This window comes from Amblyraja radiata, chromosome 10, assembly GCF_010909765.2.
Source record: "Amblyraja radiata isolate CabotCenter1 chromosome 10, sAmbRad1.1.pri, whole genome shotgun sequence".
Lineage (NCBI taxonomy): Eukaryota > Metazoa > Chordata > Chondrichthyes > Rajiformes > Rajidae > Amblyraja > Amblyraja radiata.
The window spans coordinates 59,488,904-59,560,829 of record NC_045965.1 but is presented as its reverse complement, the minus strand read 5'-3'; the positions used below and the strand labels follow the sequence as shown (position 1 = coordinate 59,560,829).

At 47.7% G+C, this 71,926-nt stretch overlaps 2 protein-coding genes across 3 annotated transcripts in view; both read left to right on the top strand.

Moving 5' to 3' along the window:
* Positions 1 to 10,954, top strand: part of LOC116978015 (volume-regulated anion channel subunit LRRC8B-like) — a 13,417-nt gene extending 2,463 nt beyond the window's left edge. Inside the window, exon 2 of the mRNA XM_033028998.1 lies at positions 10,682 to 10,954. Coding sequence (XP_032884889.1) covers positions 10,682 to 10,954 — 273 coding nt within the window. The remainder of the gene's footprint in view (positions 1 to 10,681) is intronic.
* A 10,808-nt stretch (positions 10,955 to 21,762) lies between these two features.
* LOC116978014 (volume-regulated anion channel subunit LRRC8C-like) lies at positions 21,763 to 50,089 on the top strand. Of its 2 annotated transcripts, XM_033028996.1 has the most exons (5): positions 21,763 to 22,274; positions 28,683 to 28,789; positions 32,926 to 32,966; positions 35,910 to 36,052; positions 47,723 to 50,089. In XM_033028996.1, exons 3-5 carry the CDS (start codon positions 32,954 to 32,956, stop codon positions 50,060 to 50,062), a joined length of 2,496 nt encoding a protein of 831 aa, XP_032884887.1. In that variant the 5' UTR covers positions 21,763 to 22,274; positions 28,683 to 28,789; positions 32,926 to 32,953; the 3' UTR covers positions 50,063 to 50,089. The 2 variants fall into 2 exon arrangements, with proteins under 2 accessions (XP_032884887.1, XP_032884888.1); XM_033028997.1 differs by lacking the exon at positions 32,926 to 32,966.
* The last annotated feature ends 21,837 nt before the right edge of the window (positions 50,090 to 71,926 follow it).

Below are 71,926 nucleotides of genomic sequence, written 5' to 3'. Positions count from 1 at the left end.
GGTATCCCGTCAGTCCAGACAGGGCTGTTGATTAACCCGATGAGACAGGCAGAGTTGAGCTGCATTTAGCGCTGGGTTGAGCCTCCGAAGCCTCGCGCTCCTCTAGTATCTTTGCTCGCCCGCGTGTGTGAGTGTGCGCATGCGCGCGGCCGCCAAAAAATTGTGTCCCCCGTCCCCTCCATGTTTTGATAGTGAGTTCAGCTCTTGTCTGAACCCTTTCAAGCTTGACAATATATTTCCTATAACATGGTACCCAGAACTGAACACAATATTCTAAATACTGTCTCACCAACGTCTTACACAACTGCAAATTGACCTTCCAACATCCATACTCAATACTCTGACTGATGAAGGCCAAAGTGCCAAAAGCCTTTTTGAACATCTTATCTACCTGCGACTCGACCTTCAAGGAACCATGCACCTGTACTCCTAGATCCCTCTGCTCTACAACACTACCCAGAGGCCTACCATTTAGCCCTTGTTCGACGTCCCAAAATGCAACACCTCACACTTCTCTGTATTAAATTCCATCAACCATTCCTCCGCCCACCTGGCCAATCAATCCAGATCCTGCTGCAATCGTTCACAACCATTTTCACTATCTGCGAAACCGCTAACTTTTGTATCATCAGCAAACTTGCTAATCTTGTCCTGTATGTTCTCAACCAAATCATTGATGTAGATGACAAACAGTAACGAGCCCAGCACGGAACCCTGAGGCACACCACTAGTCACAGGCATCCAGTCTGAGAAGCAACCTTCCACCATTAACCTGTGCTTCCTTCCATGGAGCCAATTTGCTATCCATTCAGCTATCTCTCCTTGGATCCCATGCGATCTCACCTTCCAGACAGCCTACCATGCAGAACCTTGTTGAATGCCTTACTGAAGTCCATGTACACAACATCGACAGCTCTGACCTCATCAACCTTTTTGGTCACGTCTTCAAAAAAATCAATCAGATTTGTGAGACACGACCTCCCACATTCAAAACCATGCTGACTATCTCTAATCAGCCCTTGCCCATCCAAATGCCTGTGTATCCTATCCCTCAGAATACTCTCCTGTAACTTACCAACTACAGATGTTAAGCTCACCGGCATACAATTCCCAGCAGGTTCCCTGCAGCCCTTATTGAAAAGAGGTACAACATTTGCCACCCTCCAGTCTTCCGGCTTCTCTCCTGTATTTAAGGTCGACTCATAAATTTAAACCAGGGCCCCCGCAATTTCATCTCTAGTTTCCCACAATGTCCTCGGATATATCTGATCAGGCCCTGGAGATTTGTCTACCTTCAAACACGACAATACCTTCAGTACTTCTTCGACGGTAACCCTGACTGCACTCAAGACACTTCCAGTAACTGCTCCAATTTCCCCCATCCTGCTATCTTTCTCCTCGGTAAATACAGAGGAGAAATAGTAAGATTAAATGAGAACTTACCAGTTTGAAGTTTGATCGTTATTTTATGAGGAGTAACGTTGAGGGATTACGTGAAGAAGCCCGCCAGGACGCATGCGTGTCATTCTTCAAAGCAGCGGTGTGAAATCACAGATGACTGTAATGACTAAACATAGTAAGATTAGAGAAGAGATACCAGTTGAGTATATGATCAAGGGTGGGAGCGGAGGGCACGTAATCCCTCAACGTTACTCCTCATAAAATAACGATCAAACTTCAAACTGGTAAATTCTCGTTTAATCTTACTATTTTACTTCGGAGTCACGTGAGTGACTACGTGAAGATTTTAAAGCTCTGTGATTTCATGCCGTGGAAACGAGTCCATGCATCACATCTGCCTTGATTATGGGGAGAATAGTGTTAACATCATTAGACATCAATACGATATTGAAAACCCAACGATAAATATATTAACACCAAATTATAGCCCCTATTTATGGGGTAAATGATATTACAGAACTTAAAATTGTTTCTGCAAATGTTCCAGGTTCAATGACTGGTTTGTTATAAAATCGTTGGAAAGTTTTCTCCGTTGACCATCCTGCTGTCTTGAGGATTTGGTCCATAGGAACATCCAACTTCATAGCTGCCGATGTAGCTGCAGCCCTGGTGGAGTGAGATTTAAAATACTAGTGTCTACTCCAGCCTTATTAGGACCTGTTTGAGCCATCTAGAGATGGTCTGGACTGTCACTGTTTTGAGTGGCTGTTTGTAGCTGATTAAAAGTGACATTTCTTTCCCTCTGATGATCTTAGTATACTCCATATATAATAGTAAGTGTGTTACGAAACAGAGACGATCATCTGTCGGGTATGCCCTGAATTCTGTTTTTAGGCCTGCTGACCCCTGTCTGTTCTGTTTGACTAATTCATTGATGTGAAAAGTTAAATTTCCAGATGAAATAGTCATGTTGTCCAGCCTTAGTTTCTGTAGTGACTGGACCCTTTGTGCCGTGACCAAGGCCATCAGCATGACTGTTTTCATAGTCAGTTTCTGTAGGGACAGAGCTGTAGCTGGAGACCAGTTTCTTAACATGATCAGTACAATGCTCACATCCCATATTTGGGAGTACCAGGTTCTTGGGGGATTAACATTAAAATGCCCCTCATGAGTTTGGTTACCAGGGTGTGTCCCAACAGAATGCCGCTCTGTTCCTTGCCACAGGTATGTTGACAGAGCACTTCTGGCGCAGTTGATGGCACTATGACTGAGCCTCTCATCGTAATGGAGGCTTGCCTGGAATTCCAGAACAGATGGGATGTTCACAGATCTGTGGGTGATGTTTATTGTTGTGACAGTACTTCCCATTTCTTGATGACACCAAGTACTGTTTTTTGGTGGACTGTCTGTGGGCCGCTGAAATAATATCCACTGTTCGGTCCGTCAGTCCCAGGTGTAGTAGAGGTGCTTTCAAACTCTACAAATTAATAGGTTTATATAATTATGACATGGGTAACTTCCCCTTGTTGCGGGATGAACCAGTAAATTAGGTCTATGATGGATGGTGATGCATGGTTCTAATACCATGTCGAGTATCACCGGGACCCATGGTTGAGTAGGCCAATCGGGTACTATCAAAATACCAGACGCGGAGTCTTGCTGTATATTCCTAAATACCCGATTGATGAGGCAGAAAGGAGGGAATGCATAAATAAACAATCCCCCAATGCAGCGAAAATGCATCTGTTCCCACTGCCCCAGGTTCTGGTTCCCATGAACATAATTCGATAGCTGGTGTGAGCCTGGATGCGAATAGGTCGATATCTGGTGTTCCATACCATGCTGTAATTTCAGCAAATACATTTTTATCCAACATCCATTCAGTGTTTTCATTGAATTTGCGTGACCTGTTGTCTGCCACTAAATTTAGTTTACCTGGTAAGTAGGTAGCTATATCCAAATATCTCTCTCTGGATACACTATTGCCAAATTGTGTCGGCCAGATTGTCACATAATGTCGATTTGTTTCCACCCATATGGTTGATATATGCTACCACGGTGGTGTTGTCAATTTGTAGTCTAACAAGCTGGTGATATAACCCAGAACAATATGACTTAAGGCCATGGAATGCACTTAACATTCCCAGGTAGTTTATGCCCAGTGTTTGTAATAATGATGCCTCCTGTGCATTCCATCTCCCCCACAGCTGGAGATGGAATTGGTAACACCCCATCCAAGTGCACCGGCATCAGTTTGTAGTTCCATAGACGGGTAGCTGATAATGTTTGGATAGGAACAATGCGTAATGTTATCTTTCCACCATAATTTTTGAGTGCTCGTATTTTAGCCCTCTGTAATTTTTGATAATGTAAAGGTCCGATTTGTGTGGCTGGAAATGCAGCCACTATTATGCCAATTATTCTTGCTACCAGTTTGATGGATGGTTTTGTGATGTCAATGATTTTGCTGCAAGCCTCCATTAAGGCTGTAACCTTTTCTTTCGGCAAAGTCACTGACATGTGAACTGAGTTAAGGGTGAACCCCAGATGATCCATTGTGTTAAATAACATCTGTGGTCACCTCTAATGGGTACTGTATAGTAAGCATCTTTTAAAACGATGCTTGCCATGTAGTAACCTAGGAAATCAATTGCTTAGCAGTAACAAAGGTTTCCATCTAGTAATGAATCTTCTCATCTCATATATAGTACGAAAGTATTCAAAGTAGTCAAATCTATGATGATGCGGTAACCACCATCTTGTTTACGATAAAGATTTTGGACACGGATTCCTGTGATTCGTGTTGGGTTTCCTCCATTAGTCCTTTTTTATATGGCCACTGTAGTTCAGCATGCGCTTTTGATTTTCCTTTGCCTGTAAGCACGAACATTCGGTTCGGTACATGCTGATCTGGAGGATTATGTTTTTGTATAAATTCTATGGTATAACCCTATACTTCTGAAAATATAAATGTCGGTAGTTAATTTATTCCATGCATCCAGATAGAATTGTAATCTCCCACCAACCTCGTAAGGAACCAGACCCACCTACCTCCATGGTTACTATTGGTAGGTTTGTTACTTTTTCGGCACCCTCCGTGGACGTTGAGGCGCTGGTGTCTGGATCTGTAGTTGGGTCGGTGTTGAGGGTTAGCGCATTCCCCAGGAAGGCCGGTCTGGGCCATGGCCTAAAAAGACCGATGGTGAGTGTTCCTGACCTTTGAGCTTTCACCAGTTTGTCTTGGCCGACTGGTGGTGCATAGGGGTGCTTTTTCTGGCCGAAGTAATTTTTAGATGTTGCTTTAATGAGCCCCAGGGTTTTACCCTCTTCGTTAAGTTCTTTTATCTGTTTTGATAAGTTGCCTCCAAATAGTAATATTGGTGGTTTGGAGGTTCCAGGTTTGCATAGGCCTGCAAATTAGGGTCTAAAGCCGGTTAGATGGCACTTCTTCCTAATGCTGTTTACTCGTATTGGTAGTTGCAAAATAAAGCCAGTGCATCCTGGTGATCTTGTGTCATGTCTTTTTTGTTTATTGTGCGGGCGAAAACCGTAATTCCCGCGTTAGGACTTTCAGAACTTTCTGTAGTTTCAAGTCCCTGGCTCTGATTGAGGCTCCGACATGTTTTCAAATACACTGGTTGACACTGGGAACATTCAGTGTTTTGCAGTTCCCTGGTGGTAAGTGTCTTGCTGTGGTGTCCAATAATGCCTGTCCTTATAGCTGGTTGAATGACAAATGGTTGATACTTGCAGCTATTTTAGGTTCCAGGTTTTGGCCAGTTTGGTTGGGTTGAATAAACTGGGACACCATATCCAATAGGTTTTCTTGCACCCCATGTGCACTAGGGGTATGTTCTGCACCCCTCTTCAGGGCCCAGAATTGACCCCCTGTACTCCCCTCTGATGAGGGAGAAACACTGTGCAGCCCTACAAGAGGTACTGCTGTAGGACTTACTAGCTGCCCACTGTGACTAGTCTCCATCTCCCGGAGCCTGTCACTTTGGAGTACACCAACAGCCTCTCGGGCACTGGCCACTCACGGCTGCTCCAGTTCCTGCAGCCGCTCCAACCGGCTCCAATGCTCACGGGCACTGGCCGTCGCGGCTGCTCTTGTTCCCCGCTCCCAGCCGCTCCAACCGGCTCCAATGCTCTCGGGCACTGGCCGCTCGCGGCTGCTCCTGAAGCCGCTCCAACCGGCCCCAATGCTCACGGGCACTGGCTGCTCGCGGCTATTCAGAGTCGGACTCATCGGAGTCAACGACTCCGTTAGTTTTTTGCTTCGCTCTACCGCCCATGGCCGGTGCGGGACCGAAGTCAGGCACAGCTGTTCCCATTACGGGAGATTGGCGTGCCGTTGGCTGCTGCTGCTGGCTGCCCGCAACTCCGCGGTTCTCCCCCGCAAGCTTTTTCGCAGCCTTCGTGGATCTGGTCCATGTCTCCACCTGTAAGGTAAGTGGAAGGAACGCAGAGTCTCCTTACCTGCTGTTCCCAGCTTTCAAGTTCTGCCGCTAAGGGGAACGTTGTTCCCCCTGCTGTGACTCGTTGCAATGCGCGTAGCGATATGACACGCATGCGTCCTGGCGGGGTTCTTCACGTAGTCACTCACGTGACTCCGAAGTAAAATACTCATTTAGGACCATGCCCATCTCCTGTGGCTCCACACAGAGGTGACCGCTTTGATTCCTGAGAGGTCCCACTATCTCTCTAGTTACCTTCCCCCCCCCCCCCCCCCCCCCCCTTATGTATTTATAAAATATTTTGGGATTGTCCTTAATACTACCCACCAGAGCTATCTCCTGGACCCTTTTTACCCTTCTGATTTTCGTTTCTAGTTTACTCCTTAGTTCCCGAAACTCCTCCAGAGATACACTTGATCCCAGCTGCCTATACCTGTCCCATGCATCCTTCTTGTTTTTGCTTAACGTCTCAATTTCCCTCGTCAGCCAAGCTTCCTTATGTTTGCCTGCTTTGCCCTTCTCTCTAAGGTGGAGGTACATATCCTGAGCTTTCTTCAGTACACTTTTAAAAACATCCCACTGGCCAATATTCCTTTCCCCTCTAATAACCTGCTGCAGTCAACTTGAGCGAGACCTTCCCTCATACCCTCAAGGTTGGCCTTACCCCGGTTGAGCATTTTACATGAATACAATCGAGCCATTTACAGTGTATAGATACACGATAAGGGAATTAACGTTTAGTGCAAGATGTTTAGTTTAGTTTAGAGATGCAACATGGAATCAGGCCCTTGGGCACACCGAGTCCGCACCGACCAACAATCACCCGTACATTAGTTCTATGTTATCCTTATTTCACATCCCACACACTAGAGGCAATTTACAGAAGCCAAGTAACCCACAAACCCGCACGTCTTTGGAATGTGGGAGGAAACCGGAGCACCCGGAGTAAATATCTGATCCACTGCCTCAAATTCCTTCTCTGGCAGCTCTTTCCATTTACCCACCACCCTCTGAGTGAAAAAGGTTCTGATTAAATCTTCCTCCTCTTACCTTAAACCTATGTCCTCAGGTTCTTGATTCCCATACTCTGGGTAAAAGACTCTGTGCATTCACCCCATCAATTCCTCTCACGATTCAGGGCAATTTAAATGTTTCACATAAGTAGCCTCTGCCTCTTTGAAGAAACTTCACAGTGACGAAGAAGTGTATTAGTTGGAAAAGGTTTATTAAGCCCCTGTCTCACAATGCAGGTTCACCCAAGAGTTCTCCCGAGTTTAAAAAAAAAATCAAACTCGTGGTACTTCTTCACGGGTATTTCTTTACACTGTTGAAAAAACTTCACGAGTTTCCGCATTTCCCGAGTACCTGCCGTTAGCGTTACGAGCCGCTAAGAGACGTCCCGAGCTCCGACGTACCCACTACGTACATTCTACGTACTTACCACGAGTTTGATTTTTTTTTTTTAACTTGGGAGAGCTCTTGGGTAAACTCGCATCATGAGACAGGCCCTTTAGAGTCAGATCGCTATTCACATGAAGAACCAGGTAATAGTCCAGAAGGAGTCTCGCAGGGGTCAGTGTTGGGGCCACTATTCTTCACGTTGTATATCAATGATATGGATGGGGGAATTGAAGGCTTTGTGGCCATGTTTGCAGCTGATACGAAGAAAAGCGGAGGATCAGGTAGTGTAGAGAAAGCAGCAACTCTGCAGAAGGACTTGGACAGGTAGGGAGAGTGGGCAAAGAAGTGGCAGATAGCTACAGCATAGCAAAGTGTGGAGTCGTGCATTTTGATAGTATTCTTTTTCAGAGATACAGCCATTTTTCTCTGAGAAAAAGGCCCTTCAGCCCACCGAGTCCATGCCGACCAGCGATCCCCGCACACTAACACCATCCTACACACACCAGGGACAATTTACAATTTTTTCTAAACCAATTAGCCTACAAACCTGAACGTTTTTGTGGTAGGAAACCGGAGAAAACCCACGGGGTGGTCATGGGGAAGAAAGTACAAACTCTGTACAGACAGCACCTGTAGTCAGGATCGAACCTGGGTCGCTGCCACTTTAAGGCAGCAGCTCTACCACCATGCCACTGTGCTGCCCTAGTAGCAATAAAGGCCTAGACCATTTTCTAAATGGGGTGAGAATTCACTAATCGGAGATACAATGGGACTTGGGAGTGTTGGTGCAGGATACCCAAAAAGTGAATTTGCAAGTCGAATGGGTAGCAAGGAAGACAAATGCAATGTTAGCATTTCGAGAGGACTAGAATTTAAAACCTGAGAATTAAAAAATTGAGGCTGTATAAATTCAGATTCAGATTCAGATTCAGATTCAAACTTTATTGGTATTGTGCAGTGTACAGTACAGAGACAACAAAATGCAGTTAGCATCTCCCTAGAAGAGCGACATAGAATATGAGCAATAAATAAATATATTTACGTGCATACAGTCATAGTAGTGCAATTATTTTCTTCCTGGTGGAAGGAGTGTCCGGGGGGAGGGGGGGGGGGGGGGGGGGTTGATTGGCAATCACCGAGGTACCAATCACCGAGTGTTGAGTCGTGTAACAGCCGCAGGGAAGAAGCTGTTCCTGGACCTGCTGGTCCGGCAACGGAGAGATCTGTAGCGCCTCCCGGATGGTAGGAGGGTAAACAGTCTGTGGTTGGGGTGAGAGCAGTCCTTGACTTAAAGCACTGGTGTGGCCGCATTTGGAGTATTGTGAGCAGTTTTTGGCCCCGTATCTGTAGAAGGATATGTTGGCATTGTAGAGGGTCCAGAGGAGGTTTACGAGAACGATCCCAGGAATGATCAGGTTAACATATGATGAGCGTTTGATGGCACTCGGCCTATACTCGATGGAGTTTAGAAGGATGAGGGGACACCTTATTGAAACTTACCGAATAGTGAAAGGCCTGGATAGAGAGAATGTAGAGAGGATGTTTCCACTAGTGGGAGAGTCTAGCACCAGAGGCCACAGCCTCAGAATAAAAGGACCTACCTTTAGAAAGGAGATGAGCTGGAATTTCTTTAGTCTTTAGGGTGGTGAATCTGTGAAATTCATTTCCACAGATAGCTGTGGAGGCCAAGTCGATGGATATTTTTAATGCAGAGAGCGAGCGGGCAAAAGGCTCTGCGCATTTACCCAATCTATTCCTCTCATGAACATACGCTTTATAAGATCACCCCTCATCCTCGTGCGCTCCAAGGAATAAAGTCCTAGCCTGCTCAACCTCTCCCGATATATCATCATATTGCATGCAACTCCAAAAAATTCCCCATATCTCTTGATTCCTTTAGCCCTAAGAGCTAAATCTAGCTCTCTCTTGTAAACATCCAGTGAATTGGCCTCCACTGCCTTCTGTGGCAGAGAATTCCACATTCCCCATGAACCATCAACTGACCAGAGCAACATGACATAAGACACTGATTTTGCTAAAACGCCAACTTTTATCACAATTTCCTGGTATTCTTCTCAGCCAGTGTGTTTCTCTTTTCTAACGCTTATACTTTTTGTTTTCTGGAACTCCTCTGTCCTATTTTTTAACAATTATAGATTGCTCGCTTCCAAATTACTCCTGCTTTTTTTTTCCATTTTTGTCAATGCTTGGACTCCAGTTTCCTGAGCTGCACTTGAGTGTTCCCGGGCACCCTTTCTCCCAGTTTGTGCGGAGATGGGAACAGTTACCTCCTGGGGCCCTGGGAAGCGTAAACACTCCGAACCCAGGGGGGGGGAGTTCCTCGAAATTGGAGAAATCAGCGTTCATAGGTCCAGCGTCACTTGGGTAGAGGTGAATTGAACAACATAGAAACATAGAAACAAGGTGCAGGAGTAGGCCATTCAGCCCTTCGAGCCTGCACCGCCATTCAATATGATCATGGCTGATCATCCAACTCAGTATCCTGTACCTGCCTTCTCTCCATACCCCTTGAACCCTTTAGCAACAAGGGCCACATCTAAATCCCTCTTAAATATAGCCAATGAACTGGCCTCAACTACCTTCTGTGGCAGAGAATTCCAGAGATTCACCACTCTCTGTGTGAAAAATGTTTTGCTCATCTCGGTCCTAAAAGATTTCCCCCTTATCCTTAAACTGTGATCCCTTGTTCTGGACTTCCCCAACATCGGGAACAATCTTCCTGCATCTAGCCTGTCCAACCCCTGAAGAATTTTGTAAGTTTCTATAAGATCCCCCCTCAATCTTCTAAATTCTAGCGAGTACAAGCCGAGTCTATCCAGTCTTTCTTCATATGAAAGTCCTGACATCCCAGGAATCAGTCTGGTGAACCTTCTCTGTACTCCCTCTATGGCAAGAATGTCTTTCCTCAGATTAGGAGACCAAAACTGTACCCAATACTCCAGGTGTGGTCTCTCCAAGACCCTGTACAACTGCAGTAGAACCTCCCTGCTCCTATACTTAAATCCTTTTGCTATGACATAACACTAGCTTATGGAAGGATAATTCAGAAGGCTGATAACAGAAGGGAACAAGCTGTTCCTGAGCAGCTACGTCCCAATAACTCTCAGGATTTTCAACTGACCCTAATCCTGCCTCGCCAGTGGAACGCCATGGACCACTTCTGTGATTGCGTGGGTTTTCTCCAGGTGGCCCGGTTTCCTCCCACATCCCCAAAGATGTGCGGGTTTGTAGCTTAATTGGCTTCTGTAAATTGTCCCTGGTGTGTGTGGAGGAGGACAGTGTTTGCGTGTGGGGATCACTGGTCGGCACGGGCTCGGTGGGCCGAAGGGCCCGTATCTTCAAAACTAAAACTAAAAAACTGAAAACCAAAACGAAAGCTCATCTTGATGTTCTTTTTGCAGCTGGAAGCGTTACCAGATGGACTGTTTTCGTGCAAGAGCCTGCGGACGCTACTTGTGAGCAGTAACGGCCTGACGGTGCTCTCTCCACTGGTGGGCGAGCTGCTGAACCTTGTGTACCTTGAACTCCTGAGCAACCAGTTGGAACTGCTGCCCATGGAACTCAGCAACTGCAACCTGAAGCAAGGGGGCCTGGTGGTGGAAGAGGTCCTCTTCAACACCTTACCCGCTGCTTACAGGGAACATTTGGGAAAGAGCGAGAAAGATCAAGTATAATCCGAGCTTGTGGCCCAAATCCGCGGCCAACAGTGTCCACAGCATGCAGAGACCATGGGAAGAGACCTCCATCTTCTATCCTCGATGAGGATCTCGGATCTCACACTTGTCTTCAACATTTTTTTTTTTAAACAATGGATGTCAGATATCCAGGTGACCATATTAATCCCACCCCCCCTCCCCCCCAAAAAAACCCCCCAACATATTAGACGTGCTTGGGAATAATGTCAATCCTTAGCAAGTGGATTTTCAAAGGGAGTAGGGAAAAGCAATGAACGTTGATCAGGAATCTGAAAGCGACAATGCAACGAAGACTCAGCCATCCTCGATTTATAAGGGAGATGAGTTTGCTGGTTCATGTTATTTCAGTAATGTTTACAGGGTATTTAAATTTGCACATTGTACAGTCTGGGTATCTGTAGATGGGGGGTGGAGGGAGAAACATTGCAGATTCCCTAAATATATAAAGTGTTAAATAAAAGGAAAAATTGCACTAAAAGACTTTAAGGGGTGGTTTGACACCCCAAAGTTTGTTTCCTTTCCAATGTACACTCACAAGGTCATAAGGTTATGTGATAGGAGCCGAATTTGGTCATTTGGCCCATCATGTCTACTCCGCCATTCAATCATGGCTGATCTATCTTTCCCCCCTAACCCCATTCTCCTGCCTTCTCCCCATAACCCCTGACACCCTATCTATCTATCTCTGCCTTAAAAATATTCATTGACTTGGCATCCACAGCCTTCTGTGGCAATGAATTCCGCAGATTCACCGCCCTCCAACTAAAGAAACTCATCATCTCCTTCCTGGTGGCCGATTAGGAAAGGGGGAGATGCAACGAGACCTGGGTGTCATGGTACACCAGTCATTAAAAGTAGGCATGCAGGTGCAGCAGGCAGTGAAGAAGGCGAATGGTATGTTAGCATTCATAGCAAAAGGATTTGAGTATAGGAGCAGGGAGGTTCTACTGCAGTTGTACAGGGTCTTGGTGAGACCGCACCTGGAGTATTGCGTACAGTTTTGGTCTCCTAATCTGAGGAAAGACATTCTTGCCATAGAGGGAGTACAGAGAAGGTTCACCAGACTGATTCCTGGGATGTCAGGACTTTCATATGAAGAAAGACTGGATAGACTCGGTTTGTACTCGCTAGAATTTAGAAGATTGAGGGGGGATCTTATAGAAACTTACAAAATTCTTAAGGGGTTGGACAGGCTAGATGCAGGAAGATTGTTCCCGATGTTGGGGAAGTCCAGAACAAGGGGTCACAATTTAAGGATAAGGGGGAAATCTTTTAGGACCGAGATGAGGAAAACTTTTTTCACACAGAGAGTGGTGAATCTGTGGAATTCTCTGCCGCAGAAGGTAGTTGAAGCCAGTTCATTGGCTATATTTAAGAGGGAGTTAGATGTGGCCCTTGTGGCTAAAGGGATCAGGGGGTATGGAGAGAAGGCAGGTACAGGATACTGAGTTGGATGATCAGCCATGATCATATTGAATGGCGGTGCAGGCTCGAAGGGCCGAATGGCCTACTCCTGCACCTATTTTCTATGTTTCTATGTTTCTAAAAGAAAGTCCTTTAATTCTGAGGCTATGACTTCTAGTCCTAGACACTGCCACCCCTGGAAACATCCTCACCGGATTCCATTCTATCCAAGCCTTTCACTATTCGGTAAGTTTCAATGAGGTGTCCCCTCATCCTTCCAAACTCCAGCGAGCACAGGCCCAGTGCCGTCAAACGCCCATCAGATGTTAACCCACTCGCGTGGAAGCACTATCTGCAGGCGCTCAGCAATATTTACCCTGGTCTCGATGCCTGTAGAAATTTTATGTACTAAAATAGCTCAAAGATTTATTTGTGTCTCCTTGCTCGGCACTTTAGACATTTTAAGTTGGAATCAGTCCAGAGAGTGAAATGAATTGCGTTGCATACTTCAAAAAATATATTTTGGTAAGATATAATGGCGTGGAGATTTGCTTGATGTTTCTGAGTGTGCGTTCATTCAGTAGGTGGCAATGATTGTAATTGACCATCAACCCCTTAGAGTTTGTCTCCTGTAGGAGATTGATCGAATGGTACTTTATTGCCACATGTACTTGGTGCAGTGAAGTTTGTTGTTTTGCATAGTATGCCAAGGGTGCTGACGTATTTACAAAAGTATTCAATATAGTCCCAATGGTCCCTCTTCGTTCTTGCCTCCCCTCCTCCTCCCCCCTCCCCCCACCCTCTGCTCTGCAAGTAAATACAAATAAGGGCAAACAGATTTATCTGGGATCAGAACAAACCACATGGTCACGTCGGAACCACAAGCTGGAAGTACCTTCCTGTCTTCTCCCTCCAACTGCAATCAGTCTGAAGAAGGGTCCCGAGCCGAAACATCGTCTGCCCGTTCCCTCCCCCGATGCTGCCTGACCGGCCAAGTCTGGTTACTCCAGCACTTTGTGGGGGTTTTTTTTTTGTAAACCAACCTCTGCAGTTAGACACAAAAAGCTGGAGGAACACAGCTGGTCGGGAGGGGGAAAAGGAATAAGTGACGTTTCGGGTCGAGACCCTTGTTCAGTCTGTGGGTGAGGGGCAAGGGATACGAGCGATATAGACAGTGAGGTAGAGAGATAAAGAACAATGAATGAAAGATATGCAAAAAAGTAACGATGACCAAGGAAACAGGCCATTGTTAGCTTTTGCCTACATTTTATCCCTCCTTAGCAGCTGACTGACCTGCTGAGTTCCTCCAGCACTTTGTGTTTTGCTCAAGATTCCAGTACCTGCAGTTCCTTGTACCTCCTTCAGATTCTAGCCTGTGAACTATTCTTTCAATCTATACCGAGCTGCTGGATGTTACCACACAAGATTATTTCAGATGGAGACATGAGGAACTGCAGATGTTGATTTACAAAAGACAAAGTGCTGGAGTAACTCGTGGAGATAAGGAACTGCAGATGCTGGTTTGCCAAGGAAAGGCACAAGTTGGTGGAGTAGCTCAGCGCGTCAGGCAGCGTCTCTGGGCTTTATCAATAGACAGTAGGTGCAGGAGTAGGCCATTCGGCCCTTCGAGCCAGCACCGCCATTCAATGCGATCATGGCTGATCGTCCCCAATCAGTACCTCGTTCCTGCCTTCTCCCCATATCCCCTGATCTTTAAGAGCCCTATCTAGCTCCCTCTTGAAAGTATCCAGAGAACCGGCCTCCACCGCCCTCTGCGGCAGAGAATTCCACAGACTCACAACTCTCTGTGTGATAACATGGATAGGTGGTGTTTGTTCAACCATCTCCCTATCAGAACAACCCCTCGCCTGCGTTTCCTATGACCCGCCATACTTTGTCTTGCCGCTCCACTCTTCTAGCTTTCTACCCCCACCCCTGCAATCAATCTGAAGAAGGCTCCCAACCCGAAATATCACCTATCCACGTTCTCCAGGGATGCTGCCTGATCCGCTGAGCCACTCCAGCACTCTGTGTCTTCTTTTGCAAACCACCATCTACAGTTCGGTGTTTCTGCTCTAACGTCGCTTTGCTCTTCCATGCCATTGCATACCCTTCTGTTTACTGTGTACTCCCTGGACAAGTGGCATCTCCCCAAAAACATTACTTCCCCATGCTCTGTGCTAAATGAAGCTACCAATTTTCTGCCCAACTAACTAGACGGTCTACAGAAGGGTCTTGACCCGAAATGTCATCCATTCCTTCTGCAGGAGTAACTCAGTGGATCAGGCGGCATCACTGGATAATATGGATAGGTGATGTTTTGGATCGGGTCCCCTCTTCAGACAGTATTCAGGTATTTCAGGTACCTGCCTTATGTCCTGAAACAATTAATGCATGAAAGTACCTCCTGATTAATCCCTGGAGAAACTCAGCAGGTGAGGCAGCATATATTTCCTTCGCTCCATAGATGCTGCCTCACCCACTGAGTTTCTCCTGCATTTTTGTCTACCTTCGATTTTCCAGCATCTGCAGTTCCTTCTTAAACATCCTGATTAATCCCTGGCTGGCACTAGACTGCATGTGGCAAGAGATGATTTTTGCGAAATCTTTTAGGACCGAGATGAGAAAAACATTTTTCACACAGAGAGTGGTGAATCTCTGGAATTCTCTGCCACAGAAGGTAGTTGAGGCCAGTTCATTGGCTATATTTAAGAGGGAGTTAGATGTGGCCCTTGTGGCTAAAGGGATCAGGGGGTATGGAGAGAAGGCAGGTACAGGATACTGAGTTGGATGATCAGCCATGATCATATTGAATGGCGGTGCAGGCTCGAAGGGCCGAATGGCCTACTCCTGCACCTATTTTCTATGTTTCTATGTTTACCATAGTTTAGTTTAGTTTAGTTTAGAGATACAGCATGGAAACAGGCCCATCGACCCACCAAGCCCGTGGCGACCAGCGACCCCCGTACACTAGCACTACCCTGCACACATTCGGGACAATTTACAATTTTTACCAAAGCCAATTAATCTACAAACCAGTACGTCTTTTGAGTGTGGGAGGAAACCGGAGCATCCGGTGAAAATCCACTCAGTCACAGGGAGAACGAATAAACTACAAAAAGACAGCACCCGTAGTCAGGATCGGCCCTGGGTCTATGCCGCTGTAAGGCAACAACACTACCGCTGCAGTACTGCGCCACCCAGATGGTTCCAGATTTGAAAGCATGCCTTTAATTGTTCTTATTTATTATTCTGGCTATAATTCAATAGATTGCTGATAACACTTATAACTGTGTGATATAATCTCCATTTTTTTCCCTATATTTGGTTATGATCATCTCTATATTGGTCAGTTTCATAAATCCTGCCGTGCAGCCATCTTTTCAAAGAAAACCGATTTAAGCAACTGCAATTCTCCAGATTTCCTTTGACAGATTCTTCCTAGTACTAAGTGTCTTCGTTTTCTCTCCTGTCTGGTTGATAAGGTTCTTGGCTGCCACCATCGGTGGAATGTCAAGATGTGGTTATGCCTGCTTTGTGTTACCTTCAAGAAAGAAGCTATCAGTCAAATTCCATTCTAAGCCAGTTTCAAGTCAAGTCAAGTTTATTCATCACATACACATACGAGATGTGGAGTGAAATGGAAAGTGGCAATGCTCGCGGACTTTGTGCAAAAAGACAAACAAACAAACAACCAAACAAACTACAAACAGAATGTAACTTAATATGTGTTCATAAATTGGTTCATAAATTCGTAAGTTCATACATCATAGGAGCAGAGTTAGGCCATTCAGTCCATCGAGTCCCCTTCCACATTCACTCATGGCTGATCTATCTTTCCCTCCCAGCCCCATCCTCTTGCCTTCTCCCCATAACCTTTGACACAGTTAAAGGCTCCTTATAGAAACAGTTCCTGGTTTACGTAGTTCCTTGTTTATATAATTCCTGTTATGAACAGTTCCTTGTTCATATTAACCGTGATTCAACACACTGGGGACAATTTGTGGGAGGAAACCGAAGATCTCGGAGAAAACCCACGCGGCCACGGAGAGAACATACAAACAGCCCCCTCAGTCGGGATTGAACCTGGGTCTCCGGCGCTGCAAGCACGCTATAAGGACGCAACTCTGCGCTACCCTGTTAAACAGTTTATTATTGTCCCAATGTGCCTTGTACTAAGCTCTTTGCATTTGTTCGCACGTTTTCAGTTATATAGACCATTGAAGAGTACAACACAGGAACAGCTCTTTGGCCCACCATGTCTGCGCTGACCAATTGAACCATTCCCAACAGCCTACACATCGTTCCTTAATCCCCTGCAGGTTCATATGTCTTTCTGAGTACCTCTTAAGCATTGTCAGTTTGCCTGTTGTGGTGAGGAGGTGTTTGGAGATTCACTGTGATGGATGTTTATGTAAATGTGTTAATTGTGTGTCTTGGTTTGTTTTTTTTGATGTTATGACTGCAGGAACGAAATTTCGTCCGAACCGTGTCTGTTTGAATGACAATAAATGGCATGCTATTCTATTCTATTCTATTTTTCTATTTCTTCTGGCTACGCATCCAGGCACCTACCATTCTCTGTATACAGAGAAATTAGAATGCCATTATTCAAGTGTCAGGAGCAAAGAAAGTTTTATTGTTATGTGTCTCAGATAGGACAATGAAATTCTTGCTTGCTGCAGCACAACAGAATATGTAAACATAATACAGAACAGGAGATAAAAGTTCAGTGTGTCTATAGACCATAGATCATATAAATGCGCAATAGATAAACAGATAAAGTGCAATAGTAATAATAATACTGTTATTGTTCAGAGCTTGTTTGATGTTGTGTTTAGTAGCCTGATGGCCGTGGGGAAGAAGCTGTTCCTGAACCTGGATGTTCCAGATTTCATGCTCCTCTACCTTCTTCCCGATGGCAACGGAGAGATGAGTGTGTGACCAGGATTGTGTGGGTCTTTGATGGTGTTGGCAGCCTCTTTGAGGCAGTGACTGCGATAGATCCCTTCGATGGTGGAGAGGTCAGAACAGATGATGGACTGGGCAGTGGTCACAACATTCTGCATTTTTTTCTGCTCCTGGACGTTCGAGTTGCCGAACCAAGCCACGATGCAACCGGTCAGCATGCTCTCTACTGTGCACCTGTAGAAGTTCGAGGTAGTCCTCCTTGACATACCGACTCTCCGTAGTCTGGGATATAGGACCACAAAACACACTTGACTCTTTAAACGTACCGCATCTCACCTCAAACCTTCACCCTCTGTGTTTTGACATTTCCACCCTGGGGGGAAAAGAATCTATCTTCCCTATCAAAGGTACACAAAAATGCTGGAGAAACTCATTGGGTGCAGCAGCATCTATGGAGCGAAGGAAATAGGCAACGTTTCGGGCCGAAACCCTTCTTCAGACTGATAGGGGGTGGCGGGGGGAAGGAAGGAAAAAGGAGGAGGAGGAGCCCGAGGGCTGAGGGATGGGAGGAGACACCCCCTTCCTTCTCCCCGCAACCCCCTATCAGTCTGAAGAAGGGTTTCGGCCCGAAACGTTGCCTATTTCCTTCGCTCCATAGATGCTGCTGCACCCGCTGATTTTCTCCAGCATTTTTGTGTACCTTCGATCTTCCAGCATCTGCAGTTCCTTCTTGAACACTATCTCTTCGATCAATGCTTGTCTTCATTTTATAAAATTCTATTGGATTGCCTCTCAGTCTTCGACACTCCAGCGAAACCATTCCATGTTTGTCCAACCTCTCCTTGCAGCTAATGCTTTTCATTTCCGGCAATATCCTGGTAAGGAAAAGATACAAAATGGTCGAGTAACTCAGCAGGTCAGGCACACATTAATTCTCCTTCTCCATTCCCACACTGACCTTTCTGTCCTCGGTCTCCTCCATTGTCAGAGTGAGGCTAAACGCAAATTGGAGGAGCAGCACCTCATATTTCGCTTGGGCAGCTTACAGCCCAGTGGTATGAATATTGATTTCTCTCACTTCAGGTAGGCCCGGCATTCCCTCTCTCTCTATCCCTCCCCCACCCAAGTCCCACCAGCATCTCGTTTTCACCCAACAAACGGCTAACAATGGCCTGTTTCTTTTATCGTCGCTACTTTTTTGCATATCTTTCATTCATAGTTCTTTATTTCTCCACATCATCGTCTATATCTCTCGTTACCCCTGTCCCTAACCAATCTGAAGAAGGGTCTTGACCCGAAACATCACCCATTCCATCTCTCCAGAGATGCTGCCTGTCCCGCTGAGTTACTCCAGTTATTTGTGTTAAGGTTGGGTCGGGCAACCTCCATGGAGAACATGGAAAGTTGATGTTTTGGGTTAGGACCATTCTTCAGATTGATTGCTAGGGTGAGGGTGGTGGGTGGGATGAGAGGGGGGGGGTGAGGGGGGGTGAGGGGGGGGAGACGAAAACACGGTGAGGAGATGGGCAGGACAAAGCACGGCGCAACACAGGAGAGGGACCACATTGAAACTTACTGAACAGCGAAAGGCTTGGATATAGTGAATGTGGAGAGGATGCTTCTACTAGAGGGAGAGTCTAGGACCAGAGGGCACAGTCTCAGAATAAAAGGACGTACCTTTAGAACAGAGATGAGGAGGATTTTATTTGGTCAGTGGGTGGTGAATCTGTGAGATTCATTGCCACAGGCGGCTGTAGAGGCCAAGTCAATGGATATTTTTAAAGTGGAGATTGACAGATTCTTGATTAGTGCGGGTGTCAGGGGTTATGGGGAGAAGGCAGGAGAATTGGGTTGAAAGGGAAAAATAGATCAGCCATGATTGAATTGCAAAGTCAACTTGATGGGCCGAATGGCCTAATTCTGCTCTTATCACTTATGAATTTATGAGAGGGGGAGGTTTTGATAGGCCTCTGCCAAAAACCCTGGTAAACCTCTTCCGCATCCTCCCCAAAGCCTCCACATCCTTCCTGCAGTTGAACTAAATATTTTAAATTTAGTTCAATCGCACAAAATGTCCCACCTTCAGATTATTGCTTTCAGAGACCGATGAAGGCACAGGGCAGATGCGGCCAAATGGTCTATTTCTGACATATGATGAAAGAATGGGTCGACTGGGCGTGTATTCACTGGAATTTAGAAGGATGAGAGGGTATCTTATAGAAATATATTAAAATCTTAGCAGGCTAGATGCAGGAAAAATGGTCCCGATGTTGGGGGAGTCCAGAACCAAGGGGCCACAGTTTAAGAATAAGGGGTAGGCCATTTAGGACTGAGATGAGGAAAAACGTTTTCACCCAGAGAGTTGTGAATCTGTGGAATTCTTCATCACAGAAGGCATTGAAGGCCAAGATTTAGATTTAGCTCTTAGGGCGAACAGAATCACGAGATATGGGGAAAAAGCAGGAACGAGGTACTAATTTTGGATGATCAGCCATGATCATATTGAATGGCGGTGCTGGCTCGAAGGGCCGAATGGCCTACTCCTGCATCTATTTTCTATGTTTCTATTTGACTATAATCAGAAGAAAACTTCAACTGGCCTTTGTTCCCACCAGACAGTAATCTTTCCAACACAGAATACATTACTTTTGCAAACGGATACAGTGTTGACCTTATCAGTTAGAATTAACGGCAATGTAGCTGCAAATCTTAAAATGTTACAATGGTTAGCACATGAAGCAGAAGAGGGGGTGATCCGTAGATTCAATGTAATTTGGCTGCGTTTTGCTAATACTCCAGTCTGTTTCCCGTCCTTTTAAAAGCAGAAGGTTCAATTATAAAGTTTGTCCCACGAGAAAGCCTGGAGGGAAATAGCAAATCCAGTTCGCTGGTGATTTTTCCCCCCAGCGTGTATCTATCTTCTAAATAGGTTAGCAGCTTGTTCTCGGATTCCTACACGTTGTGTCATTCCGTGGGAATATTTATTCCGGCCGCTTTATATTCTGTAACATGGCACTTCTAACCTAAAAGTCTGCCTGCTTTTAGCATGTGACTCAGCAGAGGCGCCCACGGTTGTCGGGTTTGACATTGGAAAGCGTGCACAACGAAGCTGCTCCTTGTACCTGGGTGGGTGTCACAATGACAAACCCAGACCCGCAGCTAAACCCACCTTTGCACAGGGTCGTGGTCAAAGATCGTAGGTCTGTGGTCGTTGGTGGTCGTGTAGCAGTTTATAGCCACGCCCCCTCCCCTCAGCCGTCTCCGCCCAGGTCCGCGTGTCAGGGGGCGGGGCCAGAGTCGGGGGTCAAGGAGGGGTCACAGCATGTCCACCCTCAGGCGCTGCCCATTGAGTGAGGGAGGGAAAGGGGTCTTCCATCCTCTTCCCCCCCCACTCTCCTCTCTCCATCCTCTTTCCCCTCCACTCTCCTCTCTCCCTCCTCTTCCCCCCCCACTCTCCTCTCTCCATCCTCTTTCCCCCCCACCCTCCTCTCTCCATCCTCTTTCCCCTCCACTCTCCTCTCTCCCTCCTCTTCCCCCCCCACTCTCCTCTCTCCATCCTCTTTCCCCTCCACTCTCCTCTCTCCCTCCTCTTTCCCCCCCACCCTCCTCTCTCCATCCTCTTTCATCCTCTTCCACCTCACGTCTCGTCTCTCCCTCTCTGGGGGGGGGGGGGGGGTTTCCCCACCACCCTCCTCTCTCCTCTCCTCCTCTTCCCCATCCACTCTCCTCTGCTCCTCCTCTTCCCCCCCGCACCCTCCTCTCTCCATCCTCTTTCCCCTCCACTCTCCACTCTCTCTCCCCTTTCCCCTCCACTCTCCTCTCCCCCTCCCCTTTCCCCTCTCTCCTCACCCTCCTCTTTCCCCTCCACTCTCCTCTCCCCCTCTACCCCACTCTCACACTCTTTCCCCCTCCCCCTCTGTCTCCCCCTTCTTCCTCCCACTGTCTCCCCCTCCCTCCCCCCACTCTCTCCCCCCCTGTCTCCTCTCCCCTCCTCCCCCTCTATCTCCACTCCCTCTTCCCTCCCTCCTCCCCCACCCTCTGTCTCCCCCTCCCTCCCCCCACCCTCTCCCCCCTCTGTCTCCCCCTCCCTCCCCCCACTCTCTCCCCCCTGTCTCCTCTCCCCTCCTCCCCCTCTATCTCCACTCCCTCTTCCCTCCCTCCTCCCCCACCCTCTCCCCTCTGTTCTCCCCCTCCCTCCCCACACTCTCCCCCCCCTCTGTTCTCCCCCTCCTCCCCCACCCTCTCCCCACCTCTTCTCCCCCTCCCTCCTCCCACTCCCCCCCCCACCCCCCCCCCCCCCCACCCCTCCTCTCCCTCCTCCCTCTCCCCCACGTCTCCTTCCTCCGTCCCTGATCAGCGCTGAGGGGCGGAGACACTGAGATCTGGCAGGGCGTTCCGTGCACCCGGGAGGAGGATGGAGGAGGAGGTTGAAGGGGGAGGATGGAGGGGGAGGGTGGGGGAGGATGGAGGGGGAGGGGATGGCGAGCCGTGCTCTTCCTGAAGAATAGACTGTAGCACCGTGGCCGTTGTGCAAAGGCAGTCAGATGTGTCATCCAGCCAGGGGGAGTGGTGTTTCACATCGCAGCAGGCGCTTGGATGCTTGGAGCTCGCTTGAAGGATGCTGGTGATTGATGCGAGCCGACCAAAACACTGGCCGATTGAGAAATAAGCCGGCGCCCAGCAGCACTTCCAGCCCCGCTGGTACTAGACGGCGATCTCTCTCTCTCTCTCTCTCAATCTACAGAAAACGTGGAAAAAATGTAAAAATATGCAACTTGACCTGCGCGACCAAGTGGAATACAGTGTCTCTATTTTAGAATTAATGCCAGCAAGGACCCGCATTGCTGCTGCTTTGGGATTCATTAAAAGTACTGGAAATATCTACATATATATGTCTCCCTTCGGCGTCTGCTTCACGTAATCCGGTACACATGGCGTGGATTCTCAAACGTGCTCGTTGTCTTGTAGACTGGTATCTCCTCATGTAAGTAATGAATATTAACCGTGTTCCGACATCTCTCGTGAAGGAGCGGAGGGTGTGGGGAGGGAGAGACAGAGAGAGAGGGAGGGGGAGAGGTGGGAGAGGGAGGGGGGGGGGGGGGGGGGAGAGGGAGGGGGGGGGGGGAGCAGGGAGGGGGAGAGAGAGAGAGGACCGGGGGAAGAGAGAGGGGGAGAGAGGGGAGGAGGAGTAGAGGGGGAAGAGAGGGAGGGGGAGAGGGAGGAGAAAGGGAAGGGGGAAGAAAGATAGAGGAGGGGAAGAGAGAGAGGAAGAAGGGAGAGAGAGGGAGAAGGGGGAGAGAGAGAGGAGGGAGAGGAGGGGGAGAGGGAGTTGGAGAGGGAGAGATTGGGGGGAGAGAGGAGGGGAGAGAGAGTGAGGGGGAGGAGAGAGGAGGGAAGAGAGAGGAGAGGGGAGAGAGGAGTGGGTGGGGGAGAGAGAGAGAGAGAGAGAGAGAGAGAGAATTACGGCAAGTATGTGTAGGAGGTAACTCAGCGGGACAGGCAGCGTCTCTGGAGAGAAGGAATGGGTGACGTTTCGGGTCGAGACCCTTCATCAGAGCTTTAGCACTGAGCTGATGTATCAAACCGATGTATTTCTGGAGATATTTCGACATTTCACAGTCGACATTTCAGCCTCTACAGCAAAAAGAATCGTTTTGTTTTGAGGGATGGGGATATTTGAGGCGACAAGGTGACCGGCGTCTTAATAGATATTAACGCAAAGTTGAAAATTAATTTCTGACATCCACACTCGTGTAGATTCTCGTTTGTCAATCGAAGTCAGTCAGCCTATTGACTTAATCTCACTGGCTTCCCTGCAGCGGGCAGTTTCTGGGTGTGGTTAGACTCAAAATGCTGGAGTAACTCGGGCAGCATCTCTGGAGAGAAGGAATGGCCACCGTTTCGGGTCGAGACCCTTCCTCAGACCGAAAGTCGGGGGAGTGGGAGTCTGGAGATATGAAAGGGTGAGGTGCGAAAACGATAGATCAAAGCAGACGGCGATAAGGAAACGTAGGGTGGGGTTATTGAGTCTGTATATATGCCTAGTCAGATTTGGTTCTTTGGGCTAACGGATTCAAGGGATATGGGGGAGAAAGCAGGAACGATGGTACTGATTTTAGATAATCAGCCGTGATCATATTGAATGGCGGTGCCGGCTCGAAGGGCCGAATGGCCAACTCCTGCACCTATCTTCTATGTTTCAATAGACAATAGACAATAGGTGCTAGGAGTAGGCCATCGGCCCTTCGAGCCAGCATCGCCATTCAATGTGATCATGGCTGATCATCCCCAATCCAGTACCCCGTTCCTGCCTTCTCCCCATATCCCCTGACTCCACTATCTTTAAGAGCCCTATCTCGCTCTCTCTTGAAAGCATCCAGAGAACCGGCCTCCACCGCCCTCTGAGGCAGAGATTCCACAGACTTTTTTTTCTGCAGAGAGGGTGTGGGGGCGGGGGGGAGAGAGAGGGTGGCGGGAGAGAGATGGGGGGGGGGGGGGGGGTAGAGGCGGGAGAGAGATGGGGGGGGGGTGGGGTGGGGGAGAGATGGGGGAGAGCGTGGGGGGCGAGAGATGGAGGAGAGGGAGATTCGGTGTGTGTGTGTGTGCATGTGGCTGCATACGGAGTATTCGCGTGTACCGTGAGATTGATACCGGCGGAGTTGTTAGGACTCTGAGCTGCACAAACACCGGGGAAGGTTGTGGGAGGCGGTGCAATGCAATGAGACGAATCATTGTTGCAAATTACACACAATAGAAATTGCAGCGAGGAGCAGCCAGGCTTCAAGCGTCATTGTCAGCCAGGCGGCAGATTTCGCTTGTGGCTTTGGGAAGGTGCTATTATTTTCGTGAAAGGTTCAGTGAGCGAGATTAAAGGGCGAACACTTCCAGTGAAAATATTACCGTTCGGCTACCGGTATTATAACATTTTGAGCTAAAACTCCCCGGTGTGCGGGTCGGAAGGAACTGCAGGTGCCGGTTTTTCACTGAAGATAAGACGAAAAAAGTGCTGGAGTAACTCCGCGGGACAGGCAGAGTCATCGTCTCTGGAGAGAAGGAATAGAAGGTCTGAAGAAGGGTCTCGACCCGAAACTTCGCGCCCGTTCCTTCTCTCCAGAGACGAGGACTCTGCCTGCCCCGCTGAGTTACTCCAGCATTTGTGTCTATTCCCGGCCGGTGGCAAACGGCTCAAACTCGGTTGGTCTCAGTCAGATTCTCAGCGGGATAGCAGACTGGGTGGACAAACGCAGGAAACACCTGCCCCAAGACTTCAGAAACTATTCGCTTACAGTTGGTGGGGCAGAAAAGGTTTGACTGTGGATTCATGAGGTTGCAATGTGCGTGCGTTAACTTCGATGGGGATTTCCAAATTTCTTCCTGTGTTTATGTTACATGGAATTCGAGAGTCAGTGGATAGCGATTTGCAGCTTTTCCCCTCTGCCGTCAAATGGGCAACATTCCCTGCAGTTAGTGAAAAACAGGCCCTTCGGCCCAACTTGCCCGCACTGGCCAACATGTCCCAGCTACACTAGTCCCTGCGTCTGGTCCATATCCCTCCAAACCTGTCCTATCCATGTACCTGTCTAACTGTTTCTTAAATGTTGCGATAGTCCCAGCCTCAACTACCTCCTCTGGCAGCTTGTTCATCAACGCAGGTACAAGAAGGGTCTCGACCCGAAACCTCGCCACCCATCTGCGTTCTCCAGAGATGCTGCCTGACATAGAAACATAGAAAATAGGTGCAGGAGTAGGCCATTCGGCCCTTCGAGCCTGCACCGCCATTCAATATGATCATGGCTGATCATCCAACTCAGTATCCTGTACCTGCCTTCTTTCCATACCCCCTGATCCCTTTAGCCACAGGGGGCATATCTAACTCCCTCTTAAATATAGCCAATGAACTGGCCTCAACTACATTCTGTGGCAGAGAATTCCACAGATTCACCACTCTCTGTGTGAAAAATGTTTTTCTCATCTCGGTCCTAAAAGATTTCCCCCTTATCCTTAAACTGTGACTACTTGTTCTGGACTTCCCCAACATCGGGAACAATCTTCCTGCATCTAGCCTGTCCAACCCCTTAAGAAATTTGTAAGTTTCTATAAGATCCCCCCTCAATCTTCTAAATTCTAGCGAGTACAAGCCGAGTCTATCCAGTCTTTCTTCATATGAAAGTCCTGACATCCCAGGAATCAGTCTGGTGAACTCTCTCTGTACTCCCTCTATGGCAAGAATGTCTTTCCTCAGATTAGGAGACCAAAACTGTACGCAATACTCCAGGTGACTCTAGCACTTTGTGTCTTCTTTTGGCTGGAAATAAGCAGCAGGTCAGGCAGCGTCCGTGGAGAAACTGAGCCAAGATTTTGTGTCGTAACCTGCTGAATTCTTCCAGTATATCCTGGGTTATTTAGGATTTGAAGATGCCTGTCTGGATTTATTATGTACGTCAGGATCCTAACCAACTAGGCTGAGAAATTGTAAAGTTTGGACCAAGGTTTATAATTCAGCGGCGGCACGGTGGCGCAGCGGTAGAGTTACTGCCTTATAGAGTCAGGGACCCGGGTTCGATCCTGACTACGGGTGCTGTCTTCACAGGAGTTGGTACATTCTCCTCCTGGCCGCGTGTGTTTTCTCCAGGTGCTTCGGTTTCCTTACACAAACACAAACATAAAACAACAACAAACAAACAATAATAGTGCAAAAAGATAAAAGCAATGCCTCTAGTTCAGAGCTTATTTGGAGGTTGTAGTAGAAACATAGAAAATAGGTGCAGGAATAGGCCATTCGGCCCTTCGAGTCATGGCCGATCATCCAGTATCAGTACCCCGTTCCCTTGGTTCCGTTAGCCCTAACAGCTTATCTAACTCTCTCTTGAACATTTTTCCTGCATCTAGCCTTAAGAATGTTTAGGAAAGAACTGCAGATGCTGGTTTAAATCTAAGGTAGACACAAATTGCAGGAGTAACTCAGCGGGACAGGCAGCACCTCTGGAGAGAGGGAATGGGTGATATTTTGGGTCGAGACCCTTCTTCAGACCCTTGAGAATGTTATATGTTTCTATAAGATCCCCTCTCATCCTTCTAAATTCCAGTGAACACAAGCCCAGCCGACCCATTATTTCAGCGTGTGTCAAGTGTTATGGTGTTTATTAGCCTGATGGTTGCAGGGAAGAAGCTGTTCCTGAACCTGGACGTTACAGTTTACCGGCTCCTGTACCTTCTTCCCGATGGCAGGAGTGAAATGAGAGCGTGGACAGGGTGGTGTGGGTCTCTGATGATGCTGGCTGCCTACTTGAGGCAGCGACTCCTGTAGCTGCCTTTGATGATGGGGAGGTCAGTACCCGTGCTGAGTCGCTCAGCGGGCATTTGATATCACAGACTTGAATTAGAATCTCATCCACGCAGCTGGGTAATCGATATTGAACTGATTTAATAATTCTGAATGAAAAGTTAATGGTAACCTTGAGTTTGTCGATTACTGTAAAAAAATCCCAGGAATCCTGGGATCAGGCAGCATCTAGGATGAGTCCCTGGATGTTTGGAAGTGAACAGGTAAAAGCTTAGTTTATTGTCACGTGTATAGGTACAGTGAGAAGCTTTTCGGTGGGTGTTAACCAGTCAGTGGATGATTACATTCAAGCCATCCACCGTGTACAGATACAGCTTCTTCTTCGCGTCCACATACAAGATTAGAAGTTGTTCGGCCAGAGCATCTGCATACAATGATGTCGGCCTTGCGCCTCTAGTGCTTCTTGTGTGTGGTCATGGAAAGATTGGTGAAAACGGGGCCGCGACGTGAACACTCTTCCCTTCACCCGTACAGATACACGATAAAGGGGAAATGTGCAGTGATAGGTAAAGCCCAATTAAAGATGGCCCGAGGGTCTTCAATGAGGTAGATAGTTGCTCAGGACCGCTCTTTGGTTGTTGAGAGGACGGTTCAGTTGCCTGATAACAGCTGGGAAGAAACTGTCCCTGAATCTGGAGGAGTGCGTTTTCACACTTCTGTACCCATTTGCCTGATGGGAGACGGGAGATGAAGGGATGAGACTGGTCCTGGACGATGCTGGCGGCCTTGATGAGGCAGCGTGAAGTGTCAATGGAAGGGAGGTTGGTTTGTGTGATGGTCATCTACTCTTGTTGCTTGCTGGATGCCTTGAAAAGAGGAGTGATTGCTGTTGGGAAAAGTGATGCAGAGCGTGATCTGCCCTCATGCACCGAGCCCCAAAGAATGGGTCGACTGGGCTTGTATTCACTGGAATTTAGAAGGATGAGAGGGGTCCTTATAGAAACATATAAGACTCTTAAGGGATTGGACAGGCTAGATGCAGGAAAAATGTTCCCGATGTTGGGGGAGTCCAGAACCAGGGGGTCACACAGTTTAAGAATAAGGGGTTAGGCCATTTAGGACTGAGATGAGGAATAACTTTTTCACCCAGAGAGTTGTGAATCTGTGGAATTCTCTGTCACAGAAGACAGTGGAGGCCAACCCACTGGATGTTTTCAAGAGAGAGCTGGATATAGCTCTTAAGGCTAACGGAATCAAGGGATACAGGGAGAAAGCAGGAACGGGGTACTGATTTTGGATGATCAGCCATGATCATATTGAATGGCGGTGCTGGTTCGAAGGGCCGAATGGCCTACTCCTGCACCTATTTTCTATGTTTCTATGCTGCGATGAGCCTTGGAGGAACAGGTTTAACGTGATTCCACTGGGGCGGGGTGGGGAGGGGATTGGAATTTACCATCATGTGGAAAGGGAAGGTGGAATCAGAGTGGACAAAAACTTTCAAAGGGCAACTGGGAGGGGAACTTGATGGGGAAGCGTGCATGGCCTTGGTGAAAGAGCAGGGAGTGTAACCGAATGGAGAACTTGCAAAGATTATTTAGAGCCGGCACGGTGGCACAGCGGTAGATTTGTTGCCTTATAGCGCTCATAGCGGCAGAGAACCGGGTTCGATCCTGACGACAGGTGCTGCCTGTACGGTGTTTGTACCTGCTCCCCGTGACCTGCGTGGGCTTTCTCCAGGATCCTCCCGCACTCCAAAGACCTATGGGTTTGTAGGCTAATTGGCTTGGTGCAAGCGTAAATTGTCCCTAGTGTGTGCAGGATAGTGTTAATGTGCGGGGATCGCTGGTCGGTGTGGAGTCGTTGGGCCGAAGGGCCTGTTTCCGCGCTGTATCTCTAAAACTAAAGTCAGAACAGCTTGAATGGTTTGAACTGCATCGGGTAATATATGATGCAATGATCAGGTAGCATTGTACAGAGGGCGCTACCTCTACTGAATGTTGACTGCATGTATGACATTCTTTCCTGTCTGCCTTGAAGAGAGCTGTTAAAATGTCAGCCGGAATATTTTTGGGACTGCATTAATAGTTGTGCATTATTATTTTGCAGGTTTTGATAACACTCTTCTTGCTGGAACTCTACAAGGAGATATTTTTATAAGTTTAAAAGCCAACTCCCTGGGGCACTGTTGAAAGAGACAATATTTTCATTTGTAGGTAAGTGCGAGTGTTCTTGGAAATTGCTTTCAAATTGGGGTCAGATAGGAAGCATTTTATCATCGGGATGCATCGCAGCTTGGTTTGGGAACAGCTCCATCCAAGACCGCAAGAAATTGCAGCGAATTGTGGACGCAGCCCAGACCATCACACAGACCAACCTCCCTGCCATTGACTCCATTTACACCTCACGCTGCCTCGGCAAGGCCAGCAGCATAATTAAGGACTAGTCACACCCTGGCCACTCCCTCTTCTCCCCTCTCCCAACAGGCGTGAAGCATAGAAGTGTGAAAACGCACACCACCAGATTCAGTGACAGTTTCTTCCCAGCTGTTATCAGGCAACTGAATCATCCTACCACAACCAGAGAGCAGTGCTGAACTACTATCTACCTCTTTGCTGACCCTCGGACTATCCTTGATGGCGTTTTACCTTGCACTAAACGTTATTCCCTTATCATGTATCTATACACTGTACATGGCTCGATTGTAATCATGGATTGTCTTTCTGCTGAATGGATAGCACGCAACAAAAGCTTTTCACTGTACCTCGGTACACGTGACAATAAATAAAACTGAACTAAACTAGGATGTGGGATCGTTGGTGCAATCAGTGGTATTTGAATACTGTTTATACAGGAAGATTGTTCCCGATGTTGGGGAAGTCCAGAACAAGGGGTCACAGTTTAAGGATAAGGGGGAAGTCTTTTAGGACCGAGATGAGGAAAACATTTTTCACACAGAGAGTGGTGAATCTCTGGAATTCGCTGCCACAGAATGTAGTTGAGGCCAGTTCATTGGCTATATTTAAGAGGGAGTTAGATGTGGCCCTTGTGGCTAAAGGGATCAGGGGGTATGGAGAGAAGGCAGGTACAGGATACTGAGTTGGATGATCAGCCATGATCATATTGAATGGCGGTGCAGGCTCGAAGGGCCGAATGGCCTACTCCTGCACCTAATATGTTTCTATGTTTCTAAATATAGCCTAGCTGTTTGGGTGGAAATCGCCTTAGATGAATGTAAAGTCCCAGTGCTGTGGAATGCTCCATGTTGCCATTGGTTACCTTGAATAGGAAGTTGTGTCCTCAGCAAAACTAGTGTTCAAATGTCTATCTCCTGAATTAGAAAGCCGCTTTGTGTCTAACAATATAAATGAGAGGATGACATATCCTTGGGAAGGATTCATGAAACCGTATTAGTAAGAGCCAAGAGTGTTTTATTGTCATATGTCCCAGATAGAACAATGAAATTCTTACTTGCAGCGGCACAATAGAATAGGTAAACATAGTGCACTGGGAAGAGCCTGTCCCACTTTCATGACCTAATTCACGATCTTTTTTACTCGTGGACATTTTTCATCAGGCTAGAAAAACGGCCCGACCTACTTGATGCCACAAGTGCCTACCTGCAATTAGCTCATGACCTGCTACGACCTACCTACGACCTCCTACAACCTCGTGACGACCATCTCGCTAGAATTTAGAAGATTGAGGGGGGATCTTATAGAAACTTACAAAATTCTTAGGAGGTTGGACAGGCTAGATGCAGGAAGATTGTTCCCGGACAATGTTGGGGAAGTCCAGGACAAGGGGTCACAGTTTAAGGATAAAGGGGAAATCCTTTAGGACCAAGATGAGAAAAACATTTTTCACACAGAGAGTGGGGAGTCTCTGGAATTCTCTGCCACAGAAGGTAGTTGAGGCCAGTTCATTGGCTACATTTAAGAGGGAGGTAGATGTGGCCCTTGTGGCCAAAGGGATCAGGGGGTATGGAGAGAAGGCAGGTACAGGATACTGAGTTGGATGATCAGCCATGATCATATTGAATGGTGGTGCAGGCTCGAAGGGCCGAATGGCCTTCTCCTGCACCTATTTTCTATGTTTCTATGCTGCGAGTATGAGTCAAGGGCAAACTCGGCAGAGGTCGTGAAAGTGGGACAGGCCCTTAAACAATATAATAAACGAGAGTTAAAAAAATGTCAGTGTGTGTGTATAAATACACATACTCACAAGTACATACATATATGTAGATCGTGTACACACACACGCACGTACGTACACACACGTACGTACACACACGCACGTACACACACGCACGTACACACAAACTAACAAACTATAATAGTGTAATAATAACACCAATAGTCCATGTAGTTCAGAGCTTACTTGAGGTTGTAGTGGCTGTAGGGAAGAAGCTGTTCCTGAACCTGGACGTTATGGTTTTTAGGCTCTTGTACCTAGGGGTGAAATGAGTGTGTGGCCAGAGTGGTGTGGGTCTCTGATGATGCTGGCTGCTTTTTTGAGGCAGCGATTCTCGTCAATCTCTTCGATGGTGGGGAGGCCAGAGCCGGTGATGGACTGGGCAGTGTTCACAACTTTTTGTAGTCTTCTTCACTCCTGGACGTTCAAGCTGCCAATCCAGGCCGTGATGCAACCAGTCAAAATGCTCTCTTCTGTGCACCTGTAGAAGTTCAGGAGAATCCTCTCTGACGTACCGAATCTCCGTAATCTTCTCAGGAAGTAGAGGCGTTGATGTGCTTTCTTTATAATTGCATCAGTGTACTGGGTCCAGGAAAGATCTTCGGAAATATGCACGCCCGGGAATTTTAAGTTTTCAAAAATGGCTTATTTGAGCTTTTTAAAATAAAAACTATATCTAAATTGTAAAATTGGTGACAAGACAGTGTTACTAAATGGTGCTCAGATTACTTCAGAAGGATGGGTGGGTAGTGAGGGTATTGAAAGGTTTGATACAAAAACAAAGACATTATGAGAGGCTTTTGCCAGGAGTTGGCAGAAATGGTCAACGGGCATCAAAGGTTATGGGGAGAGGGCAGGAAAATGGGATTAGGAGGCAGAGATCAGCCATGATTGAATGGCGGAGTGGACTCGATTGGCCGAATGGCCTAATTCTACTCCTATAACTTGTGAACTTGTGAGTTAATGTTTGGAAATGCATCTCTTAGCAACAATCGCATCTTTCTTGATCAGTACGGGTGTCAGAGGTTATGGGGCGAAGGCAGGGGAATGGGGTTAGGAGAGAGAGATAGATTAGCCACGATTGAATGGCGGAGTAGACGTGATGGGCCAAATTCAAGTTCAAGTTCAAGTGAGTTTATTGTCATGTGTCCCTGTATAGGACAATTAAATTCTTGCTTTGCTTCAGCACACAGAACATAGTAGGCATTTACTACAAAACAGATCAATGTGTCCATATACCGTAATATAAATATATACACACATGAATAAATAAACTGATAAAGTGCAAATAACAGATAATGGTTATTAATAATCAAAGTTTTGTCCGAGCCAGGTTTAATAGCCTGATGGCTGTGGGGAAGTAGCTATTCCTGAACCTGGTTGTTTATAGTCTTCAGGCTCCTGTACCTTCTACCTGAAGATAGCAGGGAGATGAGTGTGTGGCCAGGATGTTGTGGGTCTTTCATGATCTACTCCTATTCCTTACGACCTTTGACTTGGAACGGGGGCTGAGGAGAGCCGGGCGTGGAGAGGGCCGGCGGTTGGTGGGATGGACAGGCGACGGCTGCAATGGGCCTTTGTGGCCACCTGTGGTCGGAACTGTACAATGGCCCCAATATGGCGCCTCTTGTATATGGACTCGGTGGGCTGTTCTGCACAAACTGGGGTGACTGTGCTTAAGTACGAGGACAATGTTGTTGAGCTGTATACACAGACATGTATTTCACTGTACCTGGTACATGTGGCAATAAAGAAACCATTGAACTCCACAGAATTCTCTGCCACAGAAGGTAGTTGAGGTCAGTTCATTGGCTATATTTAAGAGGGAGTTAGATGTGGCCCTTGTGGCTAAAGGGATCAGGGGGTATGGAGAGAAGGCAGGGATGGGATACTGAGTTGGATGATCAGCCATGATCATATCGAATGGCGGTGCAGGCTCGAAGGGCCGAATGGCCTACTCCTGCACCTATTTTCTATGTTTCTATGTTTCCAATGGATTAAGAAACTGCTTCCTCCTATTGATGGGGTATCCTAACTGTTATCTTAAATTCACACCGCATAAGTCTGAATTTCCAGCCCTGTACAACTTGTGGCCCCTACGTTTTGTATTTGTTGTGGCGTTTGTTCTTAAACCAGCTTTTTATTTTCTCTTTGGCAGATTGGACGGCGTACGGGCTAAGCACTAGATGTCGTTCCCACGTGCGTAAATCCCTCTCCTGTTGCGTCGTTCACGTTGCAATGTTCAGGAGCTGTTCTTCGGAAAGAACATCGCCCGTGTTACCTGTTTGCGCTGCCAGGAGGCTGACCTTCCATGGCCCCTAAGCAAGAGAGGTCATGAACGATTGAAAACGGTGGCATGAAGGAACTGCAGGTGCCGGTTTGCACCGGCGATAGACACAAAAATACTGGAGTAACTCAGCGGGTCAGGCAGCGTCTCCGGAGAGAAGGACTGGATGACGTTTTGGGTCGAGACCCTTCTTTAACGGCCTGACCCAAAACATCAATCATAGCAAAAGGATTTGAGTATAGGAGCAGGGAGGTTCTACTGCAGTTGTACAGGGTCTTGGTGAGACCACACCTGGAGTATTGCGTACAGTTTTGGTCTCCTAATCTGAGGAAAGACATTCTTGCCATAGAGGGAGTACAGAGAAGGTTCACCAGACTGAGTCCTGGGATGTCAGGACTTTCATATGAAGAAAGACTGGATAGACTCGGCTTGTACTCGCTAGAATTTAGAAGATTGAGGGGGGATCTTATAGAAACGTACAAAATTCTTAAGGGGTTGGACAGGCTAGATGCAGGAAGATTGTTCCCGATGTTGGGGAAGTCCAGAACAAGGGGTCACAGTTTAAGGATAAGGGGGAAGTCTTTTAGGATCAAGATGAGAAAAACATTTTTCACACAGAGAGTGGTGAATCTCTGGAATTCTCTGCCACAGAAGGTAGTTGAGGCCAGTTCATTGGCTATATTTAAGAGGGAGTTAGATGTGGCCCTTGTGGCTAAAGGGATCAGGGGGTATGGAGAGAAGGCAGGTACAGGATTCTGAGTTGGATGATCAGCCATGATCATATTGAATGGCGGTGCAGGCTCGAAGGGCCGAATGGCCTACTCCTGCACCTAGTTTCTATGTTTTTATCACCTATTCATTCTCTCCAGAGATGCTGCCTGACCCACTGAGTTACTCCAGCATTTTGTATATCTTCGGTGTAAACCAGCATTTGCAGTTCCTTCCTACACAACTACCTGGAAGAACTCTGGGTCAGGCAGCATTGGAGGGAAACGGGCGGACAATGTTTAGGGTCGGGAACCACCTTCAAAATCCCCGTCCGTCCATTCTCCTCCACGGATGCTGACTGACCCATTGAGTTCCTCCAGCAGGTTGTGTTTTGCTCGAGGTGTGACAACCCTGGCAGGAATTTCCATCCCTCTGTCATCCCCGACCCCTTTGTCTGGCCTCAAGATGCCAGTAGTCCCTGGTGGACACAAGATGCTGGCGTAACTCAGCGGGTGAGGCAGTATCTCTGGAGAGAAGGAAGGGCCGACGTTTCGGGTCGAGACCCTTCTTCAGACTGAATCGTTTGCTGGCTGGCTTCCAATCACCCCCAAATTCTGAAAGCAATATTCTTTCCATGCGTAAGAAGAGAATGCCTCACTATATCCCCGCCGTTCTCTCTCAATTCTCTCTCAATTGTCACTCTATCTTAACTGCAGCCCACACATCCTTACCAAAGGCTGCCAATCCTCCAACATCATTGCACCTTGGAAGTTCTTGTCGATTCCCAAGACCGTCAGTGTCAATGCCGTCATTGCTTTTGCATTCATGCTCTTGGTACTAACATGGTGAATCTGTGGACATCTGCCCACCGCCTCTTGCCTGCATGACGTCTGAAGGAGATTTGGCTTCGTGCATTTCTGAACAAGCTCCAAACAGTCTCTCGCCGTGGTCTGCGGGTATCTAATATACACTGAACTTACTTTACCCTTGCCGCTCGGATGAAGAGCGCCTTAAGTCAGAGCTTCCCTCGTTGTTAGCTCTGCGGCTTCATGTTTATCAAGCTCCCTCCCTTCACTGAACCTGTTCATTTGCTCATGATTTAACTCTGAGGGTCTTTCCGCTACTTTCAGAACCATTGGCGTCAAGTACTCACCAAACTCTCTCAAATTCCTCCCCGAATCTTGGCCGACTTGCCACATCTTTTGTCGCCCGGAATGGGATGATGATAAACCTTCGCTTTCAATGGAATGGGTTCATCAAGTCTCTCGCAAACTCCAGCTACCTGTTCCTCCTTCATCCGGAGTTTCCACGTCTTTTGGCGTTTCTCTGCTGGGGAGGCGAGTGAAATTCTAGATCTCTTCTGACGCCGAATTCCTGCAACGTTTGTTGTTGTTACCTTATGCTTTTCTGTCACCTCGCTAATTCTTGTCAATCCAACGAGCCCATCAGCCAAGCAATAACCGCTGCAGATATCAGAAGGGGGCTGTACTAAAATACTCTTTGTCCTTCTAAATAGGGTACAAGAGAAAAGTGCTTGCAAACCTCTTCTTGCTTTGCTTTCTTGCCATGCTGGTAAGTGTCTGTATTAACGTTTCATCTTCATTTCTCTCCAGGTGCCATCCATAAGCTCTCTAAAGCCGGCTGACATTCCATCAGGCCCCCTGCCACTTTAAATCCCCCCTCCCCCCTTGTTCCCTTCAAGCTTCCAAACCCATACTTAATACCATCCAGCTGCTGCCTGTGGTTTGCCTCAACTGTCTCAGTTTGTGTTGGCTGATTCCAATGTGCTTCTGAGGAGGCGGATGGAATGGTCATCAGCTGAAGAGCAGTGGGATGGGAGAATGGGTACATTAAAGGACCATCACAAGGAAACAAACAAATTGAATAAGGTGGAGAAGCAAGAAGCTGTAGATGCTGGAATCTTGAGCAAAATGAATGAATGAATGGCGGTACAGGCTCGAAGGGCCGAATGGCCTACTCCTGCACCTATTTTCTATGTTTCTATTAGCAATGTAGCTCGTTTGCAGCTTAATAACTACCTGTCCCAAATTCAGCTTCACTTACGATTATCTTAATGATATGTATTCTCTTATGATTCTATAGGTTTGAAGGTTTTTTTTAAATTTTTATTTTATTGTCATTGGCAGGAGCAATGATTCCCGTCACTGAGTTTAAACAATTCACTGACCATCAGCCTGCATTTCGAGTACTGAAGCCATGGTGGGATGTATTCACCGATTATATAGCTATCGCCATGCTGATGATTGGGGTGTTTGGATGCACTTTGCAGGTAGGTCGACAATCATCTTGGGCTAAATACCTATAGGTTTGGTATTTGATAAGGAACAGAGGGATATGGATCGCATGCAGGGAGTTGAGATTAGATTAACTTGGCATCATGTTCGGCACAGACATTGTGGGCCGAATGGCCTCATGGTGTGGTACAGCATGGAAACAGGCCCAACTTGCCCATGCCGACCAACATGCCCCATCTACACTAGTCCCACCTGTCTTCATTTGGCTCCTTTCCCTCTCTTATCCACATACCTGTCCTAATGTTTTGTAAACATTAGGGCTATTCCTGTGCTCTATTCTCCTGTGTTAACATATGAATTTTGACTAGGGTCAGATGAGCCCCTTGAAATTGCTTGACCATGCAGTGAGGTTCTTGCTAACCTGATTGTAATCTCAAGTTTGATTTTCGTAGCATTTGTAGCTGGAAGTGAGCTGGTCTGGGATCTAGAAGAACATGGTAAGTATCCGGGGATACGGTCATTTTCCGTGATGTGTGGGAATTTCTGGATAGTGTTGAAGAATTGGCATCTGCAGAGAGAGAGAGAGAGGGGGGGGGGGGGGAGGGGGGGAGAGAAAGCGGGAGAGAGGGAAAGATGGGGAGAGGTTTCGGAGACATTTAGCACCTCCTTCGTTTAGCATGTTTGAGCGAATGATATATTATTGTCGCTTGTGACGAGTCACAGTGATATTCTTTGTTTTGCAAACCCACAAGGTATGCAAAGAGTCGCTACATAAAGGGCGGCGACTAAGTTACAAGGTTTTACACAAAGCAATTTTTAACACAATTTGCTCTTGTAGATTCCCCACACTGAACATGTGCTGGGTTAACATCTTACCCAAGGCTCTCCTCTTTCTGTGAGTCCTAGTGGGAGAGTCTCGGACTAGAGACCATAGCCTCAAAATTAAAGGACGTTCTTTTAGGAAGGAGATGAGGAGAAATTTCTTTAGTCAGAGGGTGGTGAATCTGTGGAATTCTTTGCCACTGAGGCTGTGGAGGCCAAGTCAGTGGATATTTTTAAGGCAGAGATAGGTAGATTTTTGATTAGCACAGGTGTCACTGCTACGAAGTGAGACTGTGAGCAAGGCTGGTTCGTGAATGGATTGGACTCCGTTTGGTCTCGGGCAGAGCATTTGGCCATATCAAGCTGTGATGCATTCCTCGGGGGTATCCGGGGTTATGGGGAATAGGCAGGAGAATAGGATTAGGAAGGTGAGATAGATCAGCCATGATTGAATGGCAGAGTTTACTTGATGGGCTGAATGGCCTAATTCTACTCTTGTTCCTGTTCAAAAGGGAACTGCAGATGCTGGAATATCGAAGGTACACAAAATTGCTGGAGGAACTCAGCGGGTGCAGCAGCATCTATGGAGCGAAGGAAATAGGCGACGTTTCGGGCCGAAACCCTTCTTCAGACTGATGGGGGGTGGGGAAAGAAAGAAGGAAAAAGGGAGGAGGAGGAGCCCGAGGGCGGGCGGATGGGAGGGTGGGAGGAGACAGCTAGAGGGTGAAGGAAGGGGAGGGGACAGCACAGGCTAGCCAAATTGGGGGAATTCAATGTTGATGCCATAAGGGCGCAAGGACCCCAGACGGAATATGAGGTGCTGTTCCTCCAATTTCCGCTGTGTCCAATTTTAATTGGAGGAACAGCACCTCATATTCCGTCTGGGGTCCTTGCGCCCTTATGGCATCAACATTGAATTCCCCCAATTTGGCTAGCCTGTGCTGTCCCCTCCCCTTCCTTCACCCTCTAGCTGTCTCCTCCCACCCTCCCATCCGCCCGCCCTCGGGCTCCTCCTCCTCCCTTTTTCCTTCTTTCTTTCCCCACCCCCCATCAGTCTGAAGAAGGGTTTCGGCCCGAAACGTCGCCTATTTCCTTCGCTCCATAGATGCTGCTGCACCCGCTGAGTTCCTCCAGCAATTTTGTGTCTACTCTTGTTCCTTATGGCCTTATGGGTGCTGGTTGCTGGCCCTATTTTCAATCCTAATCCCATGAGCAACTGGTCACTGAGAGGAATCCATTTACAGCTGACAACCGTTTCGACTTCCTTACAAGGACGAGCTGCAGCAACTCACTAAAATACAGTCAACCTTCATTACAGACTTCCTTGTAACGGATTTTGGATATAGCGGACTGTCTCTTTAAGAACACAGGCTGCTAGTTACACTGAGGAGGCTACTAATATTGACAAAGCATTTGACAATAATGCTTTTGGGCGGTTGAGGCCGGTTGTCTGGATACTTTCAAGAGAGAGCTAGATAGAGCTCTTAAAGAAAGCGGAGTCAGGGGATATGGGGAGAAGGCAGGAACGGGGTACTGATTGGGGATGATCAGCCATGATCACATTGAATGGCGGTGCTGGCTCGAAGGACCGAATGGCCTACTCCTGCACCTATTGTCTATTGTCTATTGTCATTGGCAAGGCGTCGCAATTGACAAGGCGTTGACATTGACAAGGCGTTGACATTGACAAGGCGTTGACATTGACAAGGCGTTGACATTGACAAGCAATCGCTTGGACTTCACTCTATTATACAGTTTAGCAAACAGCCTTTCATATTTTTAGCTTGCAGTAACAAAAATACATTTTTAGCTGTTAAAGAAAACTCGTATTTACTTTCTCAGTCTTTTTGGAGGAGAAATGGAACGAGGCAAATAGGACGAACAAATTACCCATTTGTTTCTACTGTTTTTTTATCTGTAAGCGAGTTCTCGGACTGTGTATATATTGCTTTTAACAGCATATACAGGTAGTTCTGCTATAACACATATTTCCATTATACAAATAAGTTGTAAAACGAGTGATGAATTAAGGAAAACTATTTGCATTACATTGGCCGAATTAATTATCAGGCAATTTAATTGGGAGCTAGATTATCACTTTCAAAATTTTCAATGAAGAAAAAGCTGTCTGGATTTAAACAGTGTGAGAGGAAATAAAACTGTTTCCGTGTAACCTCCCCGCAATAATCACTAATATTCAGCAATAACTATTGTCCCTTAAGCACACAGCTGCCATTTTAACCCTGTGTGGACATTAAAATTGACAAGCAGGTATTTATATGGACACTTTGTTACAATATTCTATTGTGATATTTGTGCAACAATATTCTTACAATTCAACTTGCATCCCACAGTAACAAAAATAAATTTGTTGGTATTAAAAAGACCTTTCTTTTAGAAAATCACGCGCAAAATCGAACTATTATTGAGAGTCTTAAGCCCCAGTCCCACTTTAGGCGATTTTTTCTGGCGACTGCAGGCGACTAGGCTGTTTTCACGTGGTCGTGGGGTGACGCCTGTATGGTCGTGAGTTGTCTCCTCAAGTTGCCTAAACAGTCGTAACGTTTTTCTGGTCGCCACTGGATTTTGAAATGTTCAAAGCTTTGCGCCGACTGTGGGCTTGACGTAGCTTGTCCTCTCCTGTCGTAGGTCCTGTCGTATGTTGTCGCCAGGATGATGCAGGTTGTCACCTGGTGATGTTGGTTGTAGCCGGGTGCTGACTTCGGTGAATCCCATTGGCGACTACCTACGTCAACCAACATCAACCTGCGACAGGTACCGGCGACTGAATTGTCTTCAGTTGTCGCCGACAGGGTCGTTGCTTGTCGTGGGTGGACATAGGTTGACATCGGTTGTCGCCCGTGTGGTCGTAGGTGTGGTCGTAGGTGGACGTCCTAATGACAAGCCGGTTGTCGGTAGCTTGCCGTAGCTTGACGTCAACTAGGGGGTAGGTTGTCGTAGACATTGTCGTAGGGGGGGGGGGTCCAGTCGTCGCTTTTTCGGCGACCTGCTACGACTGTGATAGTCTCTGGCAGTAGCGGAAATAATCGCCTAAGTGGGACAGGCCCTTAAAATCCTCTAGCCCATAATTTCCTTTCTCCCATTGACTACGGGTGCTGTCCGTACGGAGTTTGTACGTTCTCCCGTAACCTGCGTGGGTTTTCTCTGGGAGCTCCTGTTTCCTCCCACACTCCAAAGACGTACAGGTTAATTGGCTTGGTAAAATTGTAAGTTGTCCCTGTTGTGTGTAGGATAATGTAAGTGTGTGAGGATCGCTGGTCGGCGTGGATGCAGTGGGCTTTAGGGCCTGTATTCCGCGCTATATCTACAAAATATACTAAACTGTAGACACATTGTCTTTATAATGGGATTTTCTATGTTTCCCAGAAATTGAGCTATTGTATTGCTGCTGATGTACGTGTAGTTTAAATGAATGTAAAGATCTTTTGGGGTATGAAGCTTTCTGAAATTTCAGATGCAACACTATCAACTGGTTCACCATTATCTATTGCACTGGTTGGAACAAGATATTCCAACATTTGTTAAATATGATCTGTCGTTCAGAAACCCATGTTTACTTCAAATAGTATAGTATATAGTATAGTATAGTATATCTTTATTGTCATTTTCCTGAGTACTCACATACCCAGAGGAAACAAAAAAACGTTGCTCAACCAGTGTCCATTCAGTGTGCAGTAAAAAATAAATAGAAATAAAAATACATATATCATGAACAAATTAAACACTCTACTCTCTACTAAACATCAACAGGCGTTCCGATCGGCAGCGGCACGACAGTGGCTCTGCTGCAGTGTGTCCAGGTTGGTGGTTGGTGCGCGATACTTTGGCAGGGGGCAAAGTCCGTTTATCAGTCTTATAGCCTGCGGGAAGAAGCTGAGGAGCATCCTGCTGGTTTTGCAGCTAATGCTCCTGTACCTCTTCCCAGATGGCAGGATGGAGAATATGTGATGCGATGGGTGGTAGGGGTCTTTGATGATGGAGATGGCTCTGCTGATACATCTCTTCCTGTATATGTCCAGCAGGAAAGGGAGTGGAGCACCAATAATCCTGCTGGCGGTCTTCACAATCCTGTCTAGTTGGTGCCGTTCGTACGCCTTGCAGCTCCCGAACCAGGAAGTGATGCCGTAGGTTAATGTGGTCTCGATTGTCCCCCTATAAAAAGTTCGTAGGTGTGTAGTGGGGAGACCTGCTTTACGTAGTCTTCGGAGAGGGTGTAGTCGCTGCTGGGCTCTCTTGACCAGTGCTGTGGTGTTGGTCATAGACATCAGGTCATCTGACAGGTGGAGTCCTAGGAACTTCACGCTGCTGACCCTTTCCACATCAGCTCCATCGATGTGCAGAGGTGTATGGTGTTGTTTTCCCGCCCTCCTGAAGTCAACCACCATCTCCTTAGTTTTTCCCACGTTGAGAATGAGGTGGTGGGATTTGCACCATCCTGTGAGCAGCTCCACCTCCATCCTGTACGCCTGTTAAAACTTCCTTAATCCCAACAATTGCTCATGCTGATGTCAGGTTCAGTTTAGTTTAGTTTAGAGATACAGCGTGGAAACAGGCCCTTCAGCCCACCAACCATCGATCAGCCGTACACTAGTTCTGAAGAAGGGTTCCGACCCAAAACGTCACCCATCCTTTTTCTCCAGAGATGCTGCCTGACCCACTGAGTTACTCCAGCATTTTGATGTCCATCTTCAATACCCTAGTTCTATGTTATCCCACTTTTGCATCCTACGCACTAGGAGCAATTGACAGAAAATGATTAACCGGCAAATCTGAACGCCTTTGGAATATGGGAGGAAACCGGAGCACCCGGAGAAAACCCACGAGGTCACAGGGAGAACGTACTAACTTTGTGTGGTCAGCACCTGCAGTCAGGATCGAACCCGGGTCTCTGTCGCAGTGAGGCAGCACCTCTACCGCTGCATCACCGTCCTACCCTAGTTAACCAGCTGGTCTCGATCCCAGTCTTCACTCTTCCTCGTTTCTGAAATAGTGGGGTTTCATTTCCTAACTTGGAGAATCAAGAGCTAGAGGACATAAGCTTAAGGTGAGGGGGGAAAGATTTAATAGGAACTGCCATAGAGGGAGTACAGAGAAGGTTCACCAGACTGATTCCTGGGATGGCAGGACTTTCATATGAAGAAAGACTGGATAGACTCGGCTTGTACTCGCTAGAATTCAAAAGATTGAGGGGGGATCTTATAGAAACTTACAAAATTCTTAAGGGGTTGGACAAGCTAGATGCAGGAAGATTATTCCCGATGTTGGGGAAGTCCAGAACAAGGGGTCACAGTTTAAGGATAAGGGGGAAGTCTTTTAGGACCGAGATGAGAAAATCATTTTTTACACAGAGAGTGGTGAATCTGTGGAATTCTCTGCCACAGAAGGTAGTTGAGGCCAGTTCATTGGCTATATTTAAGAGGGAGTTAGATGTGGCCCGTGTGGCTAAAGGGATCAGGGGGTATGGAGAGAAGGCAGGGATGGGATACTGAGTTGGATGATCAGCCATGATCATATCGAATGGCGGTGCAGGCTCGGAGGGCCGAATGGCCTATTCCTGCACCTATTTTCTATGTTTCTATGAACCTGATGGGTAACTTTTTTACACCAAGGTTGGTGGGTTAATGGAACGAACTGCCGGAGGAGGTAGTTGAGGCAGGTACTATCGCAACGTTTAAGAAACATTTAGACAGGTACATGGATGGACAGGATAGGGTTAGTGAGATATGGGCCAAATGAAAGCAGATGGGACTAGTGTAGGTGGGACATGTTGGGCAAGTTGGGCCGAAGGGCCTGTTTCCACGCTGTATCACTCTACGACTATTCATTTTTTAATTCCATAAATTCTTGAAACATAACAGATGCATATAAATGATAACATTAAATATAGGGATTGGATTTATTGGAATGTTTACAACATTATTTATCGATAAATAGTTTTCAGATTGAATGTTTCAAGCTGATGTGAGACCGGGTTTTTTCTGAGAAGGGATGGCCTGCCACCTTGTGGTCTATATGAGAATTGCTGAAGCACATTTATAATAACTACTGCCTGGATTCGGAGAGTCCTGATGCAGGGTTTCACCATTCCTTTCCATGCACAAATGCTGCTTGACTCGCTGAGTACCCACAGCAGTCCGTTTGTTACTTGGATTTAGAAATTTGAGGTAGGAAATTCTTTGGAGTTGGATGCAATATGATAACATTTCGGAGAGAGGCTGGGCAGGCTGGGACTCTATTCCTTGTAGCGCAGAAGGATGAGGTGTGACCTTATAAAGATGTATAAAATCATGAGAGGAATAGATCGGATCAATGCACAGTCTTTTGCCCAGAGTAAAGGGTCTGTCCCACTTTCACGACCTAATTTACAACCTTTTTTACTCGTGGAAATTTTAAATCAGGCTAGAAAAACGCCCCGACCTACTTGATGCCACGAGTACCTACGACTAGCATCACGGCCTGCTACGACCTACCTACGACCTCGTATGACCTTGTGATGACCATGCTGCGGGTATGAGTCAAGGGCAAACTCAACAGAGGTCGTGAATTAGGTTGTGAAAGTGGGACAGTCCATTTAGGGAATCGAGAACCAGAGGACATAGGTTTAAGGTGGGGGGGGGGGGGGGGAGATTTAACGGGAACCTGAGGGGCAATTTTTTACACAAAGGGTGGTGGGTGTATGGAACGAACTGCCAGAGGAGGTAGTTGCGGCTGGGACTATCACAATGTTTAAAAACCATTTGGACTGGTACATGGATAGAAAAGGTTTAGAGGGATTTGGGCCAAATGCAGGTAGGTGGGACTAGTGTAGGTATGGCATGTTGGTTGGCCTGGGCAAGTTGGGCCAAAGGGCTTGTTTCCACGCTGTATCACTTGATGATGCTATGACTATAACATTCGCGCATTTGGACACGCTGGAGGCAGGAAACATGTTCCCGATGTTGGGGGAGTCCAGAACCAGGGGCCACAGTTTAAGAATAAGGAGTAAGCCATTTTGAACGGAGATAACCATATAACAACCATATAACAATTACAGCACGGAAACAGGCCATCTCAGCCCTACAAGTCCGTGCCGAACAACTTTTTTCCCTTAGTCCCACCTGCCTGCACTCATACCATATGAGGAAACACATTTTCTCACAGAGAGTGGTGAGTGTGGAATTCTCTGCCTCAGAGGGCGGTGGAGGCCGGTTCTCTGGATGCTTTCAAGAGAGAGCTAGATAGGGCTTAAAAATAGCGGATTCAGGGGATATGGGGAGAAGGTAGGAACGGGGTACTGATTGGGGATGATCAGCCATGATCACATTGAATGGTGGTGCTGGCTCGAAGGGCCGAATGGCCTACTCCTGCACCTATTGTCTATTGTCTATTGTCTATTTGTACTCATCCTTCGAAATTCAGTTCTGCTGTTTTACCCAGAGCCAAACCTCAAGGGCAGATTACAAACAATATTATTATTTTATAATTTTACGTTTAGCATAAGCAGCTAAGGACAGTCTCTTTTATACACATTAAAAAAGGAACAAAGGAGTAAAGAAGTCGTGGGTTTTATGGACCAAACTAAAGATTTTCTCCCTGGGACCGCGTGGGTTTCCTCCAGGGGCTCTGGTTTCTTTTCACATCTCTGCGTCGTTCACGCTGCTATGTTCAGGAGCTGTTCTTAGGAAAGAACATCGCCCGTGTTACCTGTTTGCAACAGCCTCCAGGCGCTGCCAGGAGGCTGACCTTCCATGACCCCTAAGCAAGAGAGGTCATGAACGGTTGAAAACGGTAGCAGGAAGGAACTGCAGATGCACCGGCGACAGACACTAACATCCTGGAGTAACTCAGCGGGTCAGGCAGCGTCTCCGGAGAGAAGGACTGGATGAGGTTTTGGGTCGAGACCCTCCTTCAGACCCGTCTCGGGTCGAGACCCTTCTTTGAACAGCCTGATCCAAAACGTCACCCACTCCTTCTCTCCAGAGATTCTGCCTGACCCTTTGAATTGGCCTCTGTAAAATCGCCCCATATGTGTTGGCAGTGGATGTGAAAGTGGGATAGAACTAGTGAATGGGTGATTCATCCGATGGTCAGCATGGATTCTCTGGGCCATGTTGTACCTCTGAACTAAATTAAACAACAATACTGTATATGTTACTCTTTGCTTGAGGGTGCTGAGTGTGAAATGAGTTTCTTACATTACAACACTGACTGCTTTTCCAAGGCATTTTCATTGCCTGTGAAGTATTCTGTGGCCAGACAGATTCCATACAGATGCCCTTTTCAAAAGTATAAACGTGTGGATAGCAATCAGATTATTGGGGCGACATGATGGTGCAGCGGTAGAGTTGCGGCCTTACAGCGGCTGAAACCCTGACGTCAGGTGCTGTCTGTGCGGAGTTTGTACGTTCTTCACGTGACCTGAGTGGGTTTTCTCCGGGTACTCCGGATTTCCCCTCACACTCCAAAGACTTCCAGGTTTTTAAGTTAATTGGCTTGGTACAATTGTAAATTGTCCCTAGTGTGTGTGGGATAGCGTTAGTGTGCGGGGATCGCTGGTCGGCACGGACTCGGTGGGCCAAAGGGCCTGTTTCCGCGCTATCCTAGTGGCGGCGCGGCTCTGGCTGCAGCGGCTCTCCGGCAGTCCTGTTTGTTTTGTGTTTTTTGGGTTGTTTATTTTCGTTTTGGTTAGTCTAGTTTTAGTTTTTAGTTTGTGTTTTTTTGGGGGGGGGGGTTGAAACGGGGCTTGCTGTCTCTCCCTGCGGGGGAATGCGACTTTTTTGTCGTATTCCCCTTCTCTGCCTCCGTCTGCGCTGAGGCCTAATGGCGGAGCTGGCGACCTCGAGGCTCAGGAGGCAGAGCCCGCCAGGACTCGCACTGAGCTCGCTCCCGTGAGGACGGCCCGGCTCGGGGCTGGAACAGGGCTTTCGTGAGGGGCTGTGACGGCTGGCCCGAGGAAGGAACGGTGCTCCCGTCGGAGTGGCCGAGCTCGGGGAGGTACGGCGTTCCCAGCCCGAGGGAGGAGTGGTGCCCGGTCGGGGCGGCCCAGCCCGAGGGAGAAGCGGCGCCCGGTCGGGGCGGCCCAGCCCGAGGGAGGAGCGGCGCCCGGTCGGGGCGGCCCAGCCCGAGGGAGAAGCGGCGCCCGGTCGGGGCGGCCCAGCCCGAGGGAGGAGCGGTGCCCGGTCGGGGCGGCCCAGCCCGAGGGAGGAGCGGCGCCCAGTCGGGGCGGCCCAGCCCGAGGGAGGAGCGGCGCCCAGTCGGGGCGGCCTGGCGCGAGGGAGGAGCGGCGGCCTGGCGCGAGGCTGAGACGGTGGCAGTACTCACGTGAGGGCGATCCGGCTCGGGGCTGGAACGATGCTCCGGTGGCTGGGACGGCAGTTCTGGTGGCGGTGGCCTGAGACCGGGGGTTCGGCCGCGGGCCAGCGGCTGCGTCAGCAGGTCTGGTGAGCAGCAGCTTCGACCACCCCGGGCCGCGGTGTTTGAGCCGCAGGACAGGTTTTAACATCGCCCGGGGGGTATCGCCTCAGCGCAGAAGGAGAAGAGGAGGGAAGAGACTGCAGCCCTAAGACTTTTGCCTCCATCACAGTGAGGAGATGTTGGGTGGACTCACTGTGGTGGATGTTAATATGTGTTTATTGTTGTTTTTTATTGTATTGTATTGTATGTATGACTGCTTAAATTTCGTTCAGACTTCGGTCTGGATGACAATAAAAGGCTATTCTATTCTATTCTATTGTATCTCTAGACTAAAAATAAATCATTCTTTGGCCATTATCAGAGAGCCAGTTGTGATAAAAGGTCACAAACATGAAACGTTGATTTGTTTTCTCGCTCCACAAGTGCTGCCTAACCTGCAGAGCATTTCCACTTTGTTAAAATGATCTATGTTCATACCTTTACCATTGAGTACTGTTGAGCAATGGTAAAGCAGAGGATGGACACAAAGTGCTGGAGCAACTCAGCGGGTCAGGCAGCACCTCTGGAGAAAAAAGGCAGGTGACGTTTTGGCTCGGGACCCTTCCTCAGACTGAAAGTAAAGGGGAGGGAACTGGAGGAAGTAAAAGGCCAGAACAAAGCAGGGCCGACAACAGACGACCAAGGAAGGGTGGAGCCCACAATGGGCCATTGTTGGCTGGAGAAGAGGTGAAAACGAAGGGATACAAGGATGCGAACAGTAGAGCTAGTAGGCCGACTAGGGTGGGGGTTGGGGGTGGGGGGGGGGGGGGGGGGGGGGGGGCTGGGGTAGTGAATGAGGCCAGTACTAGAGCAATAGATTGAATGGCCTCTTTCCATAGAGTAAATACTATAGATGACATGAGTCATATGTTGATAGAATGGAGCGGCTGGGCTTGTACACTCTGGAGTTTAGAAGGTTGAGAGGGAATCCTATTAAAACATATAAGATTATTAAGGGTTTGGACACGCTAGAGGTAGAAAACATGTTCCAGATGTTGAAGGAGTCCAGAACCGGGGGCCACAGTTTAAGAATAAGGGGCAAGGCATTTAGAGCGGAGACGAGGAAACACTTTTTCTCACAGAGAGTTGTGAGTCTGTGGAATTCTCTGCCTCAGAGAATTCCACAGACTCACAACTCTCTGTGAGAAAAAGTGGAGGCCGATTCTCTGGATACTTTCAAGAGAGGGCTAGATAGGGCTCTTAAATGTAGCGGAGTCAGGGGATATGGGGAGAAGGCAGGAACGGGGTACTGATTGGGGATGATCAGCCATGATCACATTGAACGGCGGTGCTGGCTCGAAGGGCCAAATGGCCTACTCCTGCACCTATTGTCTATTGTCTATTGTCTAATGAGTTGCTGATAAGTATCCCGTTGAAACATTATCTATTATAATGCCATGGCTTTCTACCCCCCCCCCCCCCCTTCTCAGGTAATGCAAGACAAGATCATTTGCCTTCCGAAACGGACTTCACCCGATAACCTGCGCACTGATCCGAATGAAACTCTGGTCAACGTTTCTGCCAATAGTTACGTGCCTCCCACCCCAGTGCCGTCACCCCCTGCTGCTTCTGCCGACGAGATGAAAGGGCTGAAGACCAACCTGGACCTCCAGCAGTACAGCTTTATAAACCAAATGTGCTACGAGCGGGCGTTGCACTGGTACGCCAAGTACTTCCCGTACCTGGTGCTGATCCACACGCTGATCTTCATGCTGTGCAGCAACTTCTGGTTCAAGTTCCCCGGCTCCAGCTCCAAGATCGAGCACTTCATCTCCATCCTGGGCAAGTGCTTCGACTCGCCCTGGACCACCCGCGCCCTGTCCGAGGTGTCCGGGGAGAACGCCGAGGAGAAGGGGGGCAAGGCCGGCGAGAAGAGCCACGCGGCCAAGGTTGCGCTGGCCACGACGCTGGCCACGGTGCTGCCGCCCGTGCCGCCGCTGCTGCCGGCGCCGCACCTCTCGGCCGCCGAGGGCGACCTGGTGAAGACCCAGTCCTTGCGTTCCATCCCCGAGAAGATCGTGGTGGAGAAGCCGGTGGTCAGCGCCCTGGATCAGAAGGAGGGCGAGCAGGCCAAGGCCCTGTTCGAGAAGGTGAAGAAGTTCCGTCTCCACGTGGAGGAGGGAGACCTCCTGTACTCCATGTACGTGCGGCAGACCATCATCAAGGTCATCAAGTTCGTCTTCATCGTGGTCTACAACAGCATCCTGGTGTCCAAGGTCAACTTCATGGTGGAATGCGAGGTCAACATCCAGGAGATGACTGGCTACTACAAGTTTTCTTGCAACCACACCATGGCCCACCTCTTCTCCAAGTTGTCCATCTGCTACCTGTGCTTTGTCAGTGTGTACGGCCTGACCTGCCTCTACACCCTGTACTGGCTCTTCTACCGCTCCCTCAAGGAGTACTCCTTCGAGCACGTCCGGCACGAGACCGGGATCGACGACATTCCCGACGTGCGCAACGACTTTGCCTTCATGCTGCACCTGATCGACCAGTACGACCCCCTCTACTCCAAACGCTTTGCCGTCTTCCTGTCGGAGGTGAGCGAGAACAAGCTCAAGCAGCTCAACCTGAACAACGAGTGGACGGTGGACAAGCTGCGGCAGAAGCTGCAAACCAACGGGCAGGGCCGGCTGGAGCTGCAGCTCTTCATGCTCTCCGGCCTGCCCGACACCGTCTTCGAGCTGACCGAGCTGCAGTCCCTGCGGCTGGAGATCCTCGGCAACGTCACCATCCCCGCCACCGTGGCCCAGCTGGAGGGCCTGCGGGAGCTCTCCCTCTACCAGTGCTCGGCCAAGATCCACACCGCCGCCCTGGCCTTCCTCAAGGACAACCTCCAGGTGCTGCGGGTCAAGTTCGACGACACCTGGGAGCTGCCCACCTGGATGTACGGCCTGAAGAGCTTGGAGGAGCTCCACCTCCAGGGCTCGCTCAGCCCGGACCTGTCCAAGAACGTCACCCTGGAGTCCCTGAGGGAGCTGAAGAACCTCAAGGTCCTCGGCATCAAGAGCAACCTGACCAAGATCCCGCCCGCCATCGCGGAGACTTCCGGCCACCTCCAGACTCTGTGCATCCACAACGACGGCACGAAGCTGGTGATGCTCAACAGCCTGAAGAAGCTGGTCAACCTGACGGAGCTGGCGCTGATCCACTGCGACCTGGAGCGCATTCCCCACGCCGTCTTCAGCCTGGCCAACCTGCAAGAGCTGGACCTGAAGGAGAACCACCTGAGGTCGGTGGAGGAGATCATCAGCTTCCAGCACTGCCGCAAGCTCACCTGCCTGAAGATGTGGCACAACAGCATCGCCTACATCCCCGAGCACATCAAGAAGCTCGGCGGCCTGGAGTGCCTCTACTTCTGCCACAACAAGATCGAGGTCCTGCCCTCCCACCTCTTCCTGTGCAACAAGCTGAGGCACCTGGACCTGGGCCACAACGACATCCGCTTCATCCCGCCCGAGATCGGCGTGCTGCAGAACCTCCAGGACTTCTGCATCACGGGCAACAAGGTGGAGAGCCTGCCGGACGAGCTGTACTTCTGCAAGAAGCTGAAGGCCCTGAGGATGGGGCGCAACAGCCTCTCCGTCCTCTCGCCCAAGGTGGGCAACCTGGCTCTGCTCAGCCTGCTGGAGCTGAGGGGCAATCACTTGGAGGTCCTGCCCCGGGAGCTGGGAAACTGCCGCTCGCTCAAGAGAAGCGGCCTGTTGGTGGAGGATGCCCTCTTTGATGGGCTACCCTCTGATGTGAGAGAACAGATGAAGGCAGAGTAGGGCCCTGCCCGAGAGCGATGCATAACCCAGGCATACCCAACTGGCACCTCCTCACCATTCACTTCCACCCGCTCCACATCCAGTCACCTCCTCACCATTCACTTCCACCCGCTCCACATCCAGTCCCACTGCCAATGTTTTTACATCAACCTTGTATTTTATAACCCATCGTTTTTTTAAATATATATATATATATGTGTGTGTGTGTGTGTGTGTGTGTGTGGTGTGTGTGTGTGTATGTGTGTGTGTGTGTGTGTATGTGTGTGTGTGTTTGTGGTGTGTGTGTGTGTGTGTGTGTGTGCGTGCGTGCGTGTGTGTGTGTGTTTGTGTGTATATATATATATATATATATATATATATATATATATATACACACACACACATATATATATATAGATATATATATATACACATATATACATATATATATACATATACATATATACATATATATATACATATATATATATATATGTGTGTGTGTGTGTATATATATATATAAAATATATTATTGTATTTTTTTACCTGCAGCTGTATGAGACTGCGATGGATTTAATGCTGTAGGTAGACACAGAATGCTGGAGTAACTCAGCGGGACAGGCAGCATCTCTGCAGAGAAGGAATCTGAGGAAAGACATTCTTGCCATAGAGGGAGTACAGAGAAGGTTCACCAGACTGATTCCTGGGATGGCAGGACTTTCATATGGAGAAAGACTGGATAGACTCGGCTTGTACTCGCTAGAATTTAGGAGATTGAGGGGGGATCTTATAGAAACTTACAACATTCTTAAGGGGTTGGACAGGCTAGATGCAGGAAGATTGTTCCCGATGTTGGGGGAAGTCCAGAACAAGAGGTCACAGTTTAAGGATAAGGGGGAAGTCTTTTAGGACCGAGATGAGAAAAACATTTTTCACACTTAGAGTGGTGAATCTGTGGAATTCTCTGCCACAGAAGGTAGTTGAGGCCAGTTCATTGGCTATATTTAAGAGGGAGTTAGGTGTGGCCCTTGTGGCTAAAGGGATCAGGGGGTATGGAGAGAAGGCAGGTACAGGATACTGAGTTGGATGATCAGCCATGATCATATTGAATGGCGGCGCAGGCACGAAGGGCTGAATGGCCTACTCCTGCACCTATTTTCTATGTTTCTATGTTTTCTATGAATGAGTGACGTTTCGGATCGAGACCCTCCTTCAGACCCAGGATTCAGGATTAATTGGGGAATTGATGCTGCTGTGAACAGTGTTACTGTTCCCTAACGTTGTTTCTGGGAGAGGGAGATTCCCTTATTCCCTTATCTATGGGAATACCGATGCAGAACTCTCCCTGGGAAGAGATGAGCAGCCTTTGAAATATATCTATGATATCAGCACTTCTGGCTAGTTAGTGCTTTTTTGTCTAAGTTTATTTATTTGGCCAAAGCGAGGGAGAGGGGAAAATACGTGGTGGAAATACGTGCCTTTATTTGGAAGTGTTTTGCTGCACAAGGTTTGACGTGTTAGCGCACAGTAGCTCAGCGGTAGAGTTGCTGCCTTACAACGCCAGAGACCCAGGTTCGACCCTAACCACGAATGCTGTCTGTGCGGAGTTTGTACGCTCTCCGTGTAACTGGGTGGGTGGGTTTTCACCAGTTGCTGTGATTTCCTCCCACACCCCAAAGATGTGCAGGTTTGTAGGTTAAATGGCTTCTGTGAATTGTCCCTACTGCATAGAATAGAACTAGTGTACGGGCGATCAATGGCCGGCGTGGACTCGGTGGGCCGAGGGGCCTGTTTCTGTATCTCAAATCTAAACTACAGGCCTACAGAGTTTACTCACCCAAGTGCATCATTTATTAAAATTGTTACACTTAATGCATTGGGAAACCCAACAAGGCAATAGTTCTAGATTTAAGGTAATGGGATAAGAGAGGAATTTTAGTTTTGTTTAAAGGTACAGCGGGGAAGCAGGCCCTTCGGCCCACCAAGTCGACACCGACCAGTGATCACCCCATACACTAGCACTATCCTACACACTAGGGACAATTTACAACTTTTAACCAAAGCCAAATTAGCCTACAAACCTGTACATCTTTATGTGAGGAGACCGGAGCTCCCTGGAAAGGCCCACGCCGTCACGGGGAGAACGTGCAAACTCCGTACAGACAGCACCCATAGTCAGGATCGAACCCGGGTCTCCAACGCTGTGAGGCAGCAACGCTACTGTTGTGGAAGCATTTATATTCACCCTGAGAGTGAGTGGTGGTTGGGTGGGGGCGGGGGGGGGGAAGTGTGTGCAGCCCACTGTCCTGAATAGTGAAAGGCCTAGACAGAGTGGATGTGGAGAGGATGTTTCCACTAGTGGGAGAGCCTAGGACCAGAGGTCATAGCCACAGAATTAAAGGATGTTCCTTTAGGAAGGAGATGAGGAGGAATTTCTTCAGTCAGAGGGTGGTGAATCTGTGGAATTCATTGCCACAGTAGGCTGCGGAGGCCAAGTCAATGGATATTTTTAAGGCAGAGATAGATAGAGTCTTGATTAGTATGGGTGTCGGGGGTTTTGGGGAGAGGACAGGAGAGCGGGGTTAGAAGGAAGAGATAGGTTAGCCATGATTGAATGACGGAGTAGACATGATGGGCCAAATGGCCTAATTCTGCTCCTGTCCCTTACGAACACATAAGCCTCATCCATGGAATAGATGCTTGGGCGAGCATTTGAAGAGCCGTAACCAACCAACGGCTTGCAGCGAGGCTGGGGCGGGGAATTAGTATGAATACCGCTTTACTTTGGGCCAAAGGCCCCTTCTGCACCGTAGATTGTTGAGGCTCCAGTGACGGCAGAATTGGATGGGGAGGGGGGGTATTGGGTTCATGTCGGAGAACGAGCGGGTGTTGAGGTGTCGGGGAGGGAGGGGGAGGGTGCTGATGGAGGAAACGCTGACGTCGTGGAGGGTGAATTGTCCGGTTGTAGCTTCAGAAACACCTGTAACTGGAAGGAACCTTTACAGATGCAACAGTTTGAACGGCTTTCAGATAAGCACAAGTAAATGCAGGGATTAGAGGGGATGTGTAGGCAGAGGAGAATTATCTAGGCATCATGTTCGACATGGGCATTGTTGGCTGAAGGGCCTATCTCTGTACTGTTCTATCTGTCTATCTGGTCTAACAACCTTATCTATCACCTAGCCCACTGCTAACAATGGCTTGCTTCCTTTATCATTGGTACCTTTTCGCATACCTTTCATTCATTTGTTCTATATCTCTTTATATCACCGTCTATATCTCTCCTTTCCCTCTCTCCGACTCTCAGTCTGAAGAAGGGTCTTGACCTGAAACATTACCTATTCCTCTTCTCCAGAGATGCTCTGGCCAGCTGAGTCACTCCATCTTTTTGTGTTTTATCTCTCTATCTAGTCTACCTACCTGTTTAGTCTTACCTTATCTACCTACCTACCTATTGTATCTACCTACCTATCTTATTTATCTACCTAGCTACCTACCAATTGATCTAAATAGTCTACCTACCTATCTACCCAGGCACAAAAAGCTGGAGTAACTCCACGGGACAGACAGCATCTCTGGAGAGAAGGAATGGGCGACGTTTTGTGTCGAGGCTGATCAGTCTGAAGAAGGGTCTCGACCCGAAACGTCACCCATTCCTTCTCTCCAGAGATGCTGCCTGTCCCACTGAGTTACTCCAGCATTTTGTGTCTACCTTCGATTTAAACCAGCATCTGCAGTTCTTTCCTTCATCCATCTACCTACCTGGTCTACCAACCTACCTATCTACAGTATCTTGTCTACCTACCTATCTATCCTACCTACACTGATCGGGGACTTTAAAATCCTGGCCCCTGACCTTTCCAATGTTACCAACATGCTAACATGCAGATCAGTTCACACCAGTTACAGAGTGGTGTTCTTGGAAGTGGCTCTGTGTTCTGGCACGTTGGAGTCTAAACTGCTGCTTAATGGCCAATTGTCAAATATATCAAGGGATATTTTTAACAATTGATACAGAGCAATTGACACAGAATAAATGTGGACTTGAACTTGAGTTGGGAGAGCATGGCGATATCTGCATGTTTAAGGCCAGTGAATGGTGACTTGGGAGTCGAAGATGCTAAGCCTCGTTAGAGATAAGTGTAATGCCAAAAAGATCAGTATGTACTTGACAAGGAGAACGCACAAAGCGCTGAGGGTACTCAGCAGGCCGGGCAGCATCTGGGGAGGGAATGGACACGGGCCGGGACTCAGAGTCCGAGTCCGAAGATGGGTCCCAACCGGAAACGTCGCCTGCCCATTCCCTCCACAGATGCTGCCTGGCCCCGCTGAGTTCCTCCTGCACTTTGTGCATTGCTCAAGACTCCAGCATCTGCAGTCTCCTGTGTATGCAACGGAAATTTGCTCTCCAAATCATAAGGTCATAAGTGATAGGAGCAGAATTAGGCCATTCGGTCCATCGAGTCCACTCCGCCATCCAATCATGGCTGATCTATCTCTCCCTCCTAACCCCATTCTCCTACCTTCTCCCCATAACCCCTGACACCCATACTAATCAAGAATCTATTTATCTCTGCCTTAAAAAAATATCCATTGACTTGGCCTCCACAGCCTCCTGTGGCAAAGAATTCCCAGATTCACCAACCTCTGACTAAAGAAATTCCTCCTCACCTCCTTCCGAAAGGAACGTCCTTTAATTCCTGATAAACAGAGGTTGTGGCGTGCAGAACCTTCTGACGTGCCTTGTATGTAACCTCTATCAATCACGAACTCTGTTAACCCATGCCTATAAAACGCATCTACCTTGGTCTTGCCAGTCGAGACACCTACTGATTTCAGAAAGCTATTACATGCTCTTCCTGCGTGTAAACCTTACTTCCTTTATAAAATTACTTCCTTAATTGTCTCTTCTTCCTAGGGAGAGTGGCTGTGGGGAGGATGTTGCCAGCAGTGGGAGGGTCTAGGACCAGAGGGCACAGCCTCAGAATAAAAGGGCATACTTTCTAGAATGGAGATGAGGAGGAATTTCTTCAGCCAGAGAGAGGGTGGTGAATCTTTGGAATTTATTGCCACAGACGGCGGTGGAGGGCAAGTGATTGGGTATTTTTAACGCAGGGATTGATTGATAGGTTCTTGATAAGTAAGGGCATCAAAAGTTGCGGGGATAAAGCAAGAGGATGGGATTGAGAGGGAAAACAGGTCAGCCATGATCTGGGGTACACAAAAATGCTGGAGAAACTCAGCGGGTGCAGCAGCATCTATGGAGCGAAGGAAATAGGCAACGTTTCGGGACGAAACGTTGCCTATTTCCTTCGCTCCATAGATGCTGCTGCACCCGCTGAGTTTCTCCAGCATTTTTGTGTACCTTCGATTTTCCAGCATCTGCAGTTCCTTCTTAAACACAGCCATGATCTGGAGCAGAATCGATGGGCCGAATAGCCTAATTCTGCTCCTTTGACATAATTTTTCCTGTTGACTATATATTTTAATCGCACCTGCCTCAGCTTGTACTCCTCCTAATTTTTAATTTCCTCGCTGACTGTGAGGATTCACAAGTAACGTTTTTATAACGATCAGAATTTGCTCATTAGACAGTTTTCTTGAAGAAAGTGCCTTTACACCAGACCCGAGCGACAGTTCACTGGTTCAACAGCAGAGAGCGCAAAGGGCTTAGCTGCCAACACTTTTCAATGGCTTCATTCTGCTTCCTATCTTCCCCCATACCCCCATGGGAACGTGGGTGGCCCAGCGGTAGAGTCGCTGCCTTACAGCGCCAGAGACCCGGGTTCGATCCTGACCGCGGGTGCTGCCTGCACAGAGTTTGTACGTTCTCCCTGTGACCCCGTGGGTTTTCTCCGGGTGCTCCGGTTTCCCCCCACACTCCAAAGACGTGCAGGTTTGTAGGCTAATTGACTTTGATAAATTGTCCCTTATGTGTAGGATAGAACTGATGTGAATGGGTGATTGCTGGTCGGCCAGGACTCGGTGGGCCGAAGGGCCTGTTACCACGCTGTGTGTCTAAACTATAAATCTAAACAGGGATAGATGACACTTTGGGTAGGGATCCTTCTTCAGACATAAAACGTCACCTATCCATGTTCTCCAAAGATGCTACCTGGCCCAGCATCTACAGTTCCTTGTGTCTATTTATATACCTTCCTCTGGCTTCCCCTTTCTCGCCTCTTCTGTCCACATCTCACATGTTTTGTCTTCTCATCTCTGGTCTTAGTCCAACCACTTGCCACTCAAAACCACCTCTTACCCGTATCCACCTATCACTCGCTAGGCGTTAGCCTGCCCCTCCTCTTTTCCAACCACTCCCACCCCCCCCCCACCCCCCCCCCCACCTACCCATGTTCTGCAGAGATGCTGCCTGACCCATTGAGTTACTCCAGCACTTGTTCTGTTCAAGTTGTATCTGCAGTTCCTTGTGTCTCCAGTTTCAAATTGCAGGTTTCAAGATCCAGAAGCTGGTTTACAAAAAAAGACACAAAGTGCTGGAGTAACTCAGCGGGTCACACCCCCTATCTCTCGATTATGCCCTTGCCTTAGACACTCCGCTTTGGGAGAGAGGTTTTGTACTATCTACCTTATCCATTCCCTCATCATTTTCTAGACCACTCTCAACCTCTTCCATTCAATGGAAGCCAAACACTAAGGCGAGAGATGTTGAGTGGTCCAGGCATGCTACTGAAGTCGAGACATTTCGATCCCAATGAAAACAATAATATGCATCTAGTGTGCGGCATTTTTTACTTGATTACTCCCTCCATTTACCAAGCTCCCCGTTTCAAATGAGGGATTTTGCCATTGCTTAAGACAGGTCAGGTCAAATGTGTAGGAAGGAACTGCAGGTGCTGGTTTATACCGAAGATAGGCACGAAATACTGGAGTAACTCAGCGGGTCAGGCAGCATCCACGGGGAAAAAGGATGGATCGGGTCGGAACCCTTCTTCAGAGTGAGAATAGAGGGGAGGGAACTGGAGATAAGAAAGGGGTGGCACGGTGGCACAGCGGGGGAGTTGCTGCCTCACAGCGCCAGAGACGCGGGTTCGATCCTGACTACGGGTGCTGGGCTACACAGTTTCTACATTCTCTCAGTGACCCGCGTGGGCTTTCTCCGTGATCTCTGCTTTCTTCCCACACTCCAAAGACGTGCGGGTTTGAAGGCAGATTGGCTTGGTAAAATTGTAACGTGCCCCTAGTGTGTGTATGTAGGGTAGTGTTCGTGCGTGGGGATCGCTGGTCGGCGCGGTGGGCCTCTTAAACTTAAAAGGCCAGGACAAAGCGGGGCCGGCAACAGATGAGCAAGGAAGGGTGGAGCCCACAATGGTTTATTGTTGGCTGGGGATGAGGTGATAACGAAGGGGTGCGAGGAAGCGAACAGTGGACTAGTAGGATGACTAGGGGGATGAGGGGGGGGGGGGGGGAGTGAGAATGCAGTGGTTACATGAAGTTAGAGAAATCACTCTTCATAGCGCTGGGTTGTAAAATGGCTGCTTTCTGCACTTTACTACTGATACTGCCCTTTCCCTTCTCTTCAAAAGAAGTGCCCATTTCCTTTTGTAATCAGAGTGTGTTTTTAAAAAGATTAAATTACTTTGATAAGCTAGAATCCACCGGTTCCAATATCAACATAGCATATGATGAAAGAATGGGTCATCTTGTATTTACTGGAATTTAGAAGGATGAGAGGATATCTTGTAGAAACATATACAATTCTTATGGGATTGGGCAGGCTGGATGCACAAAAAATGTTCCTGATGTTGGGGGGAAGTCCAGAATCAGGGGTCACAGTTTAAGAATAAGGGGTAGGCCATTTAGGACTGAGATGTGGAAAAACTTCTTCCCCCAGAAAGTTGTGAGTCTGTGGAATTCTCTGCCACAGAAGGCAGTGGAGGCCAATTCACTGGATGCTTTCAAGAGAGAGTTAGATTTAGCTCTTGGGGCTAAAGGAATCAAGGAATATGGGGGGAAAACGCAGGAACGGGGGTACTGATTTTAGATGATCAGCCATGATCATATTGAATGGCGGTGCTGGCTGGAAGGGCCGAATGGCCTACCCCTGCACCTATTTTTCTACGTTTGAACCTTGTGAAGTGTTTTGTGTGAAATCTTCCTCAAAATAAATAATATATTTTGAATAATTCAACCAAAGAACATGAACTGACTGAATAGTCAACATGTGTGATAAGATGTTCACAAAAGATCGTACAAAGGAATGGCTTAATGATAAGCCATTGTGTTTGTCAATTAAGGCACTTCTACATTTGCAATGCAGGGGGGGGGGGGGGGGGATTTCTACTTCATTTCACGGGCTGCTGAAATGATATTGTGATCAGGAAAATGTACTGAATTGACGACTTTTCTAGCTGAGGCGGGGGAATTATATTAATGTAGTAAGTAAAAGTTTCACAATTTACCTGGGGGTCCACCTCATGAATGGATGGATGCCTTTATTTTTGTTGACGAAGGGCTTCTTTAAAACTAGATTGATGCTGAAGTGAGGCTCCACACAGACTTCAGTCTCTGTGTACCCCACCTCCGGAGGTGCTACACACGCTTAGCGATTTGTAAGGCCGACCCCCTTTGCGAGACCGCTGGATGTGTCCTGTCGAGACGCCTCGGGAAATGCCCGGTCCTTTCACGGAAGACGCCGTTTCAGCGTTCCCCGTGGAAACCGGAGGTCGATAAACTGCTTTCCCAGTCTCTCCTGCAATCGAAACTAGGTCCGTTACTTGTTCAGCTGCAGAGAAACCTTCTTGCGTTCAACATATTATCATCGCTCGCCTCTGCACTTACTCGATACGGGCAAACTAAACAGTAATTATTTGCGCTCTCTTGTGCCATTGACGATAAGCCGGGAGAGGTTTCTTGCTTGAAAATCCAAATTAGCTGGCAATGACAAAAAACCTTATGATTTGTATTGCAGAGTCATCGGTTTAACTGTTGGAGTCTGTGTGACGTGTGTGTCTACTACTGATTTTAAAACTAAATTACCTTTTTTATTTTTTTTATGTCCATTTTTATCATACTGTACATATTACAATATTGTATTTTCATTATTATATTATGGGGTTGAGTATGTGAACTGGGACACTTTGTATTAGTAAATTATATCTCAAATAGTCATTTCATATATAATTATATTCCAGAGCAGCACTAAACAGTGTTTCCTTTCAAGACAGACACAAAATACTGGAGTTACTCAGCGGGACAGGCAGCATCTCTGGATGGATGGAATGGGTGATGTTTTGGGTCGAGACCCTTCTTCTGATTGCGATTCGGGGGAGAGAGAGAGAGAGTTAGAGATAAGGAAGTGTAAGGTGTGAAAATGAGAGATCAAAGGGGATTTTCCATTTCCTTGAACACCCATCCTCTTTGATGTTTCGTTTTCACACCTAGCGCTTTCTTATCTCTGTGTCTCCCTCTCCCCTGAGTGAAGAAGTGTCTTGACCCAAAACATCACCCATTCCTTCTATCCAGAGACGCTGCCTGCCCCGCTGAGTTACTCCAGCATTTTGTGTCTATCTTCAGTGTAAACCAGCATCTGCAGTTCCCTTCCTACACCGTGTTTCAATTCACCTCCAATGTATCTATGTAGCCATATTCACGACAGTATATGTGTATGAAGGGTGAGTTTACTCACTCAGTACAATTCATATCATCTTTCAAACAACTAACCGGCCATCAATTAGACACTTCCTGCAGTGGTTTCCAGGAAAGCCATGTTTTGTATTGAATCTCATGAGGATGTCGGGCGTTGTGCTATTTCTGCAAGTGAATTCTCGAACTATCCACATTGCAGTGATTTCAATGGATATTCAACTTATCACAGGTCTATGGTCGACAGTGAAGGAGTGGAGGTATGTTCCCTGGATTGCACTAAATTCAAGAATAATTTTGCTAATGACACAAAAAAAATGACTACTTAAAAACGATTTGTTCGACAGAAGGAGCAGTGAAGATTTTGAATCCCAAACTGCACAAAATTCTTCGATTTCTCAGATTTTTATAGGAAGATGTGAAGAATCAGAAATGTTAGAGGCACCCCCAATGTAACAAATTGCACAAAGTGTTCCAAAATTGGACTCGTGGTGTCGCTGCAGTGTTGGTTGGATATTTTATTGCCTTCTGGTAGTTACCCCAATGATATCTTGCAGCTGATTTAATTTGTCGAAAAAATTTTGTACATAGTAAAAATAAATAAATCTGGTAAGAGTTTACAGTCTGTTGAAATGTTGTCGCCTGCTTATTTCTGTATCATAGAATCAAAGTGAGTTTTGTTATGGGAACAGGCCCTTTGACCCTCTGCTACTTTAGACTTTAGAGATGCAGCGTGGAAACAGGCCCTTCGACCCGCCGAGTCCCGTGCCAACCAGTGATCACCCCATGTCCTGCACACTAGGGACAATTTACAGAAGCCAATTAACCTGCAAACCTGCATGTCTTTGGAATGTGGGCGGAAACTGGAGCAGCCGGAGAAAAACCCACGCAGTCTCAGGGAGGACGTACAAACTCCGTGCCGACAGCATGAACAGACAGGTAGAACCTGGGTCTCGCGCTCAAAGGCAGCATATGCACAAGTACTTGTGGGCAGCACGGTGGCGCAGCAGCGGTAGAGTTGCTGCCTCACAGCGCCAAATACCCGGGATCGCTCCTGACTATGGGCGCTTGTCTGTACGGAGTTTTACTTTCTCCCCGTGACCTGCGCGGGTTTTCTCCGAGATCTTCGGTTTCCCCCCCACACTCCAAAGACGTACAGGTTTGTATATTAATTGGGCTGGCATCAATGTAAAATAAAATTGCCCCTAGTGTGTGTAGGATAATGTTAATGTGCGGGGATCGCTGGTCAGCACAGACACGCTGGGCCGAAGGGCCTGTTTCCGCGTTGTATCTCTAAACTAAACTAAACTACAGCTCCAATGATAACCTTCCTTGCAGCAGCATCACAGGCAGATAGACTCATCCAATGCACAAAAAGATGAATTATACCCAAATTACAAATTCTGCGATCCAATGAAAAGAAGAGACTTCACAAAACAAGATTTAGTGCAAAATAGAATTGGGAAACAAAACAATTTCACCGTTGTGCATGAGGTGGTCGGTAAATTCATGCAAACTCCACACATACAGCACCCACAGTTTGGATCGAATCCGGGTCTCAAGTGATATGAGGCAGCCAATTCTGTATTATGCGAGTCAACAAGTCATGTTGCAGTTTTATGGGATATTGATTAGGCTGCATTTGGAATATTGCATGCTGTTTTGATCACCCCTATTACATTCGGGTGGCACAGAGCTGCTGCCTTACCACACCAGAGACCCGCGTTCAATCCTGACTGAGGGTGCTGCCTTTGTACATTCCCACCATGAGCATTTGAGTTTTCCCCAGATGCTCCGCTTTCCTCCCTCATGCTCAAGACGTGCAGGTTCGAAGGTGAATTGGCTTTGGTAACAATGATAAATTGTCACCGGTGTGTAGGATAGTGCTGGTGTACGGGATGATCGCTGGTCGGCATGGACTCGGTGGGCCGAAGGGCCTGTTTCCATGCTTTATTATCTCTAAAAATAAAAAAAATAAAGTCTGAGGAAGGATGTGGAGGCTTTGAAGAGGGTGCAGGAATAGTTTGCCAGAATGCTGCCTGGATTAGAGGACATTCATTATAAGGAGACATTGGACAAACTAGGATTGTTTTCTCTTGAGCACCTGAGGTTGAGGGAGACCTAATAGAAGTATATAAAATTAGGAGAGGCCAAATATTAGAGCGCAGCGCTTAAAGGTGAAAGGGGCAAAGATTAAAGGAGACATGTGGGGCAGGTTTCTTAACACCGAGAGGGAGAGAGGGTTTAACGGAGAGGGAGATGGGTGTCTGGAACGAGCTAGCAGGGGTGGTGGTAGAGGCAGATAAAATAGTGTGGATTAAAATTATTTTAAATTGACACATGGGTGTGAAGAGAATGGATGGATATGGATTGCGTGCAGGCAGATAAGATTGCATCATCTTGGCATCATGTTCGGCACAGACATTGTGGGCCGAAGGGCCTGTCCCTATGATGTACTGTTCTAGACTCTAACAGAATTTTACCATTTATTGCTCAGAGAATTGAACCCAAAAGACAGGAGGTTATGCCTCATAATCAGCAATGATTGAATGGCGGAGTAGGCTTGATGGGCCGAATGGCCTCATTCTGCTCATATCACTTATGAACTTATATAAGATGTCAAAGGGTCTTGACAGGGTTAACAACAAGGTGATGCTTCCCCTAATAGAGGAACCTAAAACAAGTGGGCCAACTGATTGAAAATAAGTGGTTATTTGGGCGAAATGATCAGAATGTTTTTTTTCTTAGAGTGAGTCTTTGGAGCCTTTGGAAAGAGGAAACTCTCATCCACAAAGAACCGTGGAAGCAGAGTCTTTGAACGGTAATAAGGCAGAGATAGATGAGTGGAACGGTGGCGCAGCGGTGGAGTTACTGCCTTACCGCGCCAGAGAACCGGATTCGCTCCTGACTACGGGCGCTGTCTGTACAGAGTTTGCACGTTCTCCCAGTGACATGCGTGTGTTTTCTCCGGGTGCTCCGGTTTCCTCCCACACTCCAAAGACGTGCAGGTTTGTAGGCTAATTGACTTCTGTAAATTGTCCCTATTGCGTTGGATAGAATTAGTTTAGTTTAGAGATACAGCATGGAAGGAGGCCCTTCGGCCCACTTTGCGCGCCAACCAGCGATCCCTGCACAATTTTACTAAGCCAATTAGCCTACAAACCTGTCCGTCTTTGGAGTGTGGGAGGTAACCGGAGTTTCCAGAGAAGACCCACACAGGTCACGGGGCGAATGTACAAACTCCATACAGACAGCACCCGGAGTCAGGATCAAACCCACGTCTCTGGAGCTGTAAGGCAGCAACTCTACCACTGCGCCGCAGTGCCGCCTGAGTAGCCGTGTCACCGGATCACCGTGCACGGGGGATCATTGGTCTCGGTGGGCCGAAGGGCCTGTTTCCACGCTGTCATGCCCCTGTCCCACTTAGGAAACCTGAACGGAAACCTCTGGAGACTTTGCGCCCCACCCAAGGTTTCCGTGCGGTTCCCGGAGGTTTTTTGTCAGTCTCCCTACCTGCTTCCACTACCTGCAACCTCCGGCGACCACCTGCAACCTCTGGGAACCGCACGGAAACCTTGGGTGGGGCGCAAAGTCTCCAGAGGTTTCCGTTCAGGTTTCCTAAGTGGGACAGGGACATAACTCTCTAAACCTGATAAACAAAAGAGGCAGTGAGTGAAAGGTTACCAGGTGTGGCAGGACTGTGGAGATGAGGTTACCGCAGGTCATCCTTAGAGGAAGTATGTTTTATACATTACTGATTCAGCTCTCCCTGCCCCACGCATATATTGAGCGAGGGAGCTGGCTTGAGTGGCCAAGTGCGTACTCCTGCTACTAATGCGTCTGTCTGCATGCTGAGCACAGTGAAAGAGTAGGCAGGGAAGATAAACATGGGCATTAAGCTTTGTGTTTATTATAGGAAATGGAAGTCAGCAGAAGTGCAATATGGTGTTTCTGTCTCACTCCCCAGTGGAAAAACTGGTTAAAGAATGTAACAACTAGTCTTATCTTGTGGCTATTACCTGTCACGCCACCACTCCCTCGAGCTAAGTCTCGAACGGATAATTTCCCTATCCTAAACTCATAGGGCGGCGCAGTGATAGAGTTCCTGTCAGATGATGAAAGAATGGAACGACTGGGCTTGTATAGAAACATAGAAAATAGGTGCAAGAGTAGGCCATTCGGCCCTTCGAGCCTGCACCGCCATTCAATATGATCATGGCTGATCATCCAATTCAGTATCCTGTACCTGCCTTCTCTCCATACCCCCTGATACCTTTAGCCACAAGGGCCACATCTAATTCCCTCTTAAATATAGCCAATGAACTGGCCTCGACTACCTTCTGTGGCAGAGAATTCCAGAGATTCACCACTCTCTGTGTGAAAAATGTTTTTCTCATCTCGGTCCTAAAAGATTTCCCCCTTATCCTTAAACTGTGACCCCTTGTTCTGGACTTCCCCAACATCGGGAACAATCTTCCTGCATCTAGCCTGTCTAACCCCTTAAGAATTTTGTAAGTTAATATAAGATCCCCCACAAAATTATTAAGGGGTTGGACAGGCCCCTTTGGAATAATTGGAATTGGAATAGTCACTGGAAATTACAAGGATGAGAGGCTATCGTATAGAAACATATAAAATTATTACGGGATTGGACACGCTAGGTGCAAGAAATATGTTCACGATGTTGGGGGAGTCCAGAACCAGGAATAAGGTGCTAGGCCATTTAGAACTGAGATGAGGAAAAACTTTTTCACCCACAGTTGTGAATCTGTGGAATTCTCCGCCTCAGAAGGCAGTGGAGGCCGATGCATTCCTAAGAGAGTTAGATAGAGCTCCTAGGGCTAGCGGAATCAAGGGGTATGGGGAGAAGGCAGAAACGGGGTACTGATTGTGGTTGATCAGCCATGGTCACATTGAATGGCGGTGCTGGCTTGACGAGCTGAATGGCCCACTCCAGCACCTATTTTCTACATATCTATGGATGTACCATTCCAACTATTGTCTTGATACTAGGCAAAAATGGACCCTAGCTTAAACATGTTCCCTGCTTTTGGCCCATAGACTTGTGAGGTCTGGCTGTTCATGTGGCCAAGGAGGAACTTCTGTAAATATAAGAAATGTTCCACTCTCCAGCCTTCTCCAAGGTAGTGATCTCCAGATACCCAATATTGGTGGAATGATTCTTTTCCATCAACTCCCCTCTAATCCTTCCCTCTGGATTGTCTGCAAAGTAAGCATGTAGTACAGGAGGCAGTGAAGAAAGCTAACGGCATATTGGCCTTCATTGCGAGAGGATTTAAGTTTAGGAGCAAAGAGGTCCTGCTGCAGTTGTACAGGGCCCTAGTGAGACCGCACCTGGAGTATTGTGTGCAATTTTGGTCTCCTAATTTGAGGGAAGGACATTCTTGCTATTGAGGGAGTGCAGCAGGTTAATTCCCAGGAACTGACATATGATGTAAGAATGGGTCGACTGGGCTTTTTATTCGAAGGTAGACAAAAATGCTGGAGAAACTCAGCGGGTACAGCAGCATCTATGGAGCAAGGGAAATAGGCAACGTTTCGGGCCGAAACCCTTCTTCAGAAATATGAGGCGCTGTTCCTCCAATTTGCATTGGGTCTCACTCTGACAGTGGAGGAGGCCCAGGACAGAAAGGTCAGTGTGTTAAAGTGTTTAGCAACCGGGAGATCAGGTAGGTCTCAGCGGACTGAGCGGAGGTCACACAGTGGAAACCTGCAACCCTTTGCCAAGGGTAGTGATGGAAACAAGTACGGTGTTTGATTTCAAGAGGCTTTTAGATAGACACATAGATATGCAGGGAATGGAGAGATGTGGATCACGGGCAGGCAGAAGCAATTAGTTTAATTTGCCATCATGTTCGGCTCAGACACTGTGAGCTGATGGGCCTATTCCCGTACTGTAGGGTTCAACGTTCTCTGAGTCTGTTGCGCACAAATTGGCCGTCATGTTTCCCACATCACGGGCGGCACGGTGGCGCAGCGGTAGAGTCGCTGCCAGAGACCAGACAGCACCAGAGACCCGGGTTCCATCCTGACTACGGGAGCTAATCTGTACGGAATTTGTACGTTCTCACCCTGACCTGCGTGGGTTTTCTCCAGGTGCTCCAGTTCCCTCCCACACTCCAAAGACGTACAGGTTTAGAGGTTAATTGGCTTGGTAAATTTGTAAATGATCCCCAGTGTGTGTAGGATAGTGTTAGCGTGCGGGGGTCGCTGGACGGTGCGGGCTCAGTGGGTCGAATGGCCTGTTTCCGTGCTTTATCTCTAATCTAAAACGAAACGAAACTAAAAATCACAATATCAAAGTATTTAATATGCTACAAAGTGCTCCAGGATGTCGGAAGGTGGCGGCACAAGTCCTGTCAATGAATGAAATAAAACAGAGTAGGTTACTCAACATTGGTTGATCCTCTCATCAACTGGTACAGATCCAACCCAACTACAAAGTGATGATGAACATAAAACAAAATCACAATAAGCACCTTTCGTACCCTTACTGCTTCCAGAAATCCACAGTGGATAAAGGCTGCACTGATTGTTGAGGTCGGCAGTACAGAAGGGCATAAATAAGAAGACACTCTATTTTATTTTATTCAACGTCTTAATGCATTGGGACATTTATACAGGGCTTGGCATGCGTCTTGGAAGCGGCACGGTGGCGCAGCGGTAGAGTTGCTGCCTTTCAGCGCCAGAGACCCGGGTTCCATCCCGACTACGGGAGCTGTCTGTACGGAGTTTGCACGTTCTCCCCGTGACCCCGTGTGTTTTCTCCGGGTGCTCCGGTTTCCTCCCACACTCCAAAGACGTCCAGGTTTATAGGTTAATTGGCTTCGGTAAAAATTGTAAATTGACCCTAGTGTGTGTGTGTGTGTGTAGGATAGTGTTAGTGTGCGGGGGGGGGGGGGGGGGGGGGGGGGGGGGCGCTGGTCGGTGTGGACTCGGTGGGCCGAAGGGCCTGTTTCCATGTTATCCCACTTTCTCATCCACTCCTTACACACAAGGAGGAATTTAGTTTAAAAAAAAGGGCCTGTATCCACACTGTATCTCTTCACAAAACTATAAAACTAAATGGCATTGAAGCCAAACAGTGAAGTGTGTGGTATTGTTACTGGGACATGGCACAGAGTGGTACAGTCTAGTTTAGTTTAGTTTATTATTGTCAACTGCATTATTGTCCCTAAACTAAACTAAATCACTCCTTGAGGTGACAAAAAACGTTTTCACCCAGAGAGTTGTGAATTTATGGAATTCCCTGCCACAGAGGGCAGTGGAGGCCAAGTCACTGGATGGATTTAAGAGAGAGTTAGATGGAGCTCTAGGAGCTAGTGGAGTCAAGGGATATGGGGAGAAGGCAGGCACGGGTTATTGATAGGGGACGATCAGCCATGATCACAATGAATGGCGGTGCTGGCTCGAAGGGCCGAATGGCCTCCTCCTGCACCTAATCTGAACTAAAGCAAGTTTCCATGCTGTATCTCTAGACTTAACTAAACTAAACCAAGACATTCTCCATGCAAACAGCTGAGAATGTGGGGAACCCTCGACTCTAAGTAACTGTGATTGCGCAGTCGTTCAAGTCGGAGATTGATAACTATTTAAACTAAAGGGGACTGAAGGAATATAGTGGCTTGTGGAAAAATAGACGTGTGTTGAAGAATTGCACGTTGACTGGTGCAGAAGGCTCAAGGGGCCTTGTTAGTTAGTTGTGCCTTTAATTGATATTGTGATACCCTACGCCGACAACATCTTTTCAGCATTTTTATGCATGTTCCAATGGTAAAAATTATGTAACACATAAAGTTTCATATCCCAATAAAGTACGTGTAGTTGTGATTTAATACAGCAAAGGAAAATAATCTAATCATCCAAGTTGGAACATAGATGGGATCTAATTGAAAGCAAGCGTAGTTTGGAATGACATGGCCATTCAATATCCTTTGAAATCACATCTTCTGTTGCAGTATACAACCTATCATTCCTTTCATGTTTTGTTCTCATGGAAACTGGAGATTACTTTCCATTATATATTTATGTTTTGTTTCAAAAACACACTGCAGTAGATCTGTCATTCACTGTGCGGTCCTGATTATAGATTAGCTACATTTGGGATTGTCTCCTTCAAGATGGATGAGGCTGGGTGGTGGGGGGGAGTGTTTGATTCTGGTGCATAGATCATAAGATCATAAGTGATAGGAGCAGAAATAGGCCATTCGGCCCATCAAGTTTACTCCACCATTCAATCCATTCAATCATGGCTGATCTATCTCTCCCTCCTAACCCCATTCTCCTGCCTTCTCCCCATAACCTCATGACACCCGTACTAATCAAGCATCTATAGGGTGCATGGGAAGTGTAGGCAACATAAGTAGGCAGGACCTGCTTACCTAAGGACTGACAAGGTGGCACGTTGGCGCAGTGGTAGAGCTACTGCCTTACAATGCCAGAGACCCGGGTTCGATCCTGACTATAGGTGCTTGTATTTACTGGCTTTATTCACAGACGCTGCAATCCAGTTGGAGGGACTTATGCTATACAGAGCTGATAGAGTAGCTTCGCTAGCTGGTAAGGCAAGAGGAGGGGGACTGGCTGTGTATGTGAACAGATCATGGTGCCAGGATGCTGTGGTGATTTCCACTAACTGCTCACCCCATGTAGAGCTAATGACTGTGAAATGCCGACCCTTCTACTTACCCAGGGAGCTAACGGCAGTCTTCATAACGGCCGTCTACGTACCACCGAGCGCGGACGTGAAAAATGCTATGACAGAGCTCTACAACAACATCAGTGAGCAGCAGAGGGAACATCCAGATGCTTTCTTCATGGCAGCTGGGGATTTCAACCAGGCAAGTCTTACATCTGTTCTGCCTAAATTCTACCAGCATGTGAACATTGCAACCAGGGGAAAGAACAAACTAGATCTGGTGTACACCAACATTAAAGATGCATATAAAGGAGCCCCCCTCCCCCATATCGGCAACTCTGACCACCTGGCGGTTATGCTCACACCTGCACACAGACCCAGGGTGAAACAGGACAGGCCAACGGTCAAAGAAGTCAGAACATGGCCACAGGGAGCTACCGCAACACTACAAGACTGTTTCGAAACCACACAGTGGGCCATTTTCAGAGAGGCAGCAACAGATGACAGTGGCATCAACCTCCAAGAATACACAGAATCCGTCATCGGATACATCAATAAATGCATTGATGATGTAACGGTGGTCAAAACCGTCAGGAGACGTGCCAATCAGAAACCTTGGCTAACTGGGGAAGTGTGTTCCCTACTGAGAATCCGGAATGCTGCATTCAAATCTGGGGACAACGCAGCATACAAACTGGCAAGGAGTAACCTATCCCGGGGGATCAGGGAAGCGAAGAGGCTGTATGGGCAAAAACTTAATAGCCACTTCGAAAATGACAAAGACACATGTCGCTTGTGGCAGGGATTTCACACCATCACTGACTACAAGCCCCCCCCCCCCGCTGCGGATATGCCAAAACGACCCCTCTCTACCAGATGAACTGAACGAGTTCTACGCACGGTTTGAGGTTAAAAACAGCACCCAGACACGTGCACTACTGCCATCTCCCAGTGACCAGTCGCTCAGGCTGTCCGCAGCCGGAGTTAAAAAGGCCTTTGCCAGCATCAATCCACGCAAAGCTGCAGGGCCGGACAACATTCCTGGATGCGTTTTAAGAGACTGCGCCGAGCAACTGAAAGATGTCTTCACAGACATTTTTAACATCTCACTCAGCCAGGCAGTAGTGCCCAACTGTCTTAAGAGTGCCACCATCGTCCCTGTCCCGAAGAAACCAAATCCAGCCTGCCATAATGACTTTCGACCAGTGGCTCTAACACCCATAGCAATGAAGTGTTTTGAGCGACTGGTTATGCAGCACATCAAAAATAGTCTACCTGCCGACCTAGACCCACTGCAGTTCGCCTACAGAGCCAACCGATCCACAGAGGATGCACTCAACAACACTGAACCTCGTACTGTCACACCTTGATCGGAAAAATACTTATGCCAGGATCCTCTTCATAGACTTCAGCTCTGCGTTTAACACAATCATTCCGCAGCAGCTGGTGGAGAAGTTGGAGCTATTGGGGGTTGATGCTGGCACATGTAACTGGGTCCTGAACTTTCTATCACAACGGCAGCAGACAGTCAGGGTGGGCAGTAGGACATCAAAAACCATAGCCGTGAGCACTGGCTCGCCCCAAGGCTGTGTCCTAAGCCCCCTGCTGTTTAGTCTGCTTACACACGACTGTACTGCTAGACTCAACAACAACTTCATCAACAAGTTCGCTGATGACACAACAGTGGTGGGTCTCATCAGTGACAATGATGAGTCGGCATACAGGATGGAGGTGGAGCTGCTCACAGGATGGTGCAAATCCCACAACCTCATTCTCAACGTGGGAAAAACTAAGGAGATGGTGGTTGACTTCAGGAGGGCGGGAAAACAACACCATACACCTCTGCACATCGATGGAGCTGATGTGGAAAGGGTCAGCAGCGTGAAGTTCCTAGGACTCCACCTGTCAGATGACCTGATGTCCACAACCAACACCACAGCACTGGTCAAGAGAGCCCAGCAGCGACTACACCCTCTCCGAAGACTACGTAAAGCAGGTCTCCCCACTACACATCTACGAACTTTTTATAGAGAGCACATTAACCAACGGTATCACTTCCTGGTTCGGGAGCTGCAAGGCGTACGAACGGCACCAACTAGACAGGATTGTGAAGACCGCCAGCAGGATTATTGGTGCTCCACTCCCTTTCTTGCTGGACATATACAGGAAGAGATGTATCAGCAGAGCCATCTCCATCATCAAAGACCCCTACCACCCATCGCATCACATATTCTCCTTCTTGCCATCTGGGAAGAGGTACAGGAGCATTAGCTGCAAAACCAGCAGGATGCTCCTCAGCTTCTTCCCGCAGGCTATAAGACTGTTAAACGGACTTTGCCCCCTGCCAAAGTATCGCGCACCAACCATCAACCTGGACACACTGCAGCAGCTGTCGATCGGAACGCCTGTTGATGTTTTGTAGAGAGTAGAGTGTTTAATTTAATTTGTTCATGATATATGTTTTTTATTTCTAGTTATTTGTTGTTATTTGTACTGCACACTGAATGGACACTGGTTGAGCAACGTTTTTTTGTTTCCTCTGGGTATGTGAGTTTTCAGGAAAATGACAATAAAGATATACTGATACTGATACTTTATCTTGCACTAAGCACTATTCACATTATTATATAACATGTAAATGCACTGTTCCAATGGCTCAATTGTTATCATGTATTGTCTTTCCGCTGACTGGATATAACGTAACAAAAGCTTGTCACTGTACCTCGGTACACTTGACACGTGACAATAAACAATAAACTAAACTGGGTAAAAGATACTGTGAAAGAAAGGAAATTATATACTCACTATATTAAATTTATCAATAGGATAAATAAAGTTCTATCATATCGTATCGTAAGTCATTGAAAAAATAATTGTGTAAATGGTTAGGGCTTAGCGGTAGCTACTGCCTTGCAGTGCCAGAGACCCGGGTTCCATTCTGACTACGTATGCTGTCTGTACGGAGATTGTAAATCCTCCCTGTGGCCTGTGTGTGTTTACCTCCGTGATCTCCGGTTTCCTCCCACACTCCAAAGACGTACAGGTGTGAAGGTAAATTGGCTTGGTATAAATGTAAATCATCCCTAGTGTGTGTAGGATAGTGTTAATGTGTGGGGATCGCTGGTCGGCGCGGACTCGGTGGGCCAAAGGGCCTGTTTCAGCACTGTACCTCGAAACTAAACTAAACTAAGACTGCAATCATTAATCAGGGAACATTGATTTAAGGATTGGAGGGAAGATGGAGGTGGGGGGTTTCTAACCCCATTATTGGGTGGTGTCTGGAAAAGGCCTCTTAAAAAGGTTTAAGAAGGAACTGCAGATGCTGGAAAATCGAAGGTAGACAAAAGTGCTGGAGAAACTCAGCGGGTGCGGCAGCATCTATGGAGCGAAGGAAATAGGCAGCGTTTCGGGCCGAAACCCTTCTTCAGACTGATGTGGTTGTGGGGGGGAGGGGCGGGGGGGGGGGAAGAAGACAGGAAGAGGAGGAGCCAGAGGGCTGAGGGAGAGCTGTGAAGGGGAGGAGACAGCAAGGGCTACCGGAAATTGAAGAAGTCAATGTTCAAGCCGCTGGGGTATAAACTGCCCAAGCGAAATATGAGGTGCTGCTCCTCCAATTTCCG

What these genes read in the sequence shown, in the direction of transcription:
- LOC116978014 (XM_033028996.1), top strand. An exon ending in TGTTTGGATGCACTTTGCAG is followed by an intron (nt 36,053 to 47,722) that starts GTAGGTCGACAA and finishes CCCCCTTCTCAG; the next exon opens with GTAATGCAAGACAAGATCAT.